The 69194-nt window shown below is 44.3% G+C and overlaps 6 protein-coding genes across 11 annotated transcripts in view; 4 read left to right on the top strand and 2 right to left on the bottom strand.

The window, feature by feature from the left end:
* si:ch1073-390k14.1 (deoxyribodipyrimidine photo-lyase) overlaps positions 1 to 7109 on the top strand; it is an 8444-nt gene extending 1335 nt beyond the window's left edge. Inside the window, exons 3-10 of the mRNA XM_039000379.1 lie at positions 90 to 401; positions 494 to 666; positions 745 to 829; positions 928 to 1160; positions 1258 to 1452; positions 5720 to 5945; positions 6192 to 6382; positions 6551 to 7109. Coding sequence (XP_038856307.1) covers positions 90 to 401; positions 494 to 666; positions 745 to 829; positions 928 to 1160; positions 1258 to 1452; positions 5720 to 5945; positions 6192 to 6382; positions 6551 to 6904 — 1769 coding nt within the window. The 3' untranslated portion in view covers positions 6905 to 7109. The remainder of the gene's footprint in view (positions 1 to 89; positions 402 to 493; positions 667 to 744; positions 830 to 927; positions 1161 to 1257; positions 1453 to 5719; positions 5946 to 6191; positions 6383 to 6550) is intronic.
* A 5485-nt stretch (positions 7110 to 12594) lies between these two features.
* On the bottom strand, positions 12595 to 14345 carry LOC120053466 (glycine cleavage system H protein, mitochondrial-like). Its single transcript, XM_039000596.1, has 5 exons — positions 14190 to 14345; positions 14017 to 14096; positions 13799 to 13862; positions 13544 to 13675; positions 12595 to 13389 (listed from the first exon to the last, which is right to left on the bottom strand). The coding sequence occupies exons 1-5, from the start codon at positions 14332 to 14334 to the stop codon at positions 13292 to 13294; spliced, it is 519 nt and encodes a 172-aa protein (XP_038856524.1). The 5' UTR covers positions 14335 to 14345; the 3' UTR covers positions 12595 to 13291.
* A 3372-nt stretch (positions 14346 to 17717) lies between these two features.
* On the top strand, positions 17718 to 29744 carry LOC120053465 (inosine-5'-monophosphate dehydrogenase 1a-like). Of its 3 annotated transcripts, XM_039000595.1 has the most exons (15): positions 17718 to 17776; positions 18735 to 18833; positions 19670 to 19718; positions 24692 to 24793; positions 25021 to 25095; positions 25288 to 25494; positions 25661 to 25748; positions 25883 to 26082; positions 26158 to 26248; positions 26361 to 26456; positions 26582 to 26725; positions 26864 to 27008; positions 27115 to 27258; positions 27355 to 27438; positions 29723 to 29744. In XM_039000595.1, the coding sequence occupies exons 2-15, from the start codon at positions 18736 to 18738 to the stop codon at positions 29742 to 29744; spliced, it is 1545 nt and encodes a 514-aa protein (XP_038856523.1). In that variant the 5' UTR covers positions 17718 to 17776; position 18735. The 3 variants fall into 3 exon arrangements, with proteins under 3 accessions (XP_038856523.1, XP_038856520.1, XP_038856521.1); XM_039000592.1 differs by lacking the exon at positions 17718 to 17776 and having other exon boundaries at positions 18736 to 18833; positions 25021 to 25080; XM_039000593.1 differs by lacking the exons at positions 17718 to 17776; positions 25021 to 25095 and having other exon boundaries at positions 18736 to 18833.
* A 7428-nt stretch (positions 29745 to 37172) lies between these two features.
* On the bottom strand, positions 37173 to 45122 carry LOC120053954 (proline-rich transmembrane protein 4-like). 2 transcript variants are annotated; one of them, XM_039001283.1, is made up of 3 exons: positions 44907 to 45122; positions 43339 to 44019; positions 37173 to 40159 (listed from the first exon to the last, which is right to left on the bottom strand). In XM_039001283.1, the coding sequence occupies exons 2-3, from the start codon at positions 43889 to 43891 to the stop codon at positions 37995 to 37997; spliced, it is 2718 nt and encodes a 905-aa protein (XP_038857211.1). In that variant the 5' UTR covers positions 43892 to 44019; positions 44907 to 45122; the 3' UTR covers positions 37173 to 37994. The 2 variants fall into 2 exon arrangements, with proteins under 2 accessions (XP_038857211.1, XP_038857212.1); XM_039001284.1 differs by lacking the exon at positions 44907 to 45122 and having other exon boundaries at positions 43339 to 44070.
* A 3963-nt stretch (positions 45123 to 49085) lies between these two features.
* Positions 49086 to 52026, top strand: LOC120053463. Of its 3 annotated transcripts, none has more exons than XM_039000589.1 (4): positions 49086 to 49144; positions 50400 to 50768; positions 50862 to 51108; positions 51292 to 52026. In XM_039000589.1, the coding sequence occupies exons 2-4, from the start codon at positions 50625 to 50627 to the stop codon at positions 51645 to 51647; spliced, it is 747 nt and encodes a 248-aa protein (XP_038856517.1). In that variant the 5' UTR covers positions 49086 to 49144; positions 50400 to 50624; the 3' UTR covers positions 51648 to 52026. The 3 variants fall into 3 exon arrangements, with proteins under 3 accessions (XP_038856517.1, XP_038856518.1, XP_038856519.1); XM_039000590.1 differs by having other exon boundaries at positions 49140 to 49207; XM_039000591.1 differs by lacking the exon at positions 49086 to 49144 and having other exon boundaries at positions 49154 to 50587; positions 50643 to 50768.
* Positions 52027 to 58190: 6164 nt separating this feature from the next.
* LOC120053952 (RNA-binding protein 28-like) lies at positions 58191 to 66397 on the top strand. The gene is made up of 18 exons (XM_039001280.1): positions 58191 to 58598; positions 58783 to 58935; positions 59061 to 59167; positions 59494 to 59569; positions 60043 to 60135; positions 60293 to 60485; positions 60841 to 61019; positions 61166 to 61339; positions 61520 to 61593; positions 61716 to 61851; positions 61925 to 61989; positions 62154 to 62312; positions 62597 to 62746; positions 63146 to 63220; positions 63305 to 63473; positions 63628 to 63871; positions 65574 to 65697; positions 65789 to 66397. The coding sequence occupies exons 1-18, from the start codon at positions 58481 to 58483 to the stop codon at positions 65924 to 65926; spliced, it is 2427 nt and encodes an 808-aa protein (XP_038857208.1). The 5' UTR covers positions 58191 to 58480; the 3' UTR covers positions 65927 to 66397.
* The last annotated feature ends 2797 nt before the right edge of the window (positions 66398 to 69194 follow it).

Genomic DNA, 69194 nt, shown 5'->3' with positions numbered 1-69194 from the left:
CATAAACATATACATATTATGTCATTATTTCTTTACCTCAGCTTCTGTGTCTCCTGATCTGTGTCTAATCCTTCTCTGTCTCATCCCAGGTAAATTCTGGCTGCACCAGGCCCTGTCCTGTCTCAGCTCTGCTCTGGAACACATCGGCAGCCATCTTGTTTTCCTTCGGACGGATGAGGAGAGAGAGGGGATTGGTTCTTCGCTGCTTGCCCTGAGGAGTCTGGTGAGAGAGACGGGGGCGCAGACGGTGCTGGCTAGCGCCCTCTATGAGCCGTGGCTGAGAGAGCGGGACCAGGTAGTGGTGTCAGCGCTGCAGAAAGACAGGGTGGAGGTTAACATGGTCCACTCCTACTGTCTCAGAGACCCTTATACTGTTACTACTGAGGGGGTGGGACTCAGAGGTATGGTAATACTACTGTTACAACCACTACTACTGTTATTAACATTTAATATGACACAGCAGTAACTCTCTCACACACTTTCCCTCCCTCAGGTATTGGTTCTGTATCCCACTTCATGAGTTGCTGTCAGATGAACCCTGGCCCAGGGTTAGGGGTTCCCCTGGACCCCCCCATATCGCTCCCCTCACCCTCTGTCTGGCCCAGAGGCTGCCCTCTGGAGGGGCTAGGACTGGCACGCATGCCCTGCAGGAAGGATGGAACCACGGTCAGTAACCCCTTGGACTGAAGCACATGGGGGTCTGGGTTATTGTTGGTTGTATGTTAATGTGAGTGTCTGTTCCAGATTGACTGGGCGGCTAACATCAGGAGTTCCTGGGACTTCAGTGAGGAGGGGGCCCAGTCACGTCTAGAGGCCTTTCTAAATGATGGTGAGACACACACATTTCCCTTTCTCTACTTGTACTCGGAATTAAACCGCCTTACAGAATAGATATGTTATGTGTGTGTGTGTGTGTACGTATTCCAGGTGTGTACAGATATGAGAAGGAATCAGGGCGTGCGGATGCCCCCAACACCAGCTGTCTGTCTCCTTACCTGCACTTTGGCCAGCTGAGTGCTCGCTGGCTGCTGTGGGACACTAAAGGGGCGCGCTGCCGACCCCCCAAGTTCATACGAAAACTGGCCTGGAGGGACCTGGCCTACTGGCAGCTAACATTGTTCCCAGACCTGCCCTGGGAATCACTCAGACCACCATACAAGGCAAGGACAGGGTTAACACTAGCTCTAGCACTCTCTTCCTAGTTTGTATCCAATGAAAGCAGGACACTCACTCTCTTCTTGGTTTCTGTCCAATCAGGCCCTTCGGTGGAGCAATGAGAGGGGTCATCTGAAGGCGTGGCAGAAGGGCAGGACAGGTTATCCTCTAGTAGATGCTGCAATGAGACAGCTGTGGCTGACTGGATGGATGAACAACTATATGAGACACGTAGTAGCTTCTTTCCTCATAGCTTACCTCCATCTACCGTGGCAGGAGGGATATCGCTGGTTCCAGGTGAGACTCACGCACACACGGTCGCACACACACACACAGACATACACACCAGACTATAGAGCTTTGTCTGTTAAATGAAAATGTCTACTGCGACGAGTCGGCAGCTCTGGATGTTCAGCTTACTCCGGACCAGGCCCCTAGTCCCCGGGAATCGAAAGAGGAAGCGGCACCGAAAGGCAGGCGAGGCGGCATCCTGACAAATAAACGTCGGCCAGCAAATAGACCTACATTGCCCTCTGTTCTATTGACGAACGTGCAGTCACTAGAAAACAAACTGGATGAGCTTCATTTGAGACCATCCTATCAACAGGAACTGAAAAACTGTAATATCCTATGTTTCTCAAAATCGTGGTTGAACGAGGACATGGATTATATACACTGAGTATACAAAACATTAAGAACACCTGCTCTTTCCATGACATAGACTGACCAGGTGAACCCAGGTGAAAGCTATTATCCCTTATTGATGTCACTTGTTAAATCCATCTTTTTTAATGCCGCGTTCAAAACAACTGGGAACTCGGAGCTGGGAAATCTCTGACTCCCGACTTCAGTGCGTTCAAGGCAACTGGAAAATCGGGGAAAAAATAGCTCCAACTGGGAAAATTAGTTTTGACCGGTCATCCAACTCGGAATCCCATGTGGGGAACTGGCCTCTTTCGAGAGCTCTGACCTGAGACTTTCTGACCTGAAATCACTGACATGATTTGATCTAGTTTTTTCGAGTTCCCAGTTGTCTTGAAAGCACCATAATACTGCACAAATGATCGAAATGACCGGCTACTTTGACACTGACAAACTGAGAATCTGAGATGAATCAATGAAAACGTCCTTGTCTTGAATCCATCAATAGCCTAGGCCTAGTTGTGTGGAGACACATATTGTAGGCTACAATATCAGGAAATTATAGTCCTAAAAAAGCTTTCCAGTTTCGCTGACTCACACAATGATGCACAGTTCACTCACTGGTGAAGACTATGCGTTCGTGCCTCTTGTTTTACTTTGGAAAACAATATTTGGAAGTTGATCAAATGTTTTGGTAGCCTAAAGCTGACATATTAGAGTATTCTCTTTTCAGCATTAGCCATTTGCTTTCCAACCTGTGTTTTCCCACGATTGTAGGCTATTTCAAATATTGAGAAAGGCCAGTTTTGTCTGCATGCTGTTTGTTCACTGACATATTTGCCGCTGTTCCCGACTGTAGGCTATGCCTTGTATTGGGCTACATTCCACAGCTTGGCTATTTTGAAAAGAAACCATTTATCATCTGTGGCAAAGTGTAGGCTTTCTCATAGTGTAGTAGGCTATTCTGAATTATTTCATTTCTTTCTGAACAGAGCAGTAACTCTACCTTTGGTAAATATATTTAAATTTCTCATGCGTGCCGCAGTTCCTCTAGAACCCTTCGCGCAGCTATAATTTTATAAGGAAAAAAAGTATGAAGTGCAATGCTAGAGAGATGAGAGTTTCAGGCTCATATCTATCAGAGCAGAGGGAGAGAGATCATAGAAAGTGTATCTCATTCTATTTCTGAGAGAGATACGGGGGGGGGGGGGGGCAGGAGAATTAACCAAGAGGCAACTCGAATGAACTTTGATCGCGTTCACTATAATTTTAACATTGCAAAAAGTGAAAATTATTTTTCATACCACGAGAGGTACCGTGGATCCGGTTCAAATTAAGTACTGCTCAGTGTACATCTCGCTGGTTGTTCTATGCATTGTCAAGACCGGATGGCAGACTTGGGTAAGACAAAAGGAGGGGTGTGTCTCTTTGTTAACAGCTTATTTGCGATCTCTAATGTTAAGTCTCGAGTTGTTGCTCGCCTGAGTTAGAATACCTAATGATAAGCTGCAGACCATAATATTGACCATGATATTTTTCATAGCTGTATATTTACCACCATAAACTGATGCTGGTAATAAGACCGCACTCAACAAGCTGTATAGGGTCATAAGCAAACATCCGCACTGAGCTAAAGGCTAGAGCTGCCGCTTTCAAGGAGCGGTACTCCAATCCGGATGCTTATAAGAAATCCTGCTATGACCTCCAACAAGCCATCAAACAGGCAAATCATCAATACAGGACTAAGACCTATGCGTACCAGGCCGTCTCTGACGCTTGACGGATGTGGCAGGGCTTGCAAACGATCATGGATTACAATGGGAAACCCAGCAGCGAGCTGCCCAGCGACGCTAGCCTACCAGACGATCTATGTGCCTTTTATGCTCACTTCGAGGCAAGCAACACTGAACCATGTATGAGAGCACTAGCTGTTCCGGACGACTGTGTGATCTCGCTCTCTGTAGCTGATGTAAGTGGGACCTTTAAACAGGTTAACATTCGCAAAGCCGTGAGGCCGGACGGAATACCAGGATGCGTACTCATTGCATGTGCTGACCAGCTGGCAAGTGTTTTCAACCTATCCCTGATCCGGTCTGTAATAGCAACTTGTTTCAAGCAGACCAGCCAAAGAACGCCAAGATAACCTGCCTAAATTACTATCGCCCCATAGCACTCACATCTATAGCCATGAAATAGCTCATATCAACAAGATAATTTCAGACACCCTGGACCCACTCCAATTCTCATACCGCCCCAACAGATTCACAAATGATGCAATCTCTATTGCATTCCACACTGCCTTCACCCACCTGGACAAAAGGAATACCTATGTAAGAATTCTGTTCATTGACTAAAGCTCAGCATTCAACAAAATAGTCCCCTTCAAGCTTATCACCAAGCTCAGGACCTCCCTCTGCAACTGGATTCTGGACTTCCTGACGGGCCGCCACCAGGCAGTGTAAGCGGGCAACATCACATCCACCATGCTGACCATCAACACGTGGGCCACCTCAAGGGTGTTTATTTTACTTTATTTATTTAACCTTTATGTAACTAGGCAAGTCAGTTAAGACGCTGGTCCAATTGTGCGCCGCCCTATGGGACTCCCAATCACGGCTGGATGTGATACAGCCTGGATTCGAACCAGTGACTGTAGTGACGTCTCTTGCACTTAGATGCAGTGCCATAGACCGCTGCGCCACTCGGGAGCCTGGGGGGTGTGTGCTTAGCTCCTCAGGAGTGTGTGCTTAGCTCCTCCTGTACTCCCTGTTCACCCACGACTGCGTGGCCAACACCATCAAGTTTACTGATAACCCGACGATGATGAGGCAGCCTATATTGTGTGCAGTGTGGTGCCAGGACAACAACCTCAACCTGAGCAAAACAAAAGAGCTGATTGCGGACTACAGGAAACGAATGCGTGAGCACACCCCATCCACATCATGGAGCTGTAGTGGAGCGGGTCGAGAGCTTCAAGTTCCTCGGTGTCCACATCACAAAGGAATTAACATGGTCCACACACACCCACTCAGTTGTGAGGAGGGCACGACAGAGCCTCTTCCCCCTTTAGGAGGCTTAAAAAATTTGTCACCGGCCCTCAAATCCTCAAAATGTTCTGCAGCTACACAATTGACAGCATCTTGACTGGCTGCATCACCGCTTGGTACGGCAACTGCAAGGCACCTGACCGCAAGGCACTACAGATGGTGGTGAGTACAGCCCAGTACATCACTCGGGCCAAGCTCCCTGCCATCCAGGACCTCTATACCAGGCGGTGTCGGAGGAAGGCCCAAAAAATGGTCAAAGACTCCAGCCACCCAAGTCATAGACTTTTTTCTCTGCAAGCGGTACCAGTGCACCAAGTCTGGAACCAATAGGACCCTGAACAGTTTATAACCCCAAGCCATAAGACTGCTAAAAAAGACTGCAAAATAGCTAATCAAATGGCTACCCGGACTACCTGCATTGACCCTTTTTTGCACTAACTCTATGCACACACAGTGGACTCACTCACCCATACTTACACTGACACCCCAACACACACACACACTACAAATGCCCACACATGGACACTGATGCCACACACTCACCACACACTGCTGCTGCTGCCTATTATCTATCCTGTTGCTTTGTCACTTTACCCCTACCTACATGTACATAGTGTCTACCGCAATAACCTCATACCCATGGACATCGACTTGGTTCTGGTGCTAACTGTATATAGCCATGTTATTTTTACTTGTTATTGTTATTCACAGTGTCACTTTCTATTATTTATTTTTTACTTTGTCTTTAACTCTGCATTGTTGGAAAAGGACCATTTAAGCAAGCATTTCACAGTTAGTCTACACCTGTTGTTTACAAAAGCATGTGACAAATAACATTTGATTTGCTAATAACGTTGGACTGTGTGTGTGTGTAGGACACCCTTGTGGATGCTGACGTGGCCATAGATGCCATGATGTGGCAGAATGGAGGCATGTGTGGTCTGGACCACTGGAACTTTGTCATGCACCCTGTTGACGCAGCCATGACCTGTGACCCTTACGGAAGCTATGTCAGGAAGTGGTGCCCTGAGCTGGCGGTGCTGCCTGATGACCTCATACACAAACCCTGGAAGTGCCCAGCCTCCATGCTGCGCCGTGCCGGTGAGAGACAACACCAGCCTTATCCTCCTAATCTTAACTTAAACTTCCAGAGTTACCCTAACCTTATTGTAATAACTTTACCATAGCCTTACCCTTATCTTACTATAGAGTTACCATAACCTTACCATAGCCATACTATAGCTTTACCACTAACACAACTCTCATGTGTTTCCCTGTATAGACTTGTTGGTGTTTAACTCCCCTTATCCATCTACACTTTAGCTAAACCTCAGCCTCTCCCTCTAGGTGTAGTCCTAGGCCAGTCCTACCCAGAGTGTGTGGTGACAGATCTGGAGGAGAGGAGGAGCCAGTCTTTGCAGGACGTGGCATTGGTGAGGAGGCGTTTTGGGGAATACGTGGACCCCTGCTCGGGGTGCGACCTGGTCCCCCTGCCCCCCCGCCTGGTCTCGGAGGCCATGGGTGTACGTCGACTCACTGCTTCTATCGTATTATGTCTCATGAGTGGTCCTCAGTACTGTATTTCCTGTTTGATTTCTTTCTTTGGCCACATGGCTTTTGTATGCCTTCAGACAATTTTTTATATACAAATGTCACACTGTGAACTAAATTGAGTGAGTGACAGCTTCTCTCCCTTTCTCTGTCAGGGAGGTATGGTCAACACAGGTGGGCAGTTCCTCCTGCCTGTCATCACCCGTATGGAGTTCAAGCACCAATCAGACGATCCAGACGCGGACGCTGCCTCTAACCCCTATAACGCCGTTCTGAAGGGCTACGTGAGCCGCAGGCGGAATGAGACCATCGCCTTCCTGAACCAGACAGACTTCACAGCCAGCGTGATAAACGAGGGAGCAGAGAGGAGGGAAAGACAGGAGCGAGACCAGAGGAGGATGGAGGGACTACCACGCCCCCTTGCAGCTCAAGGAAGGGGAAAGAGGACCCCCGCTGCCAAGGACAGGTTCTCCACAGTGCCTGGGGGAGTGGCTACTTCTCACAGATGACCATAAGGGCAGGGGTTAAAGGTTCGATAGAGCCACTGTGGTGCCCAATGGCCTTTCCTCAATTGGTTTGCTTAACTTCTGCGTCCTTCCTCACCTACTTTTGAAAATGGTCAAAGGTAAATCAAGGAGACGCGGGGAAGAGGGAACGTGAACAAAATTGTGCTTGTATCAATTGTCTCTCCTTCACTCGCATGTCATCCAGCAAATTATGTTTACAGTGGATCACAAAAAATAAATGTGTGAAGTGATCAAAATGAATTAAGTTAGTTGTGCAAGACATTCTCGATAAACAATATGCATGCTTTTCTGCTCCGACAAAACAAAAGCTGATTCAACTGGGGTGTGGCAGATAAAAAAATTCCAGTAGGATACATAACTATCCTCAATAAAAAGAAAAAATATTTCACCTTTATTTAACCAGGTAGGCCGGTTGAGAACAAGTTCTCATTTACAACTGCGACCTGGCCACGATAAAGCAAAGCAGTGCAACACAAACAACAGAGTTACACATGGAATAAACAAACATGTAGTCAGTAATACAGTAAGTCTATATACAGTGTGTGCAAATGAAGTAGGATAAGGGAGGTAAGGCAATAAATAGGCCATAGTGGTGAAATAATTACAATATAGCAATTAAACACTGGAGTGATAGATGTGCAGAAGATGAATGTCAAGTAGAGATGCTGGGGTGCAAAGGAGCAAAATAATAATGGGAATGAGGTAGTTGGGTGGGCTATTTACAGATGGGCTATGTACAGGTGCAATGATCGGTAAGCTGCTCTGGCAGCTGATGCTTAAAGTTATTGAGGGAGATATAAGACTCCAGCTTTGGTGATTTTTGCAATTCTTTCCAGTCATTGGCAGCAGAGAACTGGAAGGAAAGACAGCCAAAGGAGGAGTTGGCTTTGGGGATGACCAGTGAAATATAACTGCTGGAGCGTGTGCTACGGGTGGGTGTTGCTATGGTGACCAGTGAGCCGAGATAAGGCAGGGTTTTGCCTGGCAAAGACTTATAGATTACCTGGAGCCAGTGGGATATGAAGCGAGGGCCACCCAACGGGGGCATACAGGTCGCAGTGGTGGGTAGTATATGGGGCTTTGGTGACAAAACAGATGGCACTGTGATAGACTGCATCCAATTTGCTGAGTAGAGTGTTGGAGGCTATTTTGTAAATGACATCGTCGAAGTCAAGGATCGGTAGGATAGTCAGTTTTATGAGGGTGTTTGGCAGCATGAGTGAAGAAGGCGTTGTTGCGAAATAGGAAGCCGATTCTAGATTTAATTTTGGATTGGAGATGGTTAATCTGAGTCTGGAAGGAGAGTTTAATCTAACCAGACACCTAGGCATTTGTAGTTGTCCACATATTCTAAGTCAGAACCGTCCAGAGTAGTGATGCTAGTCGGGCAGGCGGGGGCAGCGATCGGTTGAATAGCATGCATTTAGTTTTACTTGCATGTAAGAGCAGTTGGAGGCCATGGAAGGAGTGTTGTATGGCATTGAAGCTCATCTGGAGGTTTGTTAAGTGTCCAAAGGGCCAGATGTATACAGAATGGTGTCGTCTGCGTAGAGGTGGATCAGAGAATCACCAACAGCGACATCATTGATGTATACAGAGAAGAGAGTCGGCCCGAGAATTGAACCCTGTGTCACCCCCATAGAGACTGCCAGAGGTCCAGACAGCAGGCCCTCTGATTTGACACACTGAACTCTGAGTAGTAGTTGGTGAACCAGGCGAGGCAGTCATTTGAGAAACCAAGGATGTTGAGTCTGCCGATAATAATGCGGTCATTGACAGAGTCGAAAGCCTTGGCCAGGTCGATGAAGACGGCTGCACAGTATTGTCTTTTATCAATGGCAGTTATACCATTTAGGACCTTGAGCGTGGCTGAGGTGCACCCATGACCAGCACGGAAACCAGATTGCATAGCAAAGAAGGTACGGTGGGATTCGAAATGGTCGGTGATCTGTTTGTTAACTTGGCTTTCAAAGATTTTAGAAAGATAGGGCAGGATGGATATAGGTCTATAACAGTTTGGGTCTAGAGTGTCTCCCCCTTTGCAGTGGGGGATGACCGAGGCAGCTTTCCAATCTTTAGGGATCTCAGACAATACGAAAGAGAGGTTGAACAGGCTAGTAATAGGGGGTGCAACAAATGCGGCGGATAATTTTAGAAAAAGAGGGTCCAGATTGTCTAGCCCAGTTGATTTGTAGGGGTCCAGATTTTGCAGCTCTTTCAGAACATCAGCTATCTGGATTTGGGTGAAGGAGAAATGGGGGAGGCTTGGGCAAGTTGCTGTGGGGGGTGCAGAGCTGTTGACCGGGGTAGCCAGGTGGAAAGCATGGCCAGCTGTAGAAAAATGCTTATTGAAATGATCAATTATCGTAGATTTATCGGTGGTGACAGTGTTTCTTAGCCTCAGTGCAGTGGGCAGCTGGGAGGAGGTGCTCTTATTCTCTATGGACTTTACAGTGTCCCAGAACTTTTGGGCGTTTGTGCTACAGGATGCAACTTTCTATTTGAAAAAGCTAGCCTTTGCTTTCCTAACTGCCTGTGTATATTGGTTCCTAACTTCCCTGAAAAGTTGCATATCGCGGGTGCTATTCGATGCTAATGCAGTAAGCCACAGGATGTTTTTGTGCTGGTCAAGGGCACTCAGGTCGGGAGTGAACCAAGGGTTATATCTATTCTTAGTTCTATTTTTTTTTAATGGGGAATGCTTATTTAAGATGATGAGGAAGGCACTTTTAAAGAATCACCAGGCATCCTCTACTGACGGGATTAGGTCAATATCCTTCCAGGATACCCGGGCCAGGTCGATTAGAAAGGCCTGCTCGCAGAAGTGTTTTAGGGAGCGTTTGACAGTGATGAGGGGTGGTCGTTTAACCGCGGACCCATTACGGACGCAGGCAATGAGGCAGTGATCGCTGAGATCCTGGTTGAAGACAGCAGAGTTGTATTTAGAGGGCAGGTTGGTCAGGATAATACCTATGAGGGTGCCCGTGTTTACGGATTTAGGGATGTACCTGGTAGGTTCCTTGATAATTTGTGTGAGATTGAGGGCATCTAGCTTAGATTGTAGGACGGCCAGGTTATTAAGCATATCCTAGTTTAGGTCACCTAACAGTACGAACTCTGAAGATAGATGGGGGGCAATCAATTCACATATGGTGTCCAGGGCACAGCTGGGGGCTGGGGGGGGGGTCTATAAACAAGCGGCAACAGTGAGGGACTCATTTCTGGAAAGGTAGATTTTTAAAAGTAGAAGCTCGAACTGCTTGGGCACAGACCTGGATAGCATGATAGAACTCTGCAGTCTCTCTGCAGTAGATTGCAACTCCACCCCCTTTGGAAGTTCTATCTTGGAAGAAAATGTTGTAGTTGGGGGTGGAAATTTCTGAATTTTTGGTGGCCTTCCTAAGCCAGGATTCAGACATGGCTAGGACATCAGGGTTGGTGGAGTTTGCTAAAGCTGTTTTATTCACCAACTTAGTGAGGATGAAAGGTGACTATCGAGGAGGGGAGGACACTTCCAATCGCCTACTAACAAACTGACATCTTCTCAGTTTTCGGGGCCTTTTCACGTTTGGCAAAAAGTCAGTTGGAAGACTGTCCTTCCCGCCTCGATAGCCGCCTGTTGGTGAGGAAGCACAAGTGTATCCTACCTCGGAAGAGTTTTGATATCTGCCAGTCCCCCTTTAAATCGGATATTGTATTGTCGGAGGAGGAAAGCATGCACACATTTAAAAACAATATGCTACTTATCCTTTTATCTATAAATGTCTTGCACAACTCTTATCACTTTACACATTTTGGGATCCACTTCTGTAAACAATTTGCCTGATGGCGTGCGAGTGGAGAAGCTTCTCATTTCATACAAGCACATTTGTCCACAGATGCCTCTCCTCGATTACCTCTGACTTAAAGAAAAAAAGGAGGCGAACGAGGACGGAGGAGAGGACGCAGGAGTTAAAACCTCTACTTCATCACCCTCCCGGATCCGGGATCCTCCTCATCAAAAAAGCTGACTAGCATAGCCTAGCCTAACGGGACAGGGATATCATATAATATAATTTTCATGAAATCACAAGTCCAATACAGCAAATGAAAGATAAACATCTTGTGAATCCAGCCATCTTTCCGATTTTTTAAATGTTTTACAGCGAAAACACAATATGTATTTCTATTAGCTAACCACAATAGCCAAACACACAACCGCATATTTTCACCATGTTTCCACCGCATAGGTAGCTTTCACAAAACTGACAAAATAGAGATAAAATTATTCACTAACCTTGAACAACTTCATCAGATGACAGTCTTATAACATGTTATACAATACATTTATGTTTTGTTCGAAAACGTGCATATTTAGAGCTGCAAATCGTGGTTATACATTGTGAATACGTAGCAACATTTCCCCAGAATGTCCGGAGATATTTTGGACACTCACCTAATCTGACCAAAGAACTCATAAACTTTACATAAAAATACTTGTTGTATGGCAAATGAAAGATAGCGGTTGCATTAAGAACCAGTGTGTGTTAGATTTTTAAAAATAACTTTACCACAACATACAGCTTGGGTTATTGTGAGACAGCGCTCACCAACACGGCGGAGAATAGGCATCAACATATTACACAGAAATACGAAATATCATAAATGTTTTCTTACTTTTGCTGAGCTTCCATCAGAATGTTGTACAAGGAGTCCTATTTCCAGAATAAATCGTTGTTTGGTTTTAGAGTGTCCATTTCTTCTGTCGAATTAGCAACCTTGGCTAGCATTGTGGCGCGAACATTCCCATCCTCTCTTGGCGTGAAGAACAGAAAATTCCAAAAGTCCCATTAAACGTTGAATAAACTGATTAAACTCGGTTGAAAAAACCTACTTTATGATGTTTTTCTCATATGTATCAAATAAAATCAGAGCCGGAGATATTCGCTGTGTATACCGAACGCTTTTCAGAAGACAATGTCGAGCTCCCCCGCGCGCCGTCGAAGACAAAGAAAATACCGGACCTGTCACTCCAAAAGCTCTTATTCGGCCTCAGATCAAGCTAGACACCCCATTCAACCTTCCACTGCCTGTTGACATCTAGTGGAAGGCGTATGAAGTGCATACATATCGATAAATAAAAGCCAGTTGAATAGGCAGGCCCTGAAACAGAGCCTCGTTTTCTGATTTTTCACTTCCTGTATGGAAGTTTGCTGCCAAATGAGTTCTGTTTTACTCACAGATATAATTCAAACAGTTTTAGAAACTTAAGAGTGTTTTCTATCCAATAGTAATAATAATATGCACATTGTATGATCTAGAACAGAGTACGAGGCCGTTTAATTTGGGCACGACTTTTTCCAAAGTGAAAACAGCGCCCCCCTATTGACAAGTTAAGCAAATCTAATTGAGAAAAGGCCCAGGTCACAGAAGGTGGAGGATGGATTTTTACCAAATGAGAAAAGGCAAGACTACCTTGGTAGTTAAAAACTGTTTCAAAATGGGTGCATGTTCCAGGTCATGCAATCATGCTGCAACGTCAGGAACCACATTATGGGTTATGCTGTAACAGGAACAAACTGCTGTTTACATGAATTTATTTAAATGAGTCATTTACCAAAGCCATTTATAATAACATTCTGTAATGGAGGCTGAAGGGGGGGGTAAAGTTGAAAACATACAGTACTAACACATTCAGAGTAAACACACAAGTGTACGTTTTATTTTTAAGTCTCCTCTCGATAGTGCCAGTACATGCAGAGGCGCAACATACAGTAGAAACCAGCCTGCACTAGATCCAAAGTGCTTTATTGTTCGTCCCTTCCCTCTACTCCCTTATCACATGGACTGATCCAGACAGCTGTATTTAAGAGTGAAATTCTGAGGACTATTTTTCCTAGTAGTATTCACAATCTTAAGTTCCTCATACCCTGTGCTTGGGGCAGGCATGAGCACCAAGGAGAGATTGAGGATGAATCTTAAAAGCCTTTTCCTCAATTCCTCAAAACAGAGTGAAACCCTCTAATTTGTTTTATTAAGGAGGCAGAGAGCAGACACAAGAAATCAAGGAAAAGACTTGAGATTCTTCCATAGGCTGCATCAGGACTCATCATCAGGAGTCGTACAGTATCACTCATCCACATACTGTACATGTCACAGGTGTAAGACACTTGTCCTCAGCATCTCCATTAAGTTAGTCATTACCAGTACAATAAAGACTCCTAACATTCAGAGCACAATAACACTGGCAGGTCAATACAGATGAGCTCTGCAGTCTCTCTGGCATCTCTGTTGGTTCCCCGGTGTAGTGTCATGGCACAACTGGTGCACTTCCTCTACTAGTGATTGACAGGCAGGTGAGGGGGTGATAAGGGTTGGGGCTAGGCGGAGCTAGTCCTCTATGGATCTGATGTATCTCTCATAAGCCTTCTCATCCATCAGAGCATCCATCTCCTTAGGGTTGGCAATGGTCATCTTCATCAGCCAACCTGTCCCAGCAGGGGTTACAGGTCAGAGGTTAGCCTAGACATAGGCCCTGTTTGAATATTCTTTCTTTCCTTAAAATAATCACTGATCTGTGGGCACGTGTAGACTAGAGTATGCATGAATGTCTGCAGGTGTAGAGTGTGTATGTATGCTCACCGTCTTTGTAGCAGGACTTGTTGACAAGGCCGGGGTTGTCTGCAAGGAGTGTGTTGACCTCTGTGACTTCCCCGGTTAGAGGAGAGTACAACTCACTAGCTGCCTTCACACTCTCCAATGCTCCAAACTCATCTAAAAAAGGACAGCGATAGGTCAGGTCATGAACAGGTCTTGAAGGGTGACTAGTATAACCCTAGAGGACCAGCGGTCGCGTTACTCTCCTCACAAGTCTGTATGGAAGTAATTGCTCCTTACCAGTCTGTGCCAGCTGTGTGCCAACCTCTGGTAGTCCACAGTACACCACATCTCCTAGAGCCTCCTGCGTGACAGATTTAGATAATGAGAAATTAACTAAATGTGTCACTTCATGATCCGTGTGCCACAACACACGCTAACACTGGGTAGTTAAGACCACAGGTCCCAATGCGGCTCATACGAACTAGTGGGAGCATACGCTCGTGAGAACAACCCACCTGAGCAAACTTGCTGATGCCAACCGTTCCTACCTCTCCCTCTACTCGTATCCATTCGTGTTTGTCTGTGAATTTAAGAGCTGTGGAATTCAGGAGAAAAGTAAAATTAGTTCGAGTACACAAACGTAGACACAAACCGAAAAACAGTTATCTACACGCTTAACTAGCGTTACCTGATGAGAGTCGGGTGGTAGTGGACAAAGTCCGTAGTAAGTATGCCCTGGATACCAGCCGAGAGGGAGGTAGCTGTGTCAAACGATAGAGCAAGGCTGAGGTAAAGTTGGAAGACAAGCAACGTAGCATCACACATGTAGCCATTGTCGTCGCGTTTTGACGACTGCGGTGACTGTCGCCTTTTTTAGACGTCATCACCTCAGACGCCACTAGGGGCGCGTTCAGCAGGCACAACGTTATGGAACGTTAGAGTTACAAATAGCCTTGTGGCATGTGTTATGTAAAACAAGCATGCATTTTTGACATGTGGAATACAGATAGGCATACATCCAGAGAATAACATATTCATATTTTTTTCCCAATATGGACAATGGGAATAGAAAATACAAAGTTGTTGATTCGAATAGAGAGGCTACCAAATAAAATGTTATTGGTCACATACAAATATTGTAGCGTAAATAGGTGATCGTGGGGTAAGCCAAGCCAATTTTTACATTCAGCATCACTTCGTCAATGGAAATATAGTATTCTTACTAACAAAGATATCTACATATATTTCACAATGTTGTGTATCCCTGAAGATAATCAAAATCCATGTAAACAACAGATTTGAAAACATAGCTTGTCCCAAAAAAAGTGGTCTCTTTGCACAACTTGCCCCGGGTATGGGGTAAGTTGAGACACGGGACAGGGTAAGTTTAGCCCTTATCGTGACTCTCAGTTCCATTACAATTGGACAATTGTGTAAACTTTCTTGTGCAAGTTTATATGGACACAATACCTGTTAGCAAACGTGTCAGCTAGAAATGACTTGCAGGAGCTTGCAGGGATTTGTAGTTTTGGATGTTTACTTTGATGCTAATTAGCATTTTCAAATCTAAGAGTAAATAGAGCCAAATATATTGATAAAGGTTACCTTGTCCGATAGAGACTTATATGGTTATAAAAACATCATGCCAGGGTAAGCCTACATGAAACACAGCCCTTATTTTTAGTGTTTCTATAATCCCCTATGGAAAATTGAATGGTGGAAAAACAATTGGAACCATTTCCCTGTTTGACTTCTAGGTTTTATGGGTATTATCATACCTCCACTGTGGGGCTCTACTAGACATACAATGTTAGTCATTGGATGAAGACATCTACTATAGGGGGGAGTTTTGTTGAGATCCCTGACGCTCTGTATGAATATTAACATGTATCGCTTGCAGTGCCGTTTTGGAAGCACCTTATCTTACATATCAGCATTAAAGAAAATAAGGTTAAATTGATACAAACCTTGATAGGGTTAGTGTTTCAAAACAGCCATATCTCCATGTTACAGTGCTTGTTTATGGAAAACAGAAGACCACCTGTGCTAATTACCTAACTAGCATGCTCTGAACACCTGTGTGTAAGCGTAACTTGGGAAGTGTAGTTTCCTTAGATGGAGGCACCCATAGCTGTATGGATCTGTGCAAAAACTGCTACAGTAAGTGTATCTTTTTTATTTGAAGGATTATTTCTCTGGATGAAAGATACGGGCCATATGTTTCAAAAGCTGCATCGCAAGCGATGATTGTTTATGTTTCTAAACGTTAAAACACAGCGTCGGGATTGTAGTTCACATGAGGCAGTCGTGGGCGAGGCTAACAGCCGAGAACTGTAGCGAGAAAGCAGAATGCCGGATAGGGGTTTCAAGAACTATAGGGCAAGTTAAGCCGCCTACACATTTCTGTACTGAATGAAATATTAACACTACCTTTTTAAAACAATGTCTATCTTTATTTCCCAAACACTATAATTTTTTTGTCTTTTAATAATTTTAACCATCTTTTAACACCGGTGTGACAGGCTTAACACCTAAAAAAACAAATAACTTTTTTTTGAACATAGGCCAGGCCCTGATGTTACCTCATATCCCAGCCATAATGCCTTGTGTTACCCTTGGGAAGAAAACACTTCAATTTGCTCAACTTACCCAAAGGCAAACATTTGGACTATATTAGCCCACACAGCTATAAGGATGCACTTTCATGCTAGGTTTAGGGCCTCATATTGAAGCTAATAGAGGTCCCAACTGATGAAATGATGACCTCTTCCTAAATATTTTGTCAAATTATTAATTTTGTTTATGGTTTCCTAAATGTACCCTTTTGGCTCAATTTACCCCATTCTCCCCTACAGGGCATACAGAAAGAGAGTATACGAGAGAGAGAGACTGTAAGTGAGTATTGAAGAGGCTTTTTTGGTCCAATCCCTCAGTAATTGTCACAAGCAGTCATCTGCAGATGATGTTCCTGAGAGCGTCCCTAGCAACCCAGTCACCCTCCGCCCAGTCAATGGGTTCAGAGCAGCACAGAGTTTAGTTTAGCTAACCTGCCTACACAAAGCTGTCAGAGACTGGTAACACACACTCCCCTCACCATGGCGATACTGGGAAGGGAAAGTGTGTCATCTCGCCACCACCAACCGGTTCCCCCCGCCCCCTCTATCACTCCACTCTCACTCCTTCTCTCCTCCCTCCACTCCACCTAGTTGCCCCCTCCTGCTTTAATTCCTCCAATCCTCTTTGTAGGACTGACGTCTGCTACAGTCACAAACAGAGCTAAGACAAGACAGGAGAGGAGAGTGGAGGAAAAATAGTCTGGTAGTCTCAAACAAACTGCTCTCTATCTCTCACACTTCCACTAGCTCAGCTCCCAGGGCTCTCCAGGACTCAGGGGGGGTGCTCTACCCTCACAGCATCCTCTCCTCGCTCCTTGTTGGGGCCTCACCTCACTGCCTGAGACCGGGGAACATCCAGGGGACATCTAGGTGACACTCACTCAGCCTCACCCAGGACCTGGGACTTCAGCTCCAGCTCGGCTCTCTAAAACCGGCTCCTCCTCAAAGGCCATCTGAGCCTGCAACGTGACCCACCCTTCCCTCGTCTGTCTGACTGAGAGAGGGAACTGTCATTCTATCTCAGGAACATCAGGGTTTCCATTCTCAGGCCTCAACTCCCATGCACTGTATCTGCAGAGAGGCTAGAAGACAGGAGAATACCCTAAAGACACAGACTGGATGATTTCAATTGGTCCTACTGATATCGTCATAAGAGATAAGACACAGCTGTGAGAGTGTGTGTCTGTGTGTATTTCTTATAACGAGTGTGACACAGACCACTCTGTGTCAGCAGTGTGTTAGAGAAAGAACACACACTCTGGGGAAGACTTTTCTTGTGGCATTTGATGTGCAGGTGTGTGTGTGAGACATGTCAGGTGTGTGACTCATTGTAGTTGTTAGTCATTGAATGTGCATTTGAGACGTGAGTGAGGCCGTAAGTGTGCGAGAGGCTTCGGTTTCCTCTGGATTTCTCTGGGATGGAGGGTCAAGGCTACGACCGGTTTGGTGAAGGTGAGCGTGACACCTACCAGATTGACTACCGTCGTATCGTTGGTGATACCGAGCCCGCTAGGCCGCGCCTCTTGCCCCTCGAAGGGGAACACACACACCCCAACGCCAACCCCCATGGAGCCTACACACACACCAACCCTCACGGCCACGAGACGGCCGCACAGAGATACAGCGCCACACGCATCCAAGCCGGATATGAACCTGAGAGGTGAGTCAGACACACACACACACACACAGGTGAGAAACAAAACGTCTATACTGTACCAGTCATAATCAGCTAACCTCCAATTGCCCTAACAATCAGTCAGGAATGAAGCCCTGACAGGGTCCCAGAAGCCACTAGCCTAGTGAATTACTGGCTTTCATCCACATGAACTACAGTAACTGCCAAAATATTAATCTGCCAGTCAAGGCTTTTTCATTGAGGTGGTCAGTGAGCTTTATAAATCCCAGTTAGCTGCTACCCAGGAGACAGTGATGTAACTAAAGCCTCTTACCTGCTGCATGACCATCACACAGACTGAGTTTCCATTGACAGGGTTATAGAGTCTGTAGGTTGACCAACATATTCAGACTACAGAGCCAACGTATTTATGTAATCAAGAGGTAAACAACCACTCTGAAGGTAAACTTGTGATGTTGTCCTACATCCATCCATAATCGTAAGGTGCTGAAGAAAGACAACTACATACAGTGTATTCCCTTGTATCACGTAAAAACAAGAAACGGTAGGCTACAGCTAGCTCTCCATTACATGGTTTTACGACCATCAGTGATGTGGTTAAAAGAAAAATAGGTGGGTAAACTCTTGCCGCTGGTCGCAGTGAAAAAAGTAACGCTCCCTATACTTTCAATGCATTTTTACGCAAAGGTGGATAAACTGTTGAGCAACAACAACAAAAAATGTAGTTTACTTACGATCATGTATTCTACCCAGGCGCTCTTTGAATTTTCACAAACAGCCATGAAGATGAAAAATGGAGATACGGTATAATGGGGGATTACATAATTAAATGTGTCTATATGTTTAATCTGCAGAGTGAAAACTACAAATCCTGCATTAGAGTCTAGATTCTAGAAGCTCTTCGTCTCTTATGGTCAACAGGGTTATGCCTATGTACAATATATGGGAAAGAAGAAGGAATGTAAGTGTGTGTGTGTTTCAGCATGGCTGACTATCTGATCAGTGGAGGGACAGGGTACGTGCCTGAAGATGGACTCACGGCTCAGCAGCTCTTCTCTATCGGGGACGGACTCACATACAAGTAATATTTTGTATACATTCTACCAGAGTTAGAGAGCAGCATTTCCAATGATATTGATTGAAATTGCTATAATTGTGCAATTTAAAGTTATGAAAGAGGGAGTCAATGAAGAGGCCTTCAGCCTGTAGCCACACCCTCAACAGGTGCGTGGCGCTATCTATGACAGCGGTGCTGAAACCACGTTGTTGGTGAGCGCTGCTCGCTGTGCTGTCCATGTTGCTGATTGCTGAATTGTTTACTTATGTGGCAACTACGGAAGTATAACAGATGTGTTCACAGTTCCCGATAACTCGGAGAGCTCTGAAACGCATGAATAAGACCCTGCCGTCAGGTTGACTGTTGTGGTAAGATACTAGTATTATTACCATAAATATAATTTGGCAAACTTCAGAGCCAGACGCCATGTTGCTGCCCCGAGAGTAAAAACCATCACTCACTGACTGCTGAGATGATATGGTGAGACCAGACCAGTAGAATAAGGATCATTATGCATCCTTACTTTAAAATTAGAATGAGCACATTAGGCTTGTGTTATCAGCCCTGATGGAGGTTTACACAGAGAGACAATCAAATTGTCACATCCAGTACAGTGGGAGTATTATAAAGAGGCTTTATCTCTAATACACACTGTGTGAGGGTGTATGTGTGATATGCAGAGTGGTTAAGTGTGTAGGGATGTGATGCTGTGCTGGCCAGGGGTTAGGGTTCAGGGGACTGGTGATGGGAGGCAAGGGGTGAGGAGAGTTCACCAATCAGTTTTCTTACTGTTTGGCAAAAGGACTTGTGTCTGACCTTACAATGTTTTCTCTCTCTCTCCCTCCTCTCTCTTTCTACAGTGATTTCCTGATTCTTCCTGGTTTCATAGACTTTAACTCTGATGAAGTGGTGAGTTTGTTTGTTTCTTTTCATTGCTAATAACAACAGAAGTTACATATACAATGTCATAGCCATGCTACAGCTTTAGTCAACTCCATTGCTGTTGTCTGGAACATACAAATACATATGATATCATAACCAGAAGTACATAGAAGTCGTGTGTGTGCAGCAACTTCTCTCATGTGGTCCTCTGCCTCTGAGGACTGGAGGTTGCTGAGTGTTTCTCTCAGTTGAAACCTCAAAGGGATTCTCAGCTTCTGTGCCTGTGCAAACATGCCCAGGGCAAAACACACACACACTGTGGATCGATGGCAGCATTCGTGCAAAACTGAAAGCGCGAACCACCACATTTTACCACGTTGAGGTAACTGGGAACATGGACGAGTACAAACACTCCAGCTATTCCCTCTGTAAGGAAATCAAACAGACAAAATGTCGGTACAGAGGTAAAGTGGAGTTGCAATTCTATTTTGTAGAGACTCCAGACAATCACGGATTATAAAGGGAAAACAAGCCACGTCGCGGACACCGATGCCTTGCTCCCGGACAGGTTTAACACAATCAAGGATAACACAGTGCCGTCGCTCACGAGGGCTGTAAGCTCTCGTTCTCCGTGGCCGACGTGATTTAGACATTTAAGTGTGTTAACCCTCACAAGGCTGCCTGCCCAGACATCATCACTAGCCGCGACCTTAGAGCATGTGCAGATCTGCTGGCTGGGGTGTTTATGGACATGTTCAATCTCTCCTTATCCCAGTCTGTTGTCCCCACTTGCTTCAAGATGTCCAAATTGTTTCTGCATACTGCCTCAACAGATCCACTGATGACGCAATCACCATCGCACTTCACACTGCCCTACCCAATCAGGACAAGAGGAATACCTATGTAAGAATACTGTTCATTGACTACAGCTCAGCCTTCAACACCATAGTGCCCTCTTAGCTCATTAAGCTCAGGGCCCTATGTCAGAAACCCCACCCTGTGCAACTGGGTCCTGGACTTCCTGACAGGCCGACCCCAAGTGGTGATGGTAGGCAACAACACGTCCGCTACACAGATCCTCAACACGAGGGCCCCACAAGAGTGGGTGCTCAGCCCCCTCCTGTACTCCCTGTTCACCCATGACTGCGTGGCCACGGCCGTCTCTAACTCAGTCATCAAGTTTGCAGACGACACAACAGTAGTAGCCTGATTACAGCCTACAGGGAGGAGGTGAGGACCCTGGCGGAGTGGTGCCAGGAAATAACCTCTCCCTCAACTTCAACAAAATGAAGGAGCTGATCTTGGATTTCAGGAGACCACAGAGGGAGCACGCCCCCATCCACATCGACGGGGCCGCAGTGGAAAGGGTGAAAAGATTAAAGTTCCTTGGTGTGCACAACTGACAACCTGAAATGATCCATCCACACTAACAGTGTGGTAAAAGGTGCAACAGTGCCTTTTCAACCTCAGGAAGCTGAAGAAATTAGTCTTGGCCTCTAAGACCCTCACAAACTTCTAGATGCACCACTGAGAGCATCCTGTCAGACTGTATCACCGTGTGGTACGGCAACTGCACCGTCCGCAACCGCATGGCTCTCCAGACAGTGATGCGGTCAGCCCAACGGCACACCGGGGGTACACTGCCTGCCCTCTAGGACAGGTATTCCCCAGGGGTACGCACAATGTTGTCGGGGTGATTAACATTTTTTTTTTTTTTTCATTTTTTTTCTCACCTGAGTAGCCTCGTTTCACTGCCTAAAATGAATGCCTAGTCAAATAATTAACATCCAATCACATTAACCATTACTCTCTCGCGGGGATTCCACTAACGGTCCATATATAGCCAAACGTAGCTGCTGCTCATTCCGTTCACTCGAAAAATGATAAATGGTTAAAAAAAAGTAAGGCCCGCGTCCATAGAGACACATACCAGCTCTACTGGTAGTACTGCTACTACCAGCAGTACTACACCTGCACCTGTCGACGACAGGTTCTGCTTCCACGAGCACATCCAATGCTAGCATCAGTAATTCTACATTTGTTGTTAGCCCAGCTAGCATGGACACTGACAGTTGTGAATCTGATGCAGCCGAAGAGCTACTGCCCCCTTACCCGGGAAAGCACCGAACAACAGACAGGGACGTTGGACCATCGAAGAGGCGCAAATATGATGAGAACTACATTGATTTTGAGGTTCACTTATATTGGGAGTAGTGCCTTTCCTCAGCCACAGTGTGTTATATGTGCAAAAGTATCTCACAACTCGATGAAACCTTAACTCTTGCACAGACATTTAGAAACAAAACATGCCAATTTGAAAAACAAGCCGCGGGAGTTTTTTGAGCGAGAATTAAGAATTTGAGTAGTAAGACATGAATAAAAGCAACAGATACCATTAATAAGAAAGCATTTTATATGGTGAGCTACCGAGTGGCTAGGACAGGCAAGCCCCATACTACTGTGGAGGACTTAATTCTTCCTGCTGCCCGCGGATATGGCTGGGACAATGCTGGGGGAAAGGCCAAAAAAACTATACATACAATTCCTTCATCAAACAACACTGTCTCATAACGCATCAGTGACATGGCAGGAGATGTTTTGAAAAACAATTACTGCTTTGCATACAAGCCAGTGAAATCTATGCGTTACAGCTGGATGAGTCAACAGATGTGGCGGGCCTGGCACAGCTCCTGGTATATGTTCGTTACATTTATGGGGGGTCAATTAAGGAAGACATTTATGGGGGGTCAATTAAGAGGATATTTTTTTAAGTACTGGATAGCTTTGTGACGTCAATTGAACTTTGGTAGTCAAGATGTGTTGGTATCTGTACTGATGGCGCAAAAGCCATGACAGGGAGACATAGTGGAGTGGTAACGAGCGTGCAAGCAGTTGCTCCCGACGACACTTGGGTACACTGCAGCATCCACCGAGAGGCTCTTGCTGCCAAAGGAATGCCTGACAGCTTGAAAGATGTTTTGGACACTACGGTGAAAATGGTTAACTTTGTTAAAGCAAGGCCCCTGAACTCTCATGTATTTTCTGCACTATGCAATGATATGGGCAGCGACCATGTTAAGCTTTTACAACATTCAGAAGTGCGCTGGTTATCAAGGGGAAAAGTATTGACAATTTTTTTTTTTTAATTGAGAGACGAGCTTAAAGTTCTTTATTGACCATAATTTTCACTTGTCTGACCCCTTGCATGATGATGAGTTTCTCACACGACTGGCCTATCTGGGTGATGTTTTTTTTCTCGCCTGAATGATCTGAATCTAGGATTACAGGGACTCTCCGCAACTATATTCAATATGCTATTCAATGTGCAATGATTAAGAAGTTGGAGCTCTTCTGTCTGTATTAACAAGGACAACACACAGGTCTTTCCATTTCCATTTTTTTGTGTGCAAATGAACTCAAGCTTACGGACAATGTCATGTGATATAGCGAAGCACCTGAGTGAGTTTGGTGCGCAATTACGCAGGTACTTTCCCGAAATGGATGACACAAACAACTGGATTAGTTATACCTTTCATGCCCTGCCTCCAGTCCACTTACCGATATCTGAATGCGAGCCTCATCGAAATTGCAACAAGCGCTTCTGTGGAAATTGAATTTAGTCAGAAGTTACTGCCAGATTTCTGGATTGGGCTGCGCTCAGAGTATCCTGCCTTGGCAAATCGCGCTGTTAAGACACTGATGCCCTTTGCAACCCCGTACCTATGTGAGAGTGGATTCTCGGCCCTCAGTAGCATGAAAACTAAATACAGGCACAGACTGTGTGTTGAAAATGATTTAAGACTGAGACTCTTTCCAATACAACCCAACATTGCAGAGTTATGTGCATCCTTTCAAGCACACCCTTCTCATTAACCTGTGAGTTATTCACAATTTTCGATGAACAAATAAAGTTTTATATGTAAGATGGCTAAATAAAGAGCAAAATTATTGATTATTATATTATTATTTGTGCCCTGGTCCTATAAGAGCTCTTTGTCAATTCCCACGAGCCGGTTTGTGACAAACTCATTCTCATATTTAATATATGTATGCAGGCTTACAATGATGGCAAAAAACAACATTTGAGAGTGCACTGGTCCTGGTGCTAGAGGGGGTATGCAGCTGGAGGTTGAATGTTTGAAGGGGTACGGGACTATAAAAAGTTTGGGAACCACCGCTTTAGGACATCTACAGCACCCGGTGTCACAGGAAGGCCAAGAAGATCATCAAGTACCTCAGCCACCAGAGCCATGGCATGTTCATCCCGCTACCATCTAGAAGGCAGAGACGGTACAGGTGCATCAAAGCTGGGACAGAGAGACTGAAAAACTGTTTCTATCTCCAGGCTACTGTTAAATAGTCACCACTAGCTGGCCTCTGCCCAGTCACTTTTTAATAAGATCTACATACTGTTTTACCCAATTCATATGTATATACTGTATTCTAATGAAGGCTCAATCTATATAACTACTGCTGTACACACCTTTTCTATTCATATACTGTCCATACTGTTTATACACACCATCATATGCATATATACTTACATTCCGGACTCTGACATTGCTCGTTCTAATATGTGTATTGTTTTGTACTGCTCTGTTCTCTACACTTGCAATAACATCTGCAAAATATGTGTTCTCGACCAATAGAATTTGATTAACACTGATGAGAACAGCAACACCAGTCCCTCATGGCTGCGAGTCAGAGTCATGTCCTGTGTAATTGCTTTAGTAGGCTACAGGTGCTGGTGTTTTTAGCTTGTTTGTTCTTTACTGCCAGAAGGGTATATCCCCTGTGGTATATGACTGTATAATCAGGACTTAACAGGGACAGCTCATGTCCATGGTGCCACCTAATGGCAATGAGGTATTGCATGTTCTGATTGGTCTTGCCTGAGTTACAGATATTTGGTTGGCAGGGTGCTATTATTTTTGTAGTTACGTTTTTTTACATCCCTGTAATGTGATATTAGTGTGACGTTGTCTACTTCCTGTTCCCAGGACCTGACTTCAGCTCTGACCAGGAAGATCACCCTGAAGACTCCTCTAATCTCGTCTCCCATGGATACAGTCACTGAGTCCTCCATGGCCATCGCTATGGCTGTGAGTATAGAGCTACTCCTCACCTTCTCATCCAGCCAACACCAATAAGACAAGGCCACAAATCTGTCACAAAACGTCATATACTAGTGGTATTTTTGGTTGTGGGTTTTTATGTATTTCCCCCCCAAAAAATGTGTGATAATACCTGGACTCTGATATATTGAAGTCTCATTGGGCAAACATCTTGTTTGGCTAACCCTGATTGGTCAGTGCACTGTGTGTCGTAGCTCATGGGCGGGATCGGGATCATGCACCATAACTGTACTCCAGAGTTCCAAGCCAACGAGGTCCGCTTGGTCAAGGTAAGATGGAGGCTAGCGGTTGGACAACCTACAGATATATATTGATTTACAAATATATTGATATACCACTACATCAACAGTATAAAGTCTCATGTCAAATTACATTGTGACAATGTAACAGTATGTGAATACACTCAAACCTCCTGGTACATTTGCTGAATAATGTTTCTTAAATTATTTATTTGTGGTCAGAAATTTGAGCAGGGTTTCATCACAGACCCGGTGGTAATGAGTCCTCACCACACGGTGGGAGACGTGTTCGAAGCCAAGGTCCGCCACGGCTTCTCTGGCATCCCCGTCACAGAGACGGGAAAGATGGGAAGCAAGCTGGTGGGTATCGTCACTTCCCGAGACATCGACTTCCTTTCCGAGAAAGACCATGACAGACCCCTGGAAGAGGTGTGTGTTTGTGGGGTCGGTGTGTTTGTGCTTGACATGTTTGTATGACATGTTTGTTTGGACATACAGTCATTACAATTGTCAACACATATATTGTTAACTGAGTGACTCTTGTCGTATTGAATACTATTCCTGTGAGGTTTACATGTATGGTTGTTTCTTGCAGGCCATGACAAAGAGGGAAGATTTAGTGGTTGCACCAGCTGGTGTAACACTGAAAGAAGCCAACGATATCCTGCAGCGCAGCAAGAAAGGTACCATATGGTAGTAACACAATGTTCTGTATAGATACTTTCCTCAGACAGGACATGATCAAATATCTATCTTTGTTTGGTAAATGAAATAATTTTTAGAGATCTTCTCCTTTTGTGTCCTCTGTCTTTCTTAGGTAAGCTGCCCATAGTGAATGACAGTGATGAGCTGGTGGCCATCATAGCGAGGACAGACCTGAAGAAGAACAGAGACAACCCTCTGGCCTCTAAAGACTCCAGGAAGCAGCTGTTGTGTGGTGCTGCCATTGGAACCAGAGAGGAGGACAAGTACAGACTGGACCTGCTGATGCAGGCTGGTGTCGACATGGTGGTGCTGGTGGGTCTGGGGAAGGAGTTGGGTTATTGTATTTTTGCGTTCTACTCCTCTAACCCCTGTCTGTTTACCATGTAGGACTCCTCCCAGGGGAACTCTGTCTATCAGATCAACATGATCAACTACATCAAACAGAAATACCCTGAACTGCAGGTGGTGGGAGGAAACGGTGAGTCTGCTCTCCTCTACCTTCTCTAGCAATGCCTCTTTCACGTTAATCTCTTGCATTTTCACTCTCTGTCTCTATCTTTCTCCCCATCCTCTCTTTTCATTCTCTGTAGTGGTGACTGCAGCACAGGCTAAGAATCTGATAGATGCAGGTGTGGATGCTCTGAGGGTGGGGATGGGCTGTGGCTCCATCTGTATCACCCAGGAAGGTACGGAGAGGGACAGCAAATGGGGAGGGAGGGAGAGGGAGGGAGGAGAGTGAATGTTTGACTGTTTAGTTAAAAAGACAAACTATTTGCGAATTACTGACATGTTGCTTTGTGCTGTGTGCCAGTGATGGCATGTGGGCGTCCCCAGGGTACATCAGTGTACAAGGTGGCAGAGTATGCCAGGCGTTTCGGTGTGCCTGTCATCGCAGACGGAGGCATCCAGACCGTTGGACATGTGGTCAAAGCTCTCGCTCTCGGGGCATCCACAGGTGTGTGTGTGTGTTGAACCCACCCAGCATATTTAACCTTTTTCCATAAACAGGAAAATCCACATCATAGGTTACTATTGATGGTCAGACTTTTACCTTTTACCTTTCACTTCTGACCCCTGACCTCTGTGCCCTCAGTGATGATGGGGTCATTGCTCGCGGCTACCACGGAGGCCCCGGGGGAGTATTTCTTCTCAGACGGCGTGCGACTAAAGAAGTATCGCGGGATGGGCTCCCTTGACGCCATGGAGAAGAACAGCAGCAGCCAGAAACGCTACTTCAGGTAGAGAGAGGGAGACAGATTGTTTTGTTTATTTTCAGTAATAGGGCTAAGGAGAGAGATGTGTGTAACTCCACAGTGAGGGGGATATGTGTGTGTGTCTCGACAGTGAGGGGGACAAGGTGAAGGTGGCTCAGGGTGTGTCAGGGTCGGTCCAGGATAAAGGCTCTATCCATAAATTTGCCCCCTACCTCATCGCTGGCATACAACATGGCTGCCAAGACATCGGAGCCAAGAGCCTCTGCATACTGCGGTTTGTCTATGAACAGATGTTAGACTGTGTTATTGTATTCCACTTCTTTGATATAATCTGTTCCATTTTTTTGTGATGTATTGTATGTTATTCCAGGTCCATGATGTACTCTGGGGAGTTGAAGTTTGAGAAGAGGACCATGTCAGCTCAGGTTGAGGGGGGAGTACATGGGCTGCACTCGTAAGTCTGTCCCTGCCTGCCTCTGGTATCGCTTACACATCCTTTCCTCTGGAATTCCTTATAGATCTTGTGCTCCTCTCCTCTGTGATCGACTAACCTGTCCTTTTGTCTCATGTTCTGTGCCTATGTCCGATGTGTCCTTTAACTCTGCTCTGGGTGGTAGTGTGTGTGTGTGTTTGTTCTCACCAGTGGCGTCCGTATCTCCTTGACTACATGTTGTTTAGGAGTTGCTACTTAAACCGGGGATTGGCAGTCTTACCATACGAGGTCCATTGTGGGTGCAGGCTTTCGCTCCAGCCAAAGCAGTAACAGCAGATGCAAGTAATTACGTTTTGACTATGATTGGTTGATTTATTGTGCTAGAATTGTAACTGCTTTAGCTGGAGCAGAATCCTGGAGCCACACTGGCCATTTGCGGATATACAGTGCATTCGGAAAGTATTCGAACCTCTTCCCTGTTTCCAAATTGTATCACATTACAGCCTTATACTAAAGTGTATTAAATACAAAATGTTCCTCATCAATCTACACAAAATACCCCATAATGACAAAGTGAAAACAGGCTTTTAGACATTTTTGCAAATGTATTAAAAATGTAAAACAGAAATACCTTATGTAAATAAGTAATCAGACCCTTTGCTATGAGACTTGAAATTGAGCTCAGGTGCATCCTGTTTCCATTGATCGTTGAGATGTTTCTACAACTTGATTGGAGTCCACCTGTGGTAAATTCAATAAATTGGAGATGATTTCGAAATGCACACACCTGTCTATATAAGGTCCCACATTTGACAGTGCATGTCAGAGCAAAAACCAAGCCATGACGTCGAAGCAATTGTCCGTAGAGCTCCGAGACAAGATTGTGTCGAGGCACAGATCTGGGGAAGGGTACCAAAAAATGTCTGCAGCATTGAAGGTCCCCAAGAACACAGTCGCCTCCATCATTCTTAAATGGAAGAATTTTGGAACCACCAAGACTCTTCCTAGAGCTGGCTGCCCGGCCGAACTGAACAATCGGGGGAGAAGGGCCTTGGTCAGGGAGGTGACCTGATGGTCACTCTGACAGAGCTCCAGAGTTCCTCTGTGGAGATGGTTGTCCTTCTGGATATTTCTCCCATCTCTGCAGCACTCCACCAATCAGGCCTTTATGATAGAGTGGCCAGACAGAAGCCACACATCAGTAAACGGCACATGACAGCCCGCTTGGCGTTTGCCAAAAAGCACCTAAAGACACTCAGACCATGAGAAACAAGATTCTCTGGACTGATGAAACCAAGATTAAACTCTTTGGCCTGAATGCCAAGCGTCACGTCTTTAAAGAAACCTGGCAACATCCCTACGGTGAAGCATGGTGGTGGCAGCATCATGCTGTGTTTTTTTTTTCAGCGGCAGGGAATGGGAGACTAGTCAGGATCGTGAGAAAGATGAACGGAGCAAAGTAGAGATGCTTGCTGAAAATCTGCTCCAGAGCACTCAGGACCTAAGACTAGGGTGAAGGTGCAACTTCCAATAGGACAACGACCCTAAGCACACAGCCAAGACAAAGCACGAGTGTCCTTGAGTGGCCCAGCCAGAGCCATCTCTGGAGAGACCTGGAAATAGCTGTGCAGCGACGCTCCCCATCCAACCTGATGGAGGTTGAGAGGATCTGTAGAGAAGAATGGGAGAAACTGCCCAAGTACAGGTGTGCCAAGCTTGTAGTGTCATACCCAAGAAGACTCAAGGCTGTAATCGCTGCCGAAGTTGTTTCGACAAAGTACTGAGTAAAGCAGCTGAATACTTATGTAAATGTCATATTTCCGTTAAATGTTTTTTATACATTTTAAAATTTTCTAAAAACCTGTTTTTGCTTTGTCATTATGGGGTATTGTGTGTAGATTGTAGAATTTAATCGATTTTAGAGTAAGGCTGTAATGTGGAAAAAGTCAGGGTCTGAATACTTTCCCAATGCACTGTAATTGCCTACCCCTGAGTATAACAGTAGTAGTGAAGGAAGTTAAGTCAAAATGTCTTCTCTCTCTTTCTCTTACTCATGCTCTCATCATAGATATTCTTTTGTGCCATGTAAGTACATTCTCCCTGTGCTCACAACTTTTACTACTGCAATTTTCTCTTTGTTATATTTTTGTTTTCAGGAAAACTCAGGGTTAGAAGTACAGACAAGTACTTTTTTAAGCCCTAACAACTTGATAAAACCCTCAATCTAGTATATCTAGTCTAATATGAGTTTCAATGAGACTTGACTTGCATTCCTGATTGTTGTCTGTGTGTTGTCCTCCTGTAGTTATGAGAAGCGGCTATACTGAGGGAGGAGCGGGAAGAAGCACACGAGCAGCTCCCAGCGTACCCCCACCAGCAGCCACCAGGCACAACAGATACATGTGACCTACCTACAACCACTACTCAATTCAACCATCACATAACCTTTAGGCTATACATAAGACCGCTGACTCCTCTCTTCTCCTCCCACCCACTATCTCTCTCTTTCTCTGTGTTGTGTAAGATGCTTTTGAGGGACCATAAAGTCACCTCTGACTTGATTGATGTTATGACATAACCTACAGGGACTAGGGACTAACGTTCAATGGTCACATGTACCTGGGTCATGGCACAGAGCCATCAGGCTGTATAAGGTATGTAGCGCATGTAGAACTGTGAATACTGTGTACTACTTTACGTACCCTGGAACTCTTTATACCAGTTTTGGTTGATCATGATCCTATGTCTCGGATGTATTTGAATGTATAGTAGTGTTGATGACCATATGGAATAGCCTAAAGGTCTGTTAGTGTGGCTCTACTGTAGAGAGAACCAAAGCTACGGTAGGCGCTAGCCTTCAATCAGGGATAACCACAGCGCCTTAAGACTGCACATGGAGTCTATACTGTGGATAGTGCTGGGATCTGGTTTTCACTGGATTCTCATCAGTTTGAAAAAAAAAAAGGAAGAGAACCACAATTTTGTTTTTGTGTGAAGTTCACTAAGATTTGGGATGTATGTGTTTTCTGATGACAGGATGATTGTACAGTGACTTTGGCCTAGTCTGTGGTGTTAATAATATGATATGATGGATTTGAGTGCATTCAGAAAGTATTCACTTTCTCCACATTTTGTTACGTTACAGCCTTATTCTAAAATTGATTAAATTGTTGTTTCCCCCCCATCAATATTTGTGCAAATGTACATACAGTTGAAGTCGGAAGTTTACATACAGCCAAACATGTAGCCAAATACATTTAAACTCAGTTTTTCACAATTCCTGATATTTAATCCTAGTAAAAATTCCCTGTCTTAGGTCAGTTAGGATCACCACCTTATTTTAAGTAAGTGAAATGTCAGAATGATAGTAAAGAGAATTATTTATTTCAGCTTTTATTTCTTTCATCACATTCCCAGTGGGTCAGAAGTTTACGTACACTCAATTAGTATTTGGTAGCATTGCCTTTAAATTGTTTAACTTGGGTCAAACATTTCGGGTAGCTTCCCACAATAAGTTGGGTGAATTTTGGCCCATTCCTCCTGACAGAGCTGGTGTAACTGAGTCAGGTTTGTAGGCCTTATTGCTCGCACACACTTTATCAGTTCTGCCCACACATTTTCTATAGGATTGAGGTCAGGGCTTTGTGATGGCCACTCCAATACCTTGACTTTGTTGTCCTTAAGCCATTTTGCCACAACTTTGGAAGTATTCTTGGGGTCATTGTCCATTTGTAAGACCCATTTGCGATCAAGCTTTAACTTCCTGACTGATGTCTTGAGATGTTGCTTCAATATATCCACATAATTTTCCTCCCTCATGATGCCATCTATTTTGTGAAGTGCACCAGTCCCTCCTGCCTCAAAGCACCCCCACAACATGATACTGACACCCCCGTTCTTCACGGTTGGGATGGTGTTCTTCGGCTTTCAAGCGACCCCCTTTTTCCTCCAAACATAACGATGGTCATTATGGCCAAACAGTTCTATTTTTGTTTCATCAGACCAGAGGACATTTCTCCAAAAAGTACGATCTTTGTCCCCATGTGCAGTTGCAAACCGTAGTCTGGCTTTTTTATGGCGGTTTTGGAGCAGTGGCTTCTTCCTTGCTGAGCTGCCTTTCAGGTTATGTCAATATAGGACTTGTTTTACTGTGGATATAGATACTTTTGTACCTGTTTCCTCCAGCATCTTCACAAGGTCCTTAGCTGTTGTTCTGGAATTGATTTGCACTTTTCGCACCAAAGTACGTTCATCTCTAGGAGACAGAACGTGTCTCCGTCCTGAGTGGTATGACGGCTGCGTGGTCCTATAGTGTTTATACTTGTGTACTATTGTTTGTAGAGATGAACGTGGTACCTTCAGGCGTTTAGAAATTGCTCCCAAGGGTGAACCACTTGTGGAGGTCTGCAATTTTTTTTTCTGAGGTCTTGGCTGATTTTGTTTGATTTTCCTATGATGTCAAGCAAAGAGGCACTGAGTTTGAAGGTAGGCCTTGAAATACATCCACAGGTACACCTCCAATTGACTCAAATGATGTCAATTAGCCTATCAGAAGCTTCTAAAGCCATGACATAATTTTCTGGAATTTCCCAAGCTGTTTAAAGGCACAGTGAACTTAGTGTATGTAAACTTCTGACCCACTGGAATTGTGATACAGTGAAATAATCTGTCTGTAAACAATTGTTGGAAATATTACTTGTGTCATGCACAAAGTAGATGTCCTAACCGACTTGCCAAAACTATAGTTTGTTAACAAGAAATTTTGTGGAGTGGTTGAAAAATGAGTTTTAATGACTCCAACCTAAGTGTATGTAAACTTCCGACTTCAACTGTATATATAAAAAAGAATACCTTTTACATAAGTATTCAGACCTTTTACTCAGTACTTTGTTGAAGCACCTTTGGCAGCGATTACAGATTGGTCTTCTGGAGCATGACGCTACATGCTTGGCACATCTGTATTTGGTGAGTTTTTACCATTCTTCTTTCACTCTCAAGCTCTGTCAGGTTGGATGGGGAGTGTCGCTGCACAGCTATTTTCAGATCTATCCAGAGATGTTAGATTGGGTTCAAGTCCGGGCTCTGGCTGGGCCACTCCTACATTGTCTTGGCTGTGTGCTTAGGGTCATTGTCCTGTTGGAAGGTGAACCTTTGCCCCAGTCTGACGTCCTGAGTGCTCTGGAGCAGGTTTTCATCAAGCATCTCTCTGTACTTTGCTTGGTTCATCTTTCCCTTGATTCTGACTAGTCTCCCAGTCCCTGCCGCTGAAAACCATCCCCACAGCATGGTGCTACCACCGTAGGGATGGTGCCAGGTTTCTTCCAGACATGACGCTTGGCATTCAGGCCAAAGAGTTCAATCTTGGTTTCATCAGACCAGAGAATCTTGTTTCTCATGGTCTGAGAGTCCTTTAGGTACCTTTTGGCAAACTCATAGTGGGCTGTCATGTGCCTTTCCGTCTGGAAGCCACTCTACCATAAAGGCCTGAAAAATAAAGGTAAAATAAGAAAATTGATGGAGTGCTGCAGAGATGGTTGTCCTTCTGGAAGGTTCTCCCATCTCCACAGATTAACTCTGGAGCTCGGTCAGAGTGACCATCGGGTTCTTGGTCACCTCCCTGACCAAGGCCCTTCTCCGCCAATTGCTTGGAAGAGTCTTGGTGTTTCCAAATTTCTTCAATTTTAAGAATTATGGAGTCCACTGTGTTCTTGGGGACCTTCAATGCTGCAGAATTTTTTTGGGTAGCCTTCCCCAGATCTGTGCCTCGACACAATCGTGTCTCAAAGCTCTACGAACAATTATTTTGTACTGTCAACTGTGGGACCTTTATATTGAGATGTGTGTTCCTTTCCAAATCATGTCCAATCAATCAGTGGTGGAAAAAGTACCCAATTTTCATACTTGAGTAAAAGTAAAGATACCTTTTAAAAGAAAAGGACTCAAGTGAAAGTCACCCAGTAAAATACTACATGAGTAAAAGTCTAAAAGTATTTGGTTTGAAATGTACTTAAGTATCAAAAGTATAAATCATTAAACATTTCTTATATTAAGCAAACCAGACGACACGATTTTCTTGTTTCTTTTTTAATTTACGGATTGCCAGGAGCACAGTTCAACACTCAGACATGAGACATGATTACAAATGAAGCATTTGTGTTTCGTGAGTCTGCCAGAGCAGAGATAGTAGGGATGACCAGGGATGTTCTCTTGATAAGTGCGTGAATTAGACAATTTTCCTGTCCTGCTAAACATTCCAAATGTATGGGGTTCTTTTGGGTGTGAGGGAAAATGTATGGAGTAAAAGTTGTCAAAAATATAAATAGTAAAGTACAGATATATAAAAAAACTACTTAAGTAGTACTTTAAAGATTTTTACTTAAGTACTTTACACCACTGCAATCAATTTAATTTACCACAGGTGGACTCCAAGTTGTAGAAACATCTCAAGAATGATCAATAGAAATAGGATGCACCTGCGCTCAATTTGGAGTCTCATAGCAAAGGGTCTAAATACTTATATAAATAAGGCATTTGTCTTTATTTAAATTTTTTTTTATTTGCAAACATTTCTAAAGACCTATTTTCACTGTCATTATGGGGTGTTTTGTGTAGATTTGAGGAAAAAAATGAACGTAATACATTTTAGATAAAGGTTGTAACATAACAATATTTGGAAAAGGTCTCAAATGGTCTGAATACTTTCCGAATGGACTGTACATGTAGGTCACAATATAATACTGTATACCTAGTCATATATGATACTGAGGTCTGGTTTCCCGGACACAGGTTAATCCTAGTCCTGGACTAAAACGCATGCTCAATGGAGAATCTGTGTTTGGGAAACCAACCTTGAATTATCTTGTTTACCAGGGTGAATGTACTGCTAATACCCTGTGGCAGTGAGTGAAGAAATTTGTTTTTTAATGATGAATAGTTTTACTGATGACACAGATTCTTTAATTTCCTCAATTTTCTTCCTGTAGAAGACGTGCAGCTAGTTTATAACAGTAGGGCACTGTCAGTTAAATTAGTGACCCACCCGCAACGACAGAACTTCTCCCAGTTTGTTGTGTTAATCTTTGTGTGAAGTGAACATTAGGTGATGAAAGTTGCACAAAAGTAGTTTTTGTTTTCTCCAGAGGTTATACTACAAATCAGGATCAAAGACAGAAATAATGGCTGAATTTCTGGTTCATTAAGAACTAAACTTTTTAGTTGTGTTTTTTTGTTGTTGAGTCAATTATACCATGCCAATTTGTAAAACATGTAAGTTATTTCAGAACATTTAGTTAAGTTAGCAGGCTAACTCTTTGATCATGCTTTGTATTTTATACCTCTGGTGATTTCAACCTCAGACTTTTAAATTCCTTAATGCTGTACCATGCTATTGCATGAACCAGAATAAAGAAGTTAACTTTAATATAACATCTACTATTCTCCTTATTTGGTGTATGTACAGTATTTGCTATGTTGTGGTTACACTCCCAAAACGGTATGTTGAGTAGGATACATGATATCGTTACATCAATTGCTGCCCATAATGTCATGCCTGACATTATCCTTTTTCCACACCAGCAGAGGGAAATGTGGTCTTTGTTTTTCTCACACTCCCTTCCTACCCTTTCCTCATTCTTTCACTAATTTCCTTCTCTCTCCATTTGTCTCATCCAAAGTTGTCAAAAGCTGTTTAATAGCAACATAAACCACACTCAAGGCTTACACTACAGAGTTGTGGCTAGACGAACTGAGATTTCATTCATGTGTAAACTATTGCTGCTGACTACAGAAAAAACAAGTAGTTCAACTGAAACAACTCTCTCTGTGATAGGGCCTATGTCATGATCTAATGTATACAGTCAGAGTCCATAAAGGTCTGACTAGAGTGTCACCCATACTGTATTGTTCAGTTGCGGCCAAATATATTGGCACTTTTCGTAGCCCTTTCCTGCAGTCAATAACCAAAGCGCCCTCTTTGGCCTCATGGGTGGAATGTTTTTGCGATTTTCCCAACAACGAAAATCTGGTGGTTCTGTGTCAAACAGTTTTGTTATATTTTAGTCTTCTGTGATGCATATAAAGTGTAGTATTGGGATGCAAACTCAAAATGTAATCCATTTCAACTCTATATCTGACATGGTACAGGTGTCTTTTCTTTTTTTGAAACCCATAACCATGTGTGTGGTATATACTTTTGTTTCAAAGTGGATTTGTTTAAGCCTACCAAGAATCACCATGTGTGACCCTGATTTAGCCCACTGCAGTAAAATGTTAAATAATTCCTATTTCTTTTCAAATAAGTTGAAATTGAAAAAAACGTATTGGATTTTCCTCATTACAGAACCTATTGTATTTTTGTAAACTTAAGTTCACAATTTTAATTGAGAAGATAAAGACAAACAGCATGAACAAAATGATTGCCATCCCGGAGCTAGTACTTGGTTGCACAGCCTTTTGCCAAGATAACTGCAGATAAGCACTTGTAGTCATCAATGACTACAAGTGCTTTTCAGCAGCAAGTTGCTCAAATTGTTCTGTTTTAAGCGGTGCCCTCCACCAACTGCTGTTTCCAGCTCTTGCCATAGGTTATGGATGGGATTCAGATCTGGACTTTGCTGCCCACTCCAGAACAGCATCTGTTCTTGAACCTGGGTGTTTTTTTATGTGTGTTTGGGGTCGCTGTCCTGCTGGGAGACCCACAACCTTCAACGGAGACACTGGGTTGAACATTGGATCCAAAACACCTGATAATCTGATTTCGTGATGGGCCGCAGGTAGCCTAGTAGTTAGAGAGTTGGGCCAGTAACCGAAAGGTTGCTAGATTGAATCCCCGAGCTAACAAGGTAAAAATCTGTTTTGTCCCTGAACAAGGCAGTTAACCCGCTGTTCCTAGGCTGTCATTGTAAATAAGAATTTGTTCTTAACTGATTTGCCTGGTTAAATAAAAAATCAAATAAAAAAATGCCTTGCACACGGAATCCAAAACCAAAAACCTATGGCATTTGTCATTATTTTCTCCATTCAAATTGAAAACTTAAGTATACTAAAAAAAATGTGGTTCTGCAATGTTGAAAATCCAATAACAAGGTGTGGAGACAAGTTATTCTTATTTTAGAAGAAATAGGGAAATATTTAAGAAAAGTGCAAGGGTGCCAATATATTTGTCCGCAACTGTTTGTTCGTATTACTAGAAATAATTATTTTTTCAAACATCATAAACTAAATTTGTTTATCATACCTCATCTATGATGCATCACATACTAGTAGAACTGTTTTCCATGTACATTGTATTTACAATAAAACATACACTGAGTATACCAACCATTAGGAACACCTTCCTAATATTGAGTTACACCCTCCACTTTTGCCCTCAGAACATCCTTAATTTGTCAGGGCATGGACTCTATAAGGTGTTGAAAGCATTCCACAGGGATGCTGGCCCATGTTGACTCCAATGCTTCCCACAGTTGTGTCAAATTGGCTGGATGTCCTTCAGGTGATGGAACATTCTTGATACACACAGGAAACTGTTGAGCATGAAAAACCCAACAGGGTTAGAGTTCTTGACACAAACTGGTGCGCCTGGCACCTACTACCATACCCCGTTCAAAGGTACTTAAATATTTTGTCATTCACCCTCTGAATGGCACATATCCATGTCTCAATTGTCTCAAGGCTTAAAAATCCTTCTTTAACCTGTCTCCTCCCATTCATCTACACTGACTGAAGTGGATTTAACAAATGACATCAATAAGGGATCATAACTTTAATCTGGATTCACCTGGTCAGTCTGTCATGGAAAGAGCAGGTGTTCTTACGTTTAGTATACTCTGTATATTTTACACAGTCTTCAATGATATATGTACCGTATGACACAGCGTTACTCATTGTAGAGAAAGGGGTTTGAAATATCAGCGGTTGAGCTGTTTTTCAATGAAATTAAAAACGTTGAGTGAGATCTTAGCTTTGGTATCGGGTTCCATTGCTGCATTTGGCACTTGAACACTAGTATAACTCCTGGTTTATATTGGTGTTGTGACTTAAACAGGTACGCTTGTATTGCTTGGTGGTAGGCCACCAGTTATAAATTCTTTATAAGAACAAACTGTTTATTAAAAAACAGCTATAATGTATGAATTACACTATGTTCACTCTCCCCCAGTAGATGGCACTAAAGCATGACGTGATCTTGCATATTGGTATAGTTATCAACACTACACTGACATTTCTTATTCAAAGTTCTTCAAATCAGTTCTACTTTGGTTTCAGTAAGTTCATTGTTCATTTAGCACATTTTGGAACTAACTGTACAGTTATATACAGCTTATAACTAATCAAACAGAACTATCTATAAGTCTATGTGTAGAATCCCCATAAAACTGCAACTGATAGTTAGTTCTACCTCTGTACACTTCTGTTGTAGCAGTGCAAAAGCTGCTTGATCTGAATGCTAACATCACTCAGTTAAGTCCTTAGCTCTCACTAGAGGTCAATATATAATCTCTGTGCATTATACATGTCATATCCTTACGTCCTTGTGGCACATAGATGACGCATGGTTCAAACCCTGTAGCATCTGCCTACAGGTCAATAGTGTCACTGCACACGCTAAGAGCATCGATCTGTCGGCACACGTTGACGAATTCCGCTTGTACGGCCGTATCCCGTTCCAGCAACCTGCTTTCACTCAGGTCCTCTCTGCCCTCCAGCCGCCCCTCCCCCCGACTGTCCTGCGAGGCCGAGCTGAGGGTGCGGTAACGTCTGTGATAGGTAAGGTGGGGGAGTGTCCTGGGCAGGCTGCTCTGGGAGGGCTGCCCTCTGGTGGTGTGGGGGTGTGACCATGCCCCTCCTGTCCCTGAGCTGGAGAACAGACCCTGGGAAGACCCACTCAGGGACTCCTGGCACAGATAGCTGGAGTTACTACCTCTCCACCAGCATTCAGGCAGACAGCAGGGATCGCTGTGGCCTGGGAGAATGCATCCCGGCTGGGGAGGCCGTGTAGGAGACATATCCACATCTCCACAGGAAGAGGTCCGGTAGAGGGGACTGTCAGCTGAGCTGTTTCCAGGCCATGAGGCACTCTGGCTGTGGTGGGAGCCAGGGGAGTTCAAGGAGAGGCTGGAAGAGGCGTGGAGCAGCCTGGAGGGGCTGAAAAGGCTGTGGGGGAACAGGGTCTCGCTGTACAGGGCCTGGTCTATGCTGCGGGACAGGTCAATGGGAGAGGGGGGGCGCAGGTCCACTGTGGAGTCAGTTTCCAGACATAGACTACCCTGGGAGGATCCCTGGGACTCAACCCCAGCTTGAAGTCTCCCTGGTGGGCTTGGAGGATCAGGGAGGTTGGGGTGTCTGGAGGTTTTGGTCTGGCCAGGGTGGGGGTTAAGGTGAGGATGCAGGTTCAGTCCATTTGAAGAGGGTTCCATTAGTGTGTAGAGGGGGAGGTCTTCGGACTGGCGCTTCCTGATGACATCACACACCACCTGCTTCTCTTTCTGCCCAAGGGACCAGGGGTAGTGAGGGGGGAGGATGGGAGAGAGGGGAAGTGGGTGGCTAGGCCCTCCTGCCGGTGAGGCACAGGGCAGCCGCGCCCACGACCCCTGACAGGTGTTGGTGTTGAGTTTAGTCCGGGAGGAGGAGTTAGAGTTGGAGCAACAGAAGAGGAGGGGCTGAGTGCCGATGATTGACAGGGACAGACATACCCCCACCTCACAGAGCCTGCAGCCCAGGTGGTATGCCCACCAAGGCCAGGGCTGGAACCCTGCCCCAGCATTCACCCCTCCGAGCCCTAATGCATGTAACATCCCATACAGCTGAAGCCCCCCACACCCTAACAGGCACAGAGCCCCTCCCACCCCAGCCCTTGCTGCCCTTCTCCACTCCTCAGCCTCAGCGAATGGGCACCGGGACAGCCGCCCCACCAGAACTGGGGAACCTGTTACCTCTCCCTCACCGTCACTCAGCCGTTGGATGTGTTTGGCGTCTTGTCGTACATGGCAGTAGAAGAGGAGGAAGGAGCAGGGGAGGAGGAGGCAGAGGAGGATGAACACTCCCTGGGGGAGCAGGAGAAGAACAGGGAGGCTGGGGAAGACATGGAATAGAGCTATGGAGCCCATGAAGGCTGCGAAGTGCATCAGGGAGAGGAAGAACAAGAGACAAGGCCTGGGCAGGGTGGAGAGAGGGAGGGAGAGAGAGAGGGAAAAATGAAGGGAGAGGTACATGCGAGAGCGGAGGGAGAGAAGAAGGAAGCAGACGGAGAAGGCAGAGGTGAGGCAGGGGAAGGGTAGTTCAGAGAGGAGGAGAGAGCCCAGAGCAGGCAGGTGGTCCTGGTGACTATAAGCATCATACAGCAGAAAGAATGCTCTAGTGCCTCCGGTGGCCAGGAGGAACAGGTGCAGCAGGGTGAAGTAGGGGCTTCCTGGGGGGCAGCGCAGGGGCAGACCTAACAGGCAGAGTACAGATATCAGACCTAATGCAGTGAACACAGATCCCAGACCGTAGATGTGGGCCTCCCAGGCAAAGCCCCAGGTGGCTAGAGCTGAGTTCCAATCAGAATACAGAGGCACAAAGAGAGGAGGGGTTAGAGACAAAAAGGGGCGCTGGGATTGATTGGAGATGATGTCATCGGGGTAAAAGGGGCTCCAGGATTGATCAGTTGTGTTGCAGGGTGTGGCTCTGGTGTCAAGGCTGCAGTCGACGAGAGCCGACTCATTGGTGGCCGACTTTGGCCACCCCTCCTCTGGAAACACACCTGCAAAAACAGAAACAAAGATTCTTGAAACTGATGCCCAAATCAACCACTTGCCCCTGGAATTTCATTGGGTGAAATATCAGGGAGAGAGAGGGAGAGCAAGAGAGCTAATCCATTATAAAAGTACATTCTTGTAACTGGGAATCTCTAACTGGGTCAGAGAGAGAGAGAGCCAGGGGATAGAGAGAGAAAGGGTGGGAGGGAGGGACAGAGAGCAAGAGAGGGAGAGAGAGACTGTGTTCAGATGAGGTAGTATTGACCCCATTGCTGTTCTCATTTGTGTAAATATTTATAATCACAAGCACACTCTTATAACTAACATTATATCAATAATAACATAATATGTCAAGAAAAAGTATGTGAACCCTTTGGAATTACCTGGATTTCTGCATAAATTGGTCATCAAATTTAATCTGATCTTCATCTAAGTCACAACGATAGACAAATATAGTGTGCTTAAACTAATAACACACAAATTATTGTAATTTTCTTGTCTATACTGAATACATCATTTACACATTCACAGTGTAGGTTGGTGAACCCCTAGGCTAATTGAAGTCAGGAGTCAGCTAACCTGGAGTCCAATCAATGAGATGAGATTGGAGATGTTGGTTAGAGCTGCCTTGCCCTATAAAAAACACTCACAAAATTTGAGTTTGCTATTCACAAGAAGTATTACCTGATGTGAACCATGCCTCGAACAAAAGAGATCTCAGAAGACCTCAGATTAAGAATTATTGACTTGCATAAAGCTCGAAAGGGTTACAAAAGTATCTCTAAAAGCCTTGATGTTCATCAGTCCACAGTAAGACAAATTGTCTATAAATGAAGAAAGTTCAGCACTGTTGCTACTCTCCCTAGGAGTGGCCGTCCTGCAAAGATGACTGCAAGAGCACAGCGCAGAATGCTTAATGAGGTTAAGAAGAATCCTAGAGTGTCAGCTAAAGACTTACATACATTTCTGGAACATGCTAACATCTCTATTGAAGAGTCTAAGATATGTAAAACACTAAACAAGACTGGTGTTCATGGGAGGACGAAGCCACTGCTGTCCAAAAAAAACATTGCTGCACATGTGAAGTTTGCAAAAGTGCACCTGGATGTTCCACAGCGCTACTGGCAAAATATTCTGTGGACAGATGAAACTACAGTTGAGGTGTTTGGAAGGAACACACAACACTATGTGTGGAGAAAAAAAGGCACAGAACTCCAACATCAAAACCTCATCCCAACTGTAAAGTATGGTGGCGGGAGCATCATGGTTTGGGGTAGCTTTGCTGCCTCAGGGCCTTGACAGCTTGCTATCATCAACGGAAAAAATTATTTCCAGAGTTTATCAAGACATTTTGCAGGAGATTGTTAGGCTATCTGTTGAAGCTCAACAGAAGTTGGGTGATGCAACAGGACAACGACCCAAAACACTGATGCAACAGAAGAAAATACGCCTTCTGGAGTGGCCCAGTCAGAGTCCTGACTTCAACCCGATTGAGATGCTGTAGCATGACCTCGAGACAGCAGTTCAGACAAGACATCCCAAGAATATTGCTGAACTGAAACAGTTTTGTAAAGTGGAATGGTCCAAAATTCCTCCTGACCATTGTGCAGGTCAGATCCGCAACTACAGAAAACATTTGGTTGAGGTTATTGCTGCCAAAGGAGGGTAAACCAGTTATTAAAACCAAGGGTTCACATTCTTTTTCCACCCTGCACTGTGAATGTTTACACGGTGTGTTCAATAAAGACATGAAAATGTATAATTGTTTATGTGTTTTTAGTTTAAGCAGACTGTGTTAGTCTATTGTTGTGACCTAGATGAAGATCAGATCAAATTGTATGGCCAATTTATTCAGAAATCCAGGTATTTCCAAAGGGTTCACATACTTTTTCTTGCTACTGTATTCTATACTGTATGTCTGTCCCCTATGATTACATAACATCTGAATAATGTAGACAAGTCCATTCCCTATGTTCCTGCCTACTGCCTACTGAGCTCTACAACAAGACCTTCTCTGGTCTCTTCTCTTCATGTGTGTGTGTGTGTGTGTGTGTGTGTGTGTGTGTGTGTGTGTGTGTGTGTGTGTGTGTGTGTGTGTGTGTGTGTGTGTGTGTGTGTGTGTGTGTGTGTGTGTGTGTGTGTGTGTGTGTGTGTGTGTGTGAGAGAGAGATGTGAGACACAGAGCTAACCCAGTTCTGTCTCCCTCCCTCTTAGACCTTTTACTACCCTCTATCTATGCTCTCTACCCCTCCCTGGCTGGAGAAGCAAGAGGCTTCTACAATGTCCTATATAAAACCACCAGTCCACTGTGTTTCTCATTCACATCTCATTTACTGTCCTCACACAAAGGAATTCATTAACAGTCTCCCTCAGCGTAGCTGTTTAAGAAGATAGGACAGCAAGGGAGAGAAATAAAATGTGTCTGTGACAGAGTAGAAAAGAAGAGGAGAGTGAGAGGTGGTAGAGATGGATGGAAGATGGAGGGGAGAGATGAAGGGGGAGATTGAGGGAGGAGAGAAGGAGGATTGATGGAGTGGGAGAGAAGGAGATGAGAGAATGAGAAAGAGAGAGAGGAGAGAGAGGGAGAGGCGTGACGTAAACCGCCCTGTGAATATAAAACTGTGTTTGCCAGCAGAATACATATCACACATTCACAGAGCAGGCACAGAGCAGACATAGAGCAGACATAGAGGAGGCACAGAGCAGACATAGAGCAGGCACAGAGCAGACATAGAGCAGACATAGAGAAGGCACAGAGCAGACATAGAGCAGACATAGAGCAGGCACAGAGGAGACATAGAGCAGATATAGAGAAGGCACAGAGCAGACAGAGAAGACAAGTCACCTTCCAACACACACTTCAATAGCAAACACACACACTACGAATACTACTACAACTACAACTGCTACAGGGGCATGTAAACACCAAACACACATTGTACTTCATGATATCAGAGGTAGGATGTCATGAACAGAAAATATATAAGGGGTTACTCTCATCACACTGCCACAGTAAATCAGTACATTCACCACCAATATTTTACAAAATCGAAAATAGGTAAATTCTGCCAAATATCCTATAAATACTAGGGAAGACTATTCTTACCAACACCCTGAGGGTGTTGTAAAAGTGGACATATCACTGTGACATGGGGGTGAAGGGATGGGGGTTGGATGCTCTTACTTGTGTCTGTTCCTGTTTCCTCTGTGAAGTCCTGTAACTCGTCTCCAATCTCTTCCACCACGATATCTCCCTCCAGTATGTCTCTCTGTTGAGTGGCTGAGAAGTCCAGAGCTAACAACTCTCTGTTTGTGGCCTGGGCTCTGGGTTGGTGTTGGTCCGCGTCAGTAGTAGACCCTAGCTGTGCATTCACTGGGGCTGGTGATGTAGGTCTAGTGAGTGGATTAAAGCCTTGGGTCTCTGTGTAGTCACTGATAGTTCCCCGAAACTCATCTTTGTTGTCCTTTTTCTCAGTTTCCTCAGGTGCCAGTGTGGAGTCTTTCAGCCCTGGAAACCAGTCCAGAGAGTCGGCCCTTCTGGCTCCAGCGGTGGGGACTACAGGAGCCCAGGAGGGCCATACAGTGCTGTGTGAGGCCAGTACTGGGACGTCGATCTGTGTGTCTGTATGTGGGTGTGGTGGTGCCTTTGTGGCGCCCTCTGGGGCCAAGGTAAAGGCTTGAAGATGGAGGAGAGGAGCAAGGGAGAGGAGGAGAGAGGTCCACATCACAGCAGCCATGATGGAGACCCTATAGTGTAATATTCTCTTTGAAGTCACATGAGGCAGGTAAACATTGCTGTCCAATCACATGATTCCCAACGAACACTTCTTTCACCTCAATGCCACATACTTAAGAATAGGCTCACCTGCAGAACCCAGACAACACACACCTCACAGTCAAATAAAACCACATTATATTTGTCACATGCTTCGTAAACAACAGGTGTAGACTAACAGTGAAATCCTTACTTATGGGCCTTTCCCAACAGTACAGAGAGAAAGAAAATAGAGAAATAGTAGAAAAGTAATAACATGTAATAATAAAAGTAATAATAAATACACAATTAGTAATGATAACTTGGCTATATACATGGGGTACCAGTACTGAGTCGATGTGTAGAGGTACGAAGTAATTGAAGAAGATATGTACATATAATTAGGAATAAAGTGACTACGTAACATGATAGATAATAAACAGTAGCAGCTGTGTATGTGATGAGTCAAAAAAGTTAGTGCAAAAGGGGTCAATGCAGATAGTCCGGGTGACTATTGGTTAACTATTTAACTAACTATTTAGAAATCTTATGGCTTGGGGGTTGAAGCTGATCAGGGTCCTGTTGGTTCCAGACTTGGTGCATCGGTACCACTTGCTGTGCGGTAGAAGAGAAAAAAGTCTATGACTTGGGTGCCTGGAGTCTTAAAAAATGTTTAGGGCCTTCCTCGCAGTCAGCATACAAAGAAACTGTAGCAGTGTCCTCTCCTCCTCCACTAGAAAAAACAAACTCTCCCATGTACGCATGCATACCTAATTTAGATTTTTTTTCTGCCTATCTCTGCAAATGTACTCAGAAAGTAGCACAGCACTCACCATTGATATGCACAGCGACACCAACCACTTTAATCTATCCCTCTCCAGCAATCGCTCTTCTTTGTCTCTTCACAACTCCCCCACCCCTGCCTCAGTCTTCTAGACCCTCTTATTTTTCAGACAGCAGACAAATATCACACATACACACACATTTGTAGTACTTACTATGCTGCATCCTTCTGCTCTCCATCAGACAGGACAGGTCCCAGCTCAGCCAAGCAACAACAATCCCTTCTGTCCCACACCACACTGCTGCTGCCTCCGCTGATGCCACATAGATCCCTCCGTCTGTCTGTGTGAGAGTGTGAGTTACAGGCTCACTCCTCTTCTCAGTATCATTCACATACTCTCCCCCTCTCTTTCCGTCCCTCCCTCGTTCAGTTTCTCTCTTCTTCTGATGTGTGCCGGGAATGCATGGTTCCCGTGGATACACCTCACTGTGTAAATTATTTATCATTGCGGTCTGGTCATACGTTCACACGTCAGTGAGAATAAATCATTAATTGGAGGATGGCACTGTGCATATAGAATTAACTATCAGATCAATACAGTGTATTGGATGTAATTTGCGGCTTGAGTTTAAACCAACCCTCTCCGTGATACTTTACATAAAAGCAATAGTCAGTGTAAAAGTGACTACAAATTAAAAGTACGTCACAATTTATGGTACACACATCACAAGGAATTTGTAACTTCTTTGTGAGCCTAGCACGCACAACTGGTGTTTTATATTGTTATGGGGTGTGTGTCCTCTGCCCTGTCATCACACCATCTATCTATCTCTCGTTATCTGTCTCCTTCTACTCAACATGTTGATGTCATCAGACTCTGATAGATATAGTACTGTATCTCCCTGTGGGGTAAAGTCCAGGCTCATCTCCTCATTTAATTCCTCTGTGGATACTTGAAAATAAACACTGATCCACATACTGTACCTTGTTAATCTGTGTACATCTTCAATCTGTACTCTGACTGACCAGAGTTGAATAGGATGATATTGGCCATTGTACTGTATCTACTGTATATTATAGATCTGCTCTGCTAGTATACGACTGACTGTGGGTTGGATTATGGGTGAGCGTCATTGATTACAGCAGTGCATTCACAGAGCATGAACCAATGCGTCTAGCCACTGTCTATGCAATATCATAGAGCAATAACAAAGCTGCATTGAGATATTGTATGTTCTTTTTTTTGATACTGACCAAAAATCAATTGGATTTAGAGCAATGATGAATGGATCGTCTTCAGTATCAATATCTCCTTCATCTCTCCTGTCTGTTGGTCAGACTATCAGGCAGGTTTGCGCTGATGGAACAGACAGCTCTTATTTATTCCTGTAGACACTGTAGAGTAGCTCGTCCCTGACCTATTTATATACCTGGGGAAGATCAAACAGACACACAGGCCGGCAGGAAGACAGCCATCGGTGTAGAATGAGATAGTTTGGTTTCAGGATTGAGGCATTATCTGTCCCTGGGAAACAGCAGAGTTAATGATCCATAACCAGAGAGGCCCAATAATTGATCAATGATGGATCAATAACAGTAAACAGGACCTGCTCACAGTGGGGTAAGCCTAGGGGTGGAGGGTCACAGAGTACAGGGTAGTCACCTAGGGTAAAAAACTTACCAGGCATTAAACCAGGGGTGTTCTGTACCACTCAAAACTGTGTTAGCCAGCTGAGCTGAAGCTCTGGGACCAAACACCAGTCTTCAGGTTTCACACAACAGTTGGCCAGCCCTGCTGTAGGGGGTTAGGAGAGCCACACCAGAGCCGACTGACACTCGGAGTGATGACCACACAGGAGGCACCAACCAGCCGGAACTAAGGGTTTCAGGAGAGGAACAATGACTGACCAAACACATGACCTCAGCGTTGGGCATGGCCAACCCCCCCAAAAATTACCTACACACACTTATACACAGGAGAACACTCACACACAAGCTTGCACAGAAACACACACTCGGGAACACTCGAACACGCATACACAACTACATGCACATACACACCACGCACACACATACACACACCACGCATACATGCACATGCACACACGCGCACACACACATCACGCCTGAGCACGCATACACCGTCTGCCTGCATGGCTGCTGAGTCAGGCCTGACAGGGGATGAGTTGTCCAAACTGGGGGCCCAATGTGTTCTATGTGTGTGAGTCAGAAAGGCTGCATGATTTGCATGTTAGAGAGATATAGGCCAGCTCATATCTGGCAATGAGAATTGCAGCATAAGCTGCAGAGCATACTGTAACAGCCATATTGAATTAATTAAATACTCTTAAAACACATGGTTGTTTCAACTATGAGAAAATAACACACACACGTAAAAATGATCGAGGATAAAAACATAATAATTACAAACGTTATGTATTCATCTACAGATGTTTCTCCTTGACAAAAGCACAGCCTTCCAATTGTCTTAAGGAATTAAAAGATACACGCGTTTTCGCTCACTCCGAAAAATAATTCGGTCTTCAAAATAACACACATTTACAGTAAAGGACGCGTTAAAAATACAAGGGACTATCACTAAAGTGTTGACGACACTCTAAAATGAAACCGTTATCAACTCTTCAGAATTAAGTTATGAAACCTTATTCAATGAAAATAAAATGGTCTTTGTTTGGATAAAATTAGAGTGCTCAAACGTGTTTATTTAGCTGTTGTTTAAATGACCTAACGATCATAGCCCCCATATGTAGGAACGATTTCACCAGCTTGTGACATGAGTACAGTGTTGCCAACTTATTTTCAGGGGAAGTTGCTAGAGGCAGGTTGATTTGTTGCTAAAAGTTACTAAATGACGTTGTGATGTCATTGCGTGATAAGGTAAAAGTGCGTCATTACGTTGAATACGCAATAACGTTACTCAAATTGACTGGCCAGATCGGCAAAAATATGATTTGACATTTGTTCAGGTACAGACTCCCAGTCTTTTCTGTACAATTTTGATTGAGACATGTTGATTGATGTTGTAAGTTCTGTTCGAGATCAAAACATTCGTGACCAACTATATTCATTGGGTTTGGCTCGTCGAACTCGTACTGCTGCTGCAGTCAGCCAACAATGTTTTGCTGAAAATGCTGCTGCCTGTGCACGAGTTGAGCGCATGCTGCAGACGTCACTCACATTGCACCTTTGCAGCCAGGCACGTGTGTTGTGACTGAGTGTGTGACAGAGAACATTGTTTTTGTGTCATTTAGAGGGAAATTGCTTTCCCAACATTGCAACCGCCTTTGAAAAAATAAATACATAATTTGATGTATTATTTATACCAGCATTTATATTCTAACTTTACACAGATGCTGGTATGTTGAAAGGTATTGTGTAGGCTATATTTAAAGAAAAACGTTTAATAAATACAAATATATGTTGTTGGAATTACTCAATAGAGTCTGCTAAACTTAAATTGGTCTTTTGTGCTGGGCAACAGATTTAACGGATTTAATACAGAGTACTGGTAACTCCTTACTCCACCCACTCCATTCACTGCATTGCAATACACAGTAGATATAGAATACTTATAGTATTGGGTGGTAGAGAAAAAAATGTTACTACCTGTCTCATATAGACTGGGGTGGGAAATACTCAGTTGGGTCTCTACTAACCAAATATGGTTAGTTTTGGAGGGGGACTGTGTCGCCCGGCCTGCTGCTGGCTTTTCATTGTTGGATCTAGAAACACAAGCATTTCTCTACACCCGCAATAACATCTGCTAAACACACGTATGTGACCAATACAATTTGATTTGCTGGCTTTTCATTCCGCCCCCTCCATAGCCCCCAATGCAATGTACTGTAATAGACTGTACATGGTATACATACTGGCTTGTAGAGATAACTTTTCTACCTGTCTCAGCTGAGACTGAGCATTTCCCACCCCACTTTAGCTGAGACAGGTAGAAAAGTTATCTCTACAAGCCCAAATGTATCCTATGTACAGTCTATTACAGTGTAATGCATTGGGGGCTATGGTGGGGGCAGAGTGAAAAGACAGCAGCAGGCTGTGTGACAGTCCCCCCCCAAAAGTAACCATATTTGGTTATTAGAGACCCTACTGACTATTTCCCACCCCACTTTAGCTCAGACAGGTGAAAAAGTTATCTCTACAGCCCAATATTCTCAACATACCAGTGTCAACATAGTATTTTTTCATTATTGGTCTTTAAAAAAAAAGTCAAATCATATTTTTCATTTGTTTTCATAAATTACTCATTGCCTTTCTTGTTGGCACAATAAAAGTGTCCATTGATTAAAATTCCATATCTTTTGAATGAGTTATCCACATTGCAAGGTTTCGTCATTACATACTAACGTGACGTCATTTATGCTGCTGGCAGAATACTAGTCGCTGAAGCGTTTTGTGAGTGAAGCATTTTCACAGGTAAGGAATGTTCTCATATGATAGCTAGCTAGTTAGCAGCCTTCCAATGTTTTGATGTGTCAGGTAAGGAATGTTCTCATATGATAGCTAGCTAGTTAGCAGCCTTCCAATGTTTTGATGTGTCAATACAGGATTTGATATTAAACAATTAGCAACATCAGAATTTAGCTAGGTCCTGTCGACCACAAAAAAATTGAGTAGCTAGCTAGCTAAGTGATTGGAATTGTTTACTTGCGGTAAAATAGCTAGTTAACGTTAGCTATGCCAGTTTCGACAGATCATGTTTTTGAGTTATTGAATTAATCTTGCTCACTAATTGCCCGTTAATATGCCTTTTAAAAATGTGTAATGATGACCAATTAACCTAGCATCTTTTTTTATTGATATTATCAGTGTGCAACATCCTACGTTGCCCGAAAATCTGAAAATGGTTGTGGAAAATTGTGTTTTATTGAGACGGCACACATTTTAATTTTTTCCCCCCAACAGACTGCCATTAAAGCTAGTTACGGAGGAAAGGTAATTTACAAGCCAGAATATTGAGTACAAATACATTTTACTCTACCGCATGTCTGTGCGGTTGGTCCTTCTGCTGGTGGAAATTGGAGACAAAATATCTGCAGGAAAGTAGCTATTATTTACGATTACTTTTTAGAAAGCTGGTACCGCTGTTGACATTTTTATCACCTGGCACATGAGTAAAAACTTAACACCTGCAGGATCACGGTTATTATGTATGCATTGCGTGCATGTACTGTCTTGTGCACTGCATGTCTTAGGTGATGAGTTAACAAATCGTGATAGCCACACACAGGGACCCACGGTTTGAAGTCTGTTTAATAAAATGTTCCTGTGGGTATACATTTCCACCTGCAGAAGGACCAACTGTCCAGACTACCTGTAGAGTAAATTGACATTTTCGATATTTAACTACTGGCTTTCAGCAGACTGTTCGTTTTTTTTTTGCAACACTAGTGTGGCAATACAGCGTTGCTAAAAGCAGCTATGTTTGCACATGCAGTGTGCCCTTGAGAAAGTCAGGGGTCCGACTGCTAGAGCTAGAACAACCTCATAGTTGTCAATAGGCTAGCTTGCAATTAATTAACACATAAATAACTGAATGAATAAATAATTGACTATGGTCAAATTACAATACAATAGAAGTACTAGATATCTATAATGTTACATCATGTTTATACAGCAAATCTGTCTACAAAATATAATTTTTCAATTTCTCATTATTTTCCCCTTCCAGACCAACGCCTTTACCACAGCTGTCTTATTGCACTGCCAGCACCCCCTACAGGCTTCCTAACTCAGCGCTCACTGTCCCACCTTGCTGTCACCATGCTATTCCGTGGGATCACAGCTCACCGCATCAGCAAGACCGTCACCTTGTACCTGAACGAGACGGCGTCACCTAAACCTTCAGCTGGGCCTCCCATTGGGCCTCCCATTGGCTCTCTGTCTGCCCTGAACGATGCAGCATGTACCCCACCAGCCCTTACCCCAGGCCCAACCAATGCTAATGCTTCCCTGGTTGGGGTCGCGACCCCAGGCTGTGGCCAAGTACTGTGAGATCTACTTCCGTATAGGCTTCGATGTGCTCATAGTGGAGAGCGAGGTGAGGAATGGATTAAAGTTTAAAGAGGAAACGTCATACTCTCTCTGCTCTCCTTTCTGTCTAAAACACCTCCGATCCCCCCCTCTGCTCTAGGTAAGTCAGTTCCTGTGGCCGCGTTGGGGTCTAGACTATGGAGCAAGGGTACTGGATGTCCTACAGAGTGACCGCTTTGTGTCACGCCCCTTACTCGTGCATGCCTTTTCCATAGGAGGATACACCTTCACCCAGTTGCTGGTGCACATGTCTCACGACACACAGAAGTACCACAGCTTCACTAAGAGGATCAAAGGCCACATCTATGACAGCCTAGTGCTGGGCTCACTGGAGAGGATGGCTACTGGTGAGTCTGGGGGTCAGGGATTAGAGGTTAAAGGTTATATACCGTCAGGTGTAACACATGTATGACAGCCTAGTACTGTCTAGTACAGCCTGGTTAGGGGTTAATAAGCTAACCAGTGAGCTGACATTGTCCTCTCTCCTAAGGCCATTTAAACCTTGTGTGTGTATTTGATTATCTCCTCAGGTCTAAGTAAGAACTTGTTCCCCCGGCTGGAGAGCCTGGTTAAACGGGCCAGCATACTCTACTTCAGAGCCTTCAAATGCCACACGGTCGACTACTTCAACACTGGCATCAACGTCTTCAGGAACAACCCTGTCACCGCCCTCGTCTTCTTCTGCCAGAACGACACGCTGTGTGACCCTGAGGTCATGGAGGAGATCATCGCCTACTGGAGGAAACGAGGGATGGAGGTGACGGACAGAAAGTGGGAGGAGTCAACACATGCAGGCCACCTGAGACGACACCCCCAGGAGTACCTGTCCACCTTAGAGACCTTCCTCCAGAGTTTCAGTATGGTCCCTCTCAAGGCCAAGATGTGACCCCAGGCAGGACTCACTCGACTGTGGTCCGGTCCAGAAACAATCCCTATTCCCATCCACTACCCCTTAGGCCCTCAGCATGGCCCCCATCAAGGCCAAGTTACCACAGGACACAGCTATGGTCCAGTCCAGAAATAGTCTCTAGCCCAGTGGTATTCAATGCTTTTCAGCCGGGACCCCATTTTTTTTCAGCCAGAACTTCTGGGGACCCCATTTTTGTTGTGTAAATTTCTCCCTACCCCACCGCAAATCTAATGACACAACCTTAAAATCGGTGAATTACAATTTTTACATGAATAAATAATCTTTAATTCATTATATTTTCAAAATGAAAAGAAACCAATAAAAAATATACTCAATATTTTATTTTTCAAATGATCTTTCTCAACAACAAAAAATATATACACTACCATTCAAAAGTTTGGGGTCACTTAGAAATGTCCTTGTTTTTGAAAGAAAAGCTAATTTGTTGTCCATTAAAATAACATCAAATTAATCAGAAATACAGTAGACATTGTTAATGTTGTAAATGACTATTGTAGCTGGAAAGGGCTGATTTATGGAATATCTACAGAGGCCCATTATCAGCAACCGTCACTCCTGTGTTCCAAAGGCACATTGTGTTAGCTAATCCAAGTTTATCCTTTTAAAAGTCTAATTGATCATTAAAAAACCCTCGTGCAATTATGTTAGCACAGCTGAAAACTTAGTAGCCGCAAAACACCAGTCTCAACAGTCAAGAGGTGAATCCGGGATGCTAGCCTTCTAGGCAGAGTTGCAAAGAAAAAGCCATATCTCAGACTGGCCAATAAAGAGTAAAGATTAAAATGGGCAAAAGAACACAGACACTGGACAGAGGAACTGTGCCTAGAAGGCCAGCATCCCGGAGTCGCCTCTTCACTGTTCAAATCAAAGTTTATTTGTCACTTGCGCCGAATACAACAGGTGTAGACCTTACAGTGAAATGCTTACTTACAGGCTCTAACCAATAGTGCAAAAAAGGTGTTAGGTGAACAATAGGTAAGTAAGGAAATAAAACGACAGTAAAAAGACAGGCTATATACAGTAGCGAGGCTATAAAAGTAGCGAGGCTACAAACACACCGGTTAGTCAGACTGATTGAGGTAGTATGTACATGTAGATATGGTTAAAGTGACTATGCATATATGATGAACAGAGAGTAGCAGTAGCGTAAAAGAGGGGTTGGCGGGTGGTGGAACCCAATGCAGATGCACTGGTTGGTCGGCCCAATTGATGTAGTATGTACATGAATGTATAGTTAAAGTGACTGCATATATGATAAACAGAGTAGCAGCAGCGTAAAAAGAGGGTTTGGGGGGGGCACACAATGCAAATAGTCCGGGTAGCCATTTGATTACCTGTTCAGGAGTCTTATGGTTTGGGGGTAAAAACTGTTGAGAAGCCTTTTTGTCCTAGACTTGGCACTCCGGTACCGCTTGCCATGTGGTAGTAGAGAGAACAGTCTATGACTGGGGTGGCTGGGGTCTTTGACAATTTTTAGGGCCTTCCTCTGACACCGCCTGGTGTAGAGGTCCTGGATGGCAGGCAGCTTAGCACCAGTGATGTACTGGGCCGTACGCACTACCCTCTGTAGTGCCTTGCGGTCAGAGGCCGAGCAATTGCCGTACCAGGCAGTGATGCAACCAGTCAGGATGCTCTCGATGTTGCAGCTGTAGAACCTTTTGAGGATCTCAGGACCTATGCCAAATCTTTTTAGTTTCCTGAGGGGGAATGGGCTTTGTCATGCCCTCTTCACTACTGTCTTGGTGTGTTTGGACCATTCTAGTTTGTTGTTGATGTGGATACCGAGGAACTTGAAGCTCTCAACCTGCTCCACTACAGCCCCATCGATGAGAATTGGGGCGTGCTCAGTCCTCCTTTTCCTGTAGTCCACAATCATCTCCTTAGTCTTGGCTACGTTGAGGGATAGGTTGTTATTCTGGCACGACACGGCCAGGTCTCTGACCTCCCTATAGGCTGTCTTGTCGTTGTCTGTGATCAGGCCTACCACTGTTGTGTCGTCTGCAAACTTAATGATGGTGTTGGAGTTGTGCCTGGCCATGCAGTCGTGGGTGAACAGGGAGTATAGGAGGGGACTGAGCACGCACCCCTGTGGAGCTCCAGTGTTGAGGATCAGCGTGGCAGATGTGTTGCTACCTACACTCACCACCTGGGGGCGGCCCGTCAGGAAGTCCAGGATCCAGTTGCAGAGGGAGGTGTTTAGTCACAGGATCCTTAGCTTAGTGATGAGCTTTGAGTGTACTATGGTGTTGAATGCTGAGCTGTAGTCAATGAATAGCATTCTCACATAAGTGTTCCTTTTGTCCAGGTGGGAAAGGGCAGTGTGGAGTGCAATAGAGATTGTATCATCTGTGGATCTGTTTGGGCCGTATGCAAATTGGAGTGGGTTTAGGGTTTCTGGGATATGGGTGTTGATGTGAGCCATTACCAGCCTTTCAAAGCACTTCATGGCTACGGACGTGAGTGCTACGGGTCTGTAGTCATTTAGGCAGGTTGCCTTTGTGTTCTTGGGCACAGGGACTATGGTGGTCTGCTTGAAACATGTTGGTATTACAGACTCAATCAGGGACATGTTGAAAATGTCAGTGAAGACACCTGCCAGTTGGTCAGCACACGTCCTGGTAATCCGTCTGGCCCCGCAGCCTTGTGTATGTTGACCTGTTTAAAGGTTTTACTCATGTCGGCTACGGAGAGCGTGATCACGCAGTCGTCCGGAACAGCTGATGCTCTCATGCATGCCTCAATGTTGCTTGCCTCGATGCGAGCATAGAAGTGATTTAGCTCATCTGGTAGGCTCGTGTCACTGGGCAGCTCGCGGCTGTACTTCCCTTTGTAGTCTGTAATAGTTTGCAAGCCCTGCCACATAAGACGAGCGTCGAAGCCGGTGTAGTATGATTCAAGCTTAGCCCTGTATTGACGCTTTGCCTGTTTGATGGTTTGTCGCAGGGCATAGCACGATTTCTTGTAAGCTTCCGGGTTAGAGTCCCGCACCTTAATGTCACGCCCTGACCGTAGTGATCTTTTTATGTCTCTATTTTGGTTTGGTCAGGGTGTGATTTGGGTGGGCATTCTATGTTCATTTTCTATGTTTTGTATTTCTTTGTGTTTGGCCGGGTGTGGTTCTCAGAGGCAGCTGTCTATCGTTGTCTCTGATTGAGAACCATACTTAGGTAGCTTTTTCCCACATGGTTTTTTTGGGTAGTTATTTTCTGTTTAGGGTTTTTGCACCTGACAGGACTGTTTCGGTTTCGGTTATTCTCTTTGTTTTTTTGTTATAGTGTTCAGTTTCAATAAAAAGCATGAACACTTACCACGCTGCGCTTTGGTCCGATTCCTGTTCTTCAGACAACGAAAACCGTTACAGCATAGCAGGATTTCTTGTAAGCTTCCGGGTTAGAGTCCCGCACCTTGAACGCGGCAGCTCTACCCTTTAGCTCAGTGCGAATGTTGCCTGTAATCCATGGCTTCTGGTTGGGATATGTACGTACAGTTACTGTGGGGACGACGTCCTCAATGCACTTATTGATAAAGCCAGTGACTGATGTGGTGTACTCCTCAATGCCATCGGAAGAATCCCGGAACATGTTCCAGTCTGTGATAGCAAAACAGTCCTATAGTTTAGCATCTGCTTCATCTGACCACTTTTTTTATAGACCGAGTCACTGGTGCTTCCTGCTTTAATTTTTGCTTGTAGGCAGGAATCAGGAGGATAGAGTTGTGGTCGGATTTACCAAATGGAGGGCAAGGGAGAGCTTTGTACGTGTCTCTGTGTGTGGAGTACAGGTGATCTAGAATTTTTTTTCCCTCTGGTTGCACATTTAACATGTTGATAGAAATTTGGTAGAACTGATTTAAGTTTCCCTGCATTAAAGTCTCTGGCCACTAGGAGCGCCGCCTCTGGGTGAGCGGTTTCCTGTTTGCTTATTTCCTTATACAGCTGACTGAGTGAGGTTTTATTGCCAGCATCTGTCTGGTGGTAAATAAACAGCCACGAAAAGTATAGCTGAAAACTCTAGGCAAGTAGTGTGGCCTGCAATTTATCACAATATACTCTACTTCAGGCGAGCAAAATCTAGAGACTTCCTTAGATTTCGTGCACCAGCTGTTGTTTACAAATATGCACAGACCGCCCCCCCTCGTCTTACTGGAGTGTGCTGTTCTATCTTGCCGGTGCAGCGTATATCCCGCTAGCTGAATATCCATGTCGTCATTCAGCCACGATTCCGTGAAACATAGGATATTACAATTTTTGATGTCCCGTTGGTAGGATATTCGTGATCGTACCTCGTCTAATTTATTGTCCAATGATTGCACGTTGGCGAGTAGTATTGACGGTAACGGTAGCTTTCCCAGTCGCCTTCGCCGGGTCCTGACCAGGCATCCGGCTCTTTGTCCTCTGTACCTACGTCGCTTCCTCTTGCAAATAACGGGGATGTCGGTCCTGTGGGGTGTTTGGAGAATGTCTTGTGCGTCGTCTTTGTTGTGGAAAAAATCTTTGTCTAATCAGAGGTGAGTGATCGCTGTCCTGATATCCAGAAGCTCTTTTTTGCCGTAAGATATGGTTGCAGAAACATTATGTACAAAATAAGTTACAAATAACGTGAAAAAAACATGGTAGCACAATTGGTTGGGTGCCCGTAAAACTGCTGCCATTTCTTCCGGCGCCATTTTGTGTTGACGTTGAGACTGGTGTTTTGCGGGTACTTTTTAGTGAAGCTGCCAGTTGAGGACTTGTGAGACGTCTGTTTCTCAAACTAGACACTCTATTGTACTTGTCCTCTTGCTCAATTGTGTACCGGGCCTCCCACTCCTCTTTCTATTCTGGTTAGAGCCAGTTTGCGCTGTTCTGTGAAGGGAGTAGTACACAGCGTTGTACGAGATCTTCAGTTTCTTGGCAATTTTTCACATGGAATTGTCTTCATTCCTCAGAACAATAATAGACTGACGAGTTTCAGAAGAAAGTGCTTTGTTTCTGGCCATTTTGAGCCTGTAATCGAACCCACAAATGCTGATGCTCCAGATACTCAACTAGACTAAAGAATGGCAGTTTTATTGCTTCTTTAATCAGAACAACAGTTTTCAGCTGTGCTAACATAATTGCAAAAGGTTTTTCTAATGATCAATTAGCCTTTTAAAATTATAAACTTGGGTTAGCTAACACAACGTGCCATTGGAACACAGGAGCGGTTGCTGATGGTTGCTGATAATGGGCCTCTGTACGCCTATGTAGATATTCCATAACAAATCAGCCGTTTCCAGCTACAATAGTCATTTACAACATTAACAATGTCTACACTGTATTTCTGATCAATTTGATGTTATTTTAATGGACAAAAAATGTGCTTTTCTTTCAAAATCATGGACATTTATAAGTGACCCCAAACTTTTGAATGGTTGTGTATATTTTATTTAAATGATGGTGACCCTACTGCAGTACCCCCATGACTCCGCTTAGGTTCATGACCCTGACTTTGAATACCATTTCCCTAGCCCTTCACCCCGTAGTTACTCAGGCCCCCCTCAACACCAAGATGTGACAGTTTGCACTTCACTTATCTACAAATTACATGTTTGAGCACTGTAGGTATAGTGGGGATTTGTCTACACTTTTACATATTCTCGAAGAACGTCCTACTACAGTAACTCTTAAGCTGACCTACTACCCATTTCTATTATAATAAATGAGATACTTGTTTAGTAGACTTTTGGCAGAATAAGTCATTGTTTCGGAATTGCACCAGAAATGTCATGTAATATGTGATATAGCTTCTGCACTGTGAATGCATTACGTAGGTTACGTAGAACTCTGAATACCTCAACAGCACCATTCCATGGTGACAATCTCTATTATGTTAAATGAATAGTATAGTGCAAAGTGTATTGTGAAATTAGTTTATTATGACAGACAAACACTGCTATGATATGTGTGATTGTATATGTTGAAAATTATCTATGCAATCTTCATGAATTTTTATTAAAATAAATAATGTTTTGTCAAGACATACTGCAACTCTTCAATGCAATGTTTTCCAACAGAAGTGCCATTTTCCCGTAACTGGATAAAAACATGAATTGAGATGAATTTGTCAGTTTCCATTAGTTGATTTTCAAATATTTACACTGGAAAGGATGCCAATTCTAAAATGTTCTTTGTACAAGATCTTTACATGATTTGGTTCCTAGATTTAGTGAAAAAATGTTTTGCCAACCTTTGCATGTCATCTGCCAGTACCACCCTGACCACTTGTGTTAGCTATTATCATGTGTTCTATTTTTGGAGATCATTGTTAAAATAACATTAATGTTGGACTTTGTTTGACTCTGGTTGGTGGAAACATGCATGTCTGTTTAGATGGATGGCGCAAAAGCCTGCACATACAGCTAGTAGCTTTGCATGATACATGCACGGTGGCAGGAATGCACTGACTAGTTGGTTCGCTTACTGTCATAACGAAGAAGAAGACTTGCCGGAAATCACGGATTACAACTTCCTTTCAATTCCAAGATGGCTGCCCTATTCGGAAAACGTGTGTTTACCATTTGAACAAATTTGCGCTTACCATGCTTTCATAGTTTTCCTATTCTTTTGATAAAACTGTCAATATATTGGAAGTAAAGATTATTTGTTTGGATAGTTTACAATTATCTGTGGCGAGTATACATTTGGAAGTGTTGGAAAGAAAGTAGCTAGCTAGTTTGTTAGCTTGCCAGTGTGTTCCATTGGTTGACTGGCTAACAAAAAGCAACAGTGATCAGAACAAGAAACGTAAGGTCTTAGCACAGAATAAGCAATGTCAGCCCTTACAATATTCGTCCGGAGTTTGCCAGCAGATGCATCTAACGACCGCCTGGAGGAGATATTCTCTGAGATTGGACCTGTGAAGCACTGCTTTGTTGTCAAGGAAAAAGGTGAGACGGCTACTAGCTAACGTTAGCTAACTTTGCTAATTTGTCATCTTTGTAAAATTGTGCTGATTATTTCAACTTCATCATGTCATGAAACTACAAGAAGCCAGACCCTGTCATGCTTTGTAATAATATTAAACAATATGTGTGAGAAGTTAAACAACAGTCTGGCATGTGGTCCTTACAGGTGCAGAGAAATGTCGGGGGTTTGGGTATGTCACCTACTCCATGGTGGAGGATGCACAGCGCGCTGTGAGAGAGGTGAAAGACTATGATGGACAGAAGATAAACGTGTCGGTGGCCAAGAAGAAACTAAACGACAAGAAAAGGGGAACAACAGGTTTGTAAAACTTATGTGGATGCTTAGTTTGCTATTTAGGTACCTACGTAATTCATAACCATCTTACATTTGTGATGGTGAAATTAGAGTTTCAAATATGTATTGTGGTCTTGTCTAAAACACAGCCACGGCACCAAAAGATCCAGTACCACAAAAAGAACAGAAATCTGAAGGAGGCTTAAAGAAAAACAGAAGGAAAGCCAGACTGATCATCAGGAATCTCAGTTTCAAGGTATGAAACACATAAACACTCACACAGATAAACAATATTTCTCTTTGTCCTCCGCTTTGTGTGAGGGTGCTTTATTGTCAGCAGTTAAGAAAATATGTAAGATGTTTTATTGTCACGTACACCAGATGTGTTGTTTTACAGGGTCAGCCATAGTATTACGGCACGCCTGGAGCAAGTTAGGGTTAAGTGCCTTGCTCAAGGGCACATCATCATTGTCGGTTCAGGTATTCGAACCAGCAATATTCCGGTTACTGACCCAACGCTCTAACCGCTAGGCTACCTGCTGCCTAGTTAGTTGTGAATGTTTATGTCTTATGTTCCCACAGTGCTCGAATGAGGATCTGAAGCAGACCTTTGCTAAGTTTGGGACAGTTCTGGAGGCTAACATCCCGCTCAAACCAGGTACAGACTTCACTTTGAGGCCCTCTGTAGCTCAGTTGGTAGTGCATGGTTCTTGTAAGGCCAGGATAGTGGGTTCTATTCCCGGGGCCACCTATACATAAAAATGTATGCACGCATAACTGTAAGTCACTTTGGATAAAAGCGTCTGCTAAATGGCACACATTCCATTACTTTGAGCGAATCACCACCCAACCACACTAAGCACGGTTGATTCTTGGTGCAATCACCAGCCAACCACACTAAGCACTGTTGAGCCTTGGTTCAATCACCACCCAACCACACTAAGCACTGTTGAGCCTTGGTGCAATCACCAGCCAACCACACTAAGCACTGTTGAGCCTTGGTTCAATCACCACCCAACCACACTAAGCACTGTTGAGCCTTGTTGCATTTTGTTGCGCTAAGACAACTTTAATGTCAATAACATGTTTTCTATGTGGTGGCTGACCATTCCTCACTCTGTTCATCTTCAGATGGGAAGATGAGGGGCTTTGCGTTTGTCCAGTTTAAGAATGTCTTGGAGGCAGGAAAGGCCTTGAACGCCATAAACCTGAAAGAGATCAAAGGTGAGACACCTTAACCTGCTGTGTGTGTTTGTATGTGTGAGAGACGGACACCTTTTTCTGCCCTGTGAATATCTCGCATAAAGATGGGGAGCATCTCAACAGTCTACTGTAGCTTCCTCTACTCTGATCAAGTCATTCTATCCTCTATCCTTTACAGGAAGGCAGGTAGCTGTGGATTGGGCTGTGGCTAAAGACAAGTTTGTCGCTACTCAGCCAGGAGCTAAGAAAGAGGAAAAGGTTGCAGCAGAGAAGGCGGCACCTGAAAGTGACTCTGAAGAGGAGGAGAAGGTGGAGGAAGATGAAGAGGAGGAGGAGAAGAAGAAAAAACCAGTAGCACATTCAAAGAACAAGTATGAGCTTTTGCAGTCTTAATCTGTATTTCTGTATGTCCTCAGTTTATTGAACTAAAGTGAATGATGGGCTGTAAATATTTAGACCAGGGGTGTCAAATGTATTCCATGGAGGGCCTAGTGTCTGCAGGTTTTTCTTTTTTCTTTCAATTCAGCCCTACACAACCAGGTGTGGGGAGTTCCTTCGAAAACCCACAGCCACTCGGCCAACCGTGGAATGAGTTTGACACCTATGATTTAGACCTACGCTACATTTATCATGTCTGAATTGGTCTTCTTTGGCCTGACTTTGTCCTTTGGTTCTGAGGACTGGAGTACTACAGCCAAGTTTTTGTTGAACTATTGTGTTTAACAGTCCTCTCTACAGAGTCAGCTCTAAGCCAGCTCAGCAGCCAGACAGCCCATCAGAGCACGAGAGCGAAGAGGAGGATGGAGAGGATCATGATGCAGAGTCTCAGGAGTCAGATTGCGATGAAACAAGTGACCTTGGGTCTGATAAAGATGATGACGAAGATGAAGATGATGAGGATTCTGGTATGAATCGGTTGTCTTTTCTTGTGATTAAAGTGTGTATGCTCCACCTTGCCCTCCGTTTGAACCCCTCTGACTATTCTCCCTCTGTCTCTCTGGTTCTCTCTTGCTCTCTCTCTGTCTCTCTCTTTGATTCTCTGTTCCTCTAGATAGTGCAGCCAACAGGAAGCCCCTCCCATCAGATATTAATCAGGGCAAAACCATCTTCATCAGGAACCTGTCGTTTGATACGGAGGAGGAGGGCTTAGAAGAGGTGTTACTGCAGTATGGAGAACTGAAGTACATCAAGATCTGCCTACACCCAGACACTGAACACTCTAAAGGTATAGTCCTGGCTCCAACACAACATCATTATCTCTCTCTATCTCTTACTCACTCCCCTCTTAAAGTTAACCAATGCGATGAAGTGATTCCAGTCAGAAGATAGAAGTCTATATGTTAACATTGAATCATGATTGTGTTTGTTGGTAATGGTTGTTGACTGTGTTGTTGTGTTTGGTCAGGTATTGCATTTGCTCAGTTCAAGTCTAAAGAAGCAGCAGAGAAATGCATTGCTGCTGCAGAGGACGAGTCAGAGGTGAGATGGAATAGAATGTTAAAGTACTAATGTATTCTCTACGTACATGTCTTCTGATGAGTTTTGAATTGATGTTATCTATGTTTGGGGGTAACATGTTTGTGTGTGTCTGTCTGTCTCAGAGCGGGGGTATCCGTGTGGATGGTAGGAAGCTGAACGTTGTAGCGGCGGTGAGCAGAGAGGACGCCGTCAAACTAAAGGACAAGAAGGTTAAAACTCATACAGGGACCAGAAACATCTACCTGGCTAGAGAGGGATGTAAGTTACTTCTCTCCTCCCTTTTCCTCTCCTCTCCCCACCCCTCCATCTCATCTCTCTCTCTCTCTCTAAGTGATACGGTCAGGAACGAAGGCAGCTGAGGGTGTTCCAGCAGCAGACATGGCCAAGAGGACCCGAGTGAGTACTTCCTGTTTTTCATCCAATCAAAGCATCAGTGTTGTCTTACAACCAACCACAAAAACATTGTGTTGGTAACTGAGGGCTTGTGTCCTCAGTGTATGTTTGTTTGAGGAAGGCCAGAGTGTGTACATTTGTTAACGCTCTCCTCTTTCCTGTCTTAGTTTGAGGACCTGAAGCGGACCAAGCTACGGGACATTAATGTGTTTGTGTCTAAGACCCGCTTGTGTGTCCACAACCTGCCCAAATTTGTAGACGTCAAACAACTACGACAACTCTGCCTGAAAGCTGCAGGGGGTGGCAAGGTGGTCCGCATTACTGAGGTAAGAAACTACTACCACATTTCCATAGCTGTTTCCATGTGATTAAAATCTATGTCATTAGGTCTTCTCATCTATCCGGGTGATCTGTTACTGACCACCTGGTAGCATTATTGTCCTATAAAGTCTCCTGTCCATGTTGAATGGCCTTTCATTTCTCTTTACAATCTCTCCCCAATTTTCTCTCCCTTTCTCTTCTTTCTGTGTCTACCATTTGCCTCTATTCTCCCTTTTCCTCACTATCTTCATCTGTATGCACCACCACCCCACCCCCCCCCCCCCCCCAGTGCAGGGTGATGTATGATAAGAAGCCGGAGCGTGGTCAGGTGTTAGGCCGGTCGCTAGGTTACGGCTTCGTTCAGTTCCAAGAACATGAACACGCTCTGAAGACACTTCGATACCTCAACAACAACCCTGACATCTACGGAAACACCAAGGTGTGTGTGTGTCGCTGTGTCATTGCTGATCTGTGTGTTATGCACACATGAGTCCAGAGCACGTCTTTAACCTTGTCCTGGACAGAATGCAGCTGTGTTTGAGAGTGTAAATCCCAGGTTATGTTTCCCAATGTTGTCTTTGCATCTCAGTAGCTGATGTCAGTAACTTGCAGTAATTTATATCGGAACAACATTGGATATGGACTCAAACATTGTAGTCATCAATATTGAGGAGAATGTTGAATTACACATACTCATGTTTGGTTTGGCAACCTACAGCATCTGATCAATTTTGACAGTTTTCTTGCTAAATTATGAGAATGTGTTATTGAAAAGACTATTCATAGGTTGTTAAAGTTTTTTTTCTTGTGTGATTTACTGTGTGGTGTCTGTCTACAGAGGCCCATCGCTGAGTTCTCTCTTGAAGATGGAAAGAAGCTGAAGATGAAAGAAATGCGACAACAATATGTCAAGGTGTGTCTCTCTTCTGTGTGTGTGTGTGTGTTGGTTTGTGATGATTAAAATGAAGAGTAACAATTTTCTCTCCATGGTTACCAGGAGCATTTCAAGGGGCGGGGCCCTCAGGGAGGAGGGAAGCCGCAGTCTGGAGGCAAGACTGGACCTCAGAGGTGTGCGTCTAAAACCCAGAGTGCCATGGTAACGAAGGAGGGGCCAGCGAAGACGCAGACACAGTCGTTACCATCCGGCCAGGACAGAAAGGATGGAGGTATGACGCTGTACATTTCTGCCCTAACCCTGAATATAATACAAACAGCTCATCATTTCTGGTGGAAGTTCTATTTTCCCTCCTTTTTCTGTCTTTGTTTTTGCTTTTTTGTTGTTTCTGACATTTCTCTCGCTTTTCTTTTTCTCTCGTCTAGTACCTCCCCCCCAGGCCAAGACCCTGTTCCATGCCCAGACCCAGCCACAGGACCAGACCCTGTTCCAGACCCAGCCACAGGGCCAGACCCTGTTCCATGCCCAGACCCAGCCACAGGGCCAGAAGCAGGGCCGGCAGTATGCAGGCTTCCAGACCACCCCGGTTCTAGAACATGTAGAACTGGAGGATGGAAAGAAAAGACGGAAGGTTCTAGCCCTACCTTCTCACCATGGCCCAAAGATCAGGTAACACATACAGTTGAAGTTGGAAGTTTACATACACTTAGGTTGGAGTCATTAAAACAAAATTTTCAACCACTCCACAAATTTCTTGTTAACAAACTATAGTTTTGTCAAGTCGGTTAGGACATCTACTTTGTGCATGACACAAGTAATATTTCCAACAATTGTTTACAGACAGATTATTTAACTTATAATTCACTGCATCACAATTCCAGTGGGTCAGAAGTTTACATACACTAAGTTGACTGTGCCTTTAAAGAGCTTGAAAAATTCCAGAAAATTCTGGCATGGCTTTAGAAGCTTCTGATAGGCTAATTGACATAATTTGAGTCAATTGGAGGTGTACCTGTGGATGTTTTTCAAGGCCTACCTTCAAACTCAGTGCCTCTTTGCTTGACATCATGGGAAAATCAAAAGAAATCAGCCAAGACCTCCACAAGTTTGCAGACCACCACAAAATTGCAGACCACCACAAGTCTGGTTCACCCTTGGGAGCAATTTCCAAAAGCCTGAAGGTACCACATTCATCTGTACAAACAATAGTACGCAAGTATAAACACCATGGGACCATGCAGCCGTCATACCGCTCAGGAAGGAGACGCGTTCTGTCTGCTAGAGATGAACGTACTTTGGTGCGAGAAGTGCAAATCAATCCCAGAACAACAGCAACGGACCTTGTGAAGATGCTGGAGGAAACAGGTACAAAAGTATCTATATCCACAGTAAAACGAGTCCTATATCGACATAACCTGAGAGGCCGCTCAGCAAGAAAGAAGCCACTGCTCCAAAACCGCCATAAAAAGCCTGACTACGGTTTGCAACTGCACATGGGGACAAAGATCGTACTTTTTGGAGAAATGTTCTCTGGTCTGAAAAAAATATAACTGTTTGGCCATAATAGCCATCATTATGTTTGGAGGAAAAAGGGGGAGGCTTGCAAGCCGAAGAACACCGTCCCAACTGTGAAGCTCGGGGGTGGCAGCATCATGTTGTGGTGGTGCTTTGCTGCAGAAGGGATTGGTGTACTTCACAAAATAGATGGCATCATGAGGATGGAAAATTATGTGGATATATTGAAGCAACATCTCAAGACATCAGTCAGGAAGTTAAAGCTTGGTCGGAAATGGGTCTTCCAAATGGACAATGACCCCAAGCATACTTCCAAAGTTGTGGCAAAATGTCTTAAGGACAACAAAGTCAAGGTATTGGAGTGGCCATCACAAAGCCCTGACCTCAATCCTATGGAATATTTGTGGGCAGAACTGAAAAAGTGTGTGCAAGCAAGGAGGCCTACACACCTGACTCCGTTACGCCAGCTCTGTTAGGATGAATGGGCCAAAATTCACCCAACTTTTTTTGGGAAGCTTGTGGAAGGCTACCCAAAACGTTTGACCCAAGTTAAACAATTTAAAGGCAATGCTACCAAATACTAATTGAGTACTAATTGAGTGTATGTAAACTTCTGTGATGAAAGAAATAAAATAAATCATTCTCTACTATTATTCTGACATTTTCACATTCTTAAAATTAATTGGTGATCCTAACTGACCTAAGACAGGGACTTTTTACTAGGATTAAATGTCAGGAATTGTGAAAAACTGAGTTTAAATGTATTTGGATAAGGTGTATGTGAACTTCCGACTTCAACTGTACTTTACCTATCATAATGTAACCCAAACTACATGGTATAATTTTCGTTGTGCAGGGCACGTGACAAGGGGAAGCAGCAGCAGCAGCCTGCCCAGCTTAAGAAGCCCAAGAACCGGCCCAGCAGGAGAGAGCTTCAGGGAGGAACATCACTGGAGAAACCTACACAGCCCAGAACAAAGGTTACACTCGCGCACACACACATTACCCATGTCTGCATGTCGTGTCCCCAAGAACAGGTAATACATTGAACTGTCTTCAATTGTTTTCCAGAGCGCTAATGGGGCCAAGAAGCGGTTTAGGAGCCAAGAGGATGACCGCTTTGACAACCTGGTTGAACAGTACAAGAGGAAACTGATGGGCGGCAACAAGACCACAACCATCAAGAAGAACAAGTGGTTCAACAGTTAGTTGTGTGTGTGAGAGAGAGATCGAGGCCATTTTTTGATATAACCTTTTCCTTATGTTGGTTTCTACATCATTGACATGTTGAAACAAGGATATGATGGTTGGAATAACATTGACCCATGAACTGTGTATAATGAAGTAGAGTCCGGCGTAATACACTGTCATATGTCTGTGTCCTCATGTTGTACACAACGTGTGGTGTGCCATCAGTGGTAAAGGAAAGCTAAGAGATGGAATATCCGAATATAATTCACTTCCTGAATTGACCCTGACTGTGACAGACTGCATCAGCTTGAAGCACATGTTAAACAATGTGTGTGTTCTTCACAACAGATGCTGATGCTTTACTCTGTACTGTGTTTTATGTTCATGTTAACTATTGGTCAATAATAATGTAAAGAATATCAGAGCTTTCAAAAATGTAAATGACTGACATTTTTATTAAAGAAGTTTGTTTAGGCTGTCTGTATTTATGTTAAATGCTCATCTGTGATTCATGAACATTTTTCAAAGAATCAATACATTTTGGGAACATCCACATAAAAAAAAAGAAGTTATTTCACCTTTATTTAACCAGGTGGGCTAGTTGAGAACAACTTCTCATTTGCAACTGCGACCTGACCAAGATAAAGCAAAGCAGTTCGACACATACAACAACAGAGTTACATGGAATAAACAAAACATACAGTCAATAATACAGTAGAAAAATCAATATACAGCATGTGCAAATGTGGTAGGATAAGAGTGTTAAGGCAATAAATAGGCCATGGTGGCAAAGTAATTACAATATAGCAATTAATCACTGGAATGGTAGAATGTGCAGAACATGAATGTGCAAGTAGAGATACTGAGGTGCAAAGGAGCAAGTTAAATAAATACAGTATGGGGATGAGGTAGATTGGATGGGCTATCAATCAATCAATCAATTTTATTTTATATAGCCCTTCGTACATCAGCTAATATCTTGAAGTGCTGTACAGAAACCCAGCCTAAAACCCCAAACAGCTAGTAATGCAGGTGTAGAAGCATGGTGGCTAGGAAAAACTCCCTAGAAAGGCCAAAACCTAGGAAGAAACCTAGAGAGGAACCAGGCTATGAGGGGTGGCCAGTCCTCTTCTGGCTGTGCCGGGTGGAGATTATAACAGAACTATGCCAAGATGTTCAAAAATGTTCATAAGTGACAAGCATGGTCAAATAATAATCATGAATAATTTTCAGTTGGCTTTTCATAGCCGATCATTAAGAGTTGAAAAACAACAGGTCTGGGACAGGTGGCGGTTCCATAACTGCAGGCAGAACAGCTGAAACTGGAATAGCAGCAAGGCCAGGCGGACTGGGGACAGCAAGGAGTCACCACGGCCGGCAGTCCCGACGCATGGTCCTAGGGCCCAGGTCCTCCGAGAGAAAGAAAGAGAGAAGGAGAAAATTAGAGAGAGCCAAGATTTTCAAAATGTTCATAAATGACAAGCATGGTCAAATAATAATCAGGAATAAATCTCAGTTGGCTTTTCATAGCCGATCATTAAGAGTTGAAAACAGCAGGTCTGGGACAGGTAGGGGTTCCATAACCGCAGGCAGAACAGTTGAAACTGGAATAGCAGCAAGGCCAGGCGGACTGGGGACAGCAAGGAGTCACCACGGCCGGTAGTCCCGACGTATGGTCCTAGGGCTCAGGTCCTCCGAGAGAAAGAAAGAGAGAGGGAGAAAATTAGAGAGAGCCAAGATTTTCAAAATGTTCATAAATGACAAGCATGGTCAAATAATAATCAGGAATAAATCTCAGTTGGCTTTTCATAGCCGATCATTAAGAGTTGAAAACAGCAGGTCTGGGACAGGTAGGGGTTCCGTAACCGCAGGCAGAACAGTTGAAACTGGAATAGCAGCAAGGCCAGGCGGACTGGGGACAGCAAGGAGTCATCATGCCCGGTAGTCCTGACGTATGGTCCTAGGGCTCAGGTTCTCAGAGAGAAAGAGAGAACGAGAGAATTAGAGAGAGCATACTTAAATTCACACAGGACACTGGATAAGACAGGAGAAGTACTCCAGGTATAACCAACTGACCCTAGCCCCCCGACACATAAACTACTGCAGCATAAATACTGGAGGCTGAGACAGGAGCGGTCAGGAGACACTGTGGCCCCATCCGAAGAAACCCCCGGACAGGGCCAAACAGGAAGGATATAACCCCACCCACTTTGCCAAAGCACAGCCCCCGCACCACTAGAGGGATATCTTCAACCACCAACTTACAATCCTGAGACAAGGCCGAGTATAGCCCACAAAGGTCTCCACCACAGCACAAACCAAGGGGGGGGCGCCAACCCAGACAGGAAGATCACGTCAGTAACTCAACCCACTCAAGTGACGCACCCCTCCTAGGGACGGCATGAAAGAGCACCAGTAAGCCAGTGACTCAGCCCCTGTAATAGGGTTAGAGGCAGAGAATCCCAGTGGAGAGAGGGGAACCGGCCTGGCAGAGACAGCAAGGGCGGTTCGCTCATCTATATACAGATGAGCTATGTACAGGTGCAGTGATCTGTGAGCTGCTCTGATAGCTGGTGCTTAAAGCTAGTGAGGGAGGTAAGAGTCTCCAGCTTTAGTGATTTTTGCAGTTTGTTCCAGTCATTGGCAGCAGAGAACTGGAAGGAGAGGCAGCCAAAGGAAGAATTGGCTTTGGGGGTGACCAGTGAGATATACCTGCTGGAGCGCGTGCTGCTATGGTGACCAGTGAGCTGAGATAAGGCGGGGCTTTACCAAGCAGAGAAAACCTGTAGCCAGTGGGTTTGGCGATGAGTATGAAGCGAGGGCCAACCAACGAGAGCGTACAGGTCGCAGTGGCGGGTAGTGTATTGGGCTTTGGTGACAAAACGGGTGGCACTGTGATAGACCGCATCCAATTTGTTGAGTAGAGTGTTTGAGGCTATTTTATAGATGACATCACCGAAGTCGAGGATCGGTAGGATGGTCAGTTTTACGAGGGCATGTTTGGCAGCATGAGTGAAGGATGCTTTGTTGCGATATAGGAAGCAGATTCTAGATTTAATTTTGGATTGGAGATGCTTAATGTGAGTCTGGAAGGAGAGTTTACAGTCTAACCAGACACCTAGGTATTTGTAGTTGTCCACGTATTCTAAGTTAGAGCCGTCCAGAGTAGTGATGTTGGACGGGCGAGCAGGTGCGGGCAGGGATCGATTGAATAGCATGCATTTAGTTTTTACTTGCGTTTAAGAGCAGTTGGAGGCCACGGAAGGAGAGTTGTATGGCATTGAAG

This window comes from Salvelinus namaycush, chromosome 9 (genome assembly GCF_016432855.1).
Source record: "Salvelinus namaycush isolate Seneca chromosome 9, SaNama_1.0, whole genome shotgun sequence".
Classification (NCBI taxonomy): domain Eukaryota; kingdom Metazoa; phylum Chordata; class Actinopteri; order Salmoniformes; family Salmonidae; genus Salvelinus; species Salvelinus namaycush.
Note: the sequence above shows the minus strand (reverse complement) of the source record. Positions and strands in the feature narration are given on the sequence as shown.

Coding starts and splice junctions, on each gene's coding strand:
- LOC120053465 (XM_039000595.1), top strand. CDS start 18,736: ATGGCTGACTATCTGATCAGTGGAGGGACAGGGTACGTGCCTGAAGAT. Junction 18,834..19,669: donor GGGGACGGACTCACATACAA/GTAATATTTTGT, acceptor CTCTTTCTACAG/TGATTTCCTGATTCTTCCTG. Junction 25,096..25,287: donor ACGAGGTCCGCTTGGTCAAG/GTAAGATGGAGG, acceptor ATTTGTGGTCAG/AAATTTGAGCAGGGTTTCAT.
- LOC120053466 (XM_039000596.1), bottom strand. CDS start 14,334: ATGGCTACATGTGTGATGCTACGTTGCTTGTCTTCCAACTTTACCTCA. Junction 14,097..14,189: donor TACCACCCGACTCTCATCAG/GTAACGCTAGTT, acceptor TGAATTCCACAG/CTCTTAAATTCACAGACAAA. Junction 13,676..13,798: donor CACACAGCTGGCACAGACTG/GTAAGGAGCAAT, acceptor GTCCTTTTTTAG/ATGAGTTTGGAGCATTGGAG.
- LOC120053954 (XM_039001283.1), bottom strand. CDS start 43,891: ATGGCTGCTGTGATGTGGACCTCTCTCCTCCTCTCCCTTGCTCCTCTC. Junction 40,160..43,338: donor GGAAACAGGAACAGACACAA/GTAAGAGCATCC, acceptor CTGTTTTTGCAG/GTGTGTTTCCAGAGGAGGGG.
- LOC120053463 (XM_039000591.1), top strand. CDS start 50,324: ATGTTACATCATGTTTATACAGCAAATCTGTCTACAAAATATAATTTT. Junction 50,588..50,642: donor AACCTTCAGCTGGGCCTCCC/ATTGGGCCTCCC, acceptor CATGTACCCCAC/CAGCCCTTACCCCAGGCCCA. Junction 50,769..50,861: donor TGCTCATAGTGGAGAGCGAG/GTGAGGAATGGA, acceptor CCTCTGCTCTAG/GTAAGTCAGTTCCTGTGGCC.
- LOC120053952 (XM_039001280.1), top strand. CDS start 58,481: ATGTCAGCCCTTACAATATTCGTCCGGAGTTTGCCAGCAGATGCATCT. Junction 61,852..61,924: donor CTACCTGGCTAGAGAGGGAT/GTAAGTTACTTC, acceptor TCTCTCTCTAAG/TGATACGGTCAGGAACGAAG. Junction 63,474..63,627: donor CCAGGACAGAAAGGATGGAG/GTATGACGCTGT, acceptor TCTCTCGTCTAG/TACCTCCCCCCCAGGCCAAG.